General features: G+C 43.2%; 1 pseudogene; it reads right to left on the reverse strand.

Moving 5' to 3' along the window:
* Window positions 1-3629: 3629 nt before the first annotated feature.
* LOC119512111 lies at window positions 3630-45236 on the reverse strand (annotated as a pseudogene).
* Window positions 45237-72089: the final 26853 nt, after the last annotated feature.

Raw genomic sequence — 72089 nt, forward strand, 5'->3', positions numbered from 1 at the left:
TTAAAATGTTTTAGTGCCACTGGTTTCTGCTTTGCAAAGCCCACCAAATCAGTTAAGTAAGATTTGCAACTAAGATGGCAAAACTGAAACAGTGGGGTATTTACGTGCATATAAATCACCTGAGTTACTTGCTCTGTAGATTCTCTGGCCCCAAAGCCCTCAGATTCTTCATTCTGAGATGGGACCCAGGAATATGCATCTCAAAAAGTTATCGCAAGTTGATGTTGCATGCACCACATTTTGAGAAACACTGCACGTAGTAGTATGGCTGACAATCTACTGCTCAATTTCTAAAGTGAAAATGAGATCTGGCAGCTTCCTGTTAGGGGAACCACTGTTGATTCTGTTCTTTCATTCATTCATTTTTGGTCTTTTATTTTTAAATGCCAAAAAGGGACTTGAAGACCAGGTTGAAAGAAACCAAATGAAATTCTGGTTTTGGAAATTGGGTATTTTATTAAACTTTCACCCTGCAGTTTCTCCTGTCAAAGAGCAGGAGGAGTGAGAAAACAATTCCATGCTCTTGCTCCAAGTGGGTTACTTCCTCTGACAGGTGCACCCTGGGTGTTTGGTGGTGTTCAGAGCCCACATCTCTAGCCTCAGCCATACTGTGACCATACAAGCATCACCCACTCTATAGTCCTTGGTCAACAGGTTTATTGTTATCATCTAGAGTAATCATTTGTGTCACAATTGTTCTCGCTTACCAAGTTCCTTTTCTCCCAGGAGTTAATTCTCATGATGTGTATATCCAGTGGACCCAACAAAAAATTTTATGCAAGAGGTATGAATATGCTTTCTGCCTCTTTTGCCAACCACATAACTCTTTGCATTTGTGGGGAACTTCTGATCATTCCAAGTGTTTCCACATGTCTGTGTTTGATCTCTGACCTCTGAGGTCAGCAGAGCAGATATTTCCATTCCCATTTTGCAGATGAGGAAACAGAGTCTCAGACATTAAATGTGGCTTGTCCACAGTAAGTGGAAGCTCAGAGCTCTTTCCTTAGACTGAGGGCTCTTTCTCTGGTCTCTTCTGCTCAAGTCTATTTGCCAGTGAAAATGCTTAGTGCAAGCTGGCTGCACAGGGAAAACCCAGCTCAGGCTCAGACAGAGGGAGCATAGAAAGATAACATAGTGCTAATTAGTTTTTTTTATGGAAATATATTTTATCATCAAGCTTCTTTGAGGATATAACAAAAAATATAAAAACGTACTGGACAGTCATTTTAGACGACTTTGTTCATTATCAAAGGTTTCTAGCCGAACTATTTCTTACACAAATACAACTTGACTTCAAAACAAAAAAAGGTTATTAGGTTATTCAGTGTTTGGAGTAATTACTCAACTCAACTCCAGATTATCTGACGGTGACTTTACAAATATTTTTAGAGAATTTCTTAGGCATTCAACAGCAAAAACAAAAAAGAGTGTAACTAAATTCATGGCTTGTGAAGTATGATTATACAAATATAGCAAACCAACATCATTCCAGTTAATTTTCACCCTATTCTGTAAAAACACAGTAGAGGACCTAGTGGCCCAGAATTATTCCCTTTGTGCTTGTTGATAATAAAAAAGTAGCTTTGGAGAAATTTGGGGAAGACATTCTCTATCACATGGAAAATACATTTCAAAATCGTTTTTCAAAATTAATTTGTTTTAATTTTTAGAATTACTTTATTAGAATGAATTATTGAGCGATGTTGTGAAATGTCTCCTGGAGATATTTATAATAGGCAGCACAGCAAAGTGGTTAAGAGGGTTAAGATGAACCATGTAGCCATACTGCCTGGGTTCAGATCCTCATACTAACTGTTTGACCTTCGGCAAGGAGTTACTTGATCTCCCTGTGCCTCGATTTCCTTATCTGTAAGATGGGATTCATAGCGTATTCACCTCATGGTTGTTATTAGGGTAAATGAGTTAAAACTTGTAAAGAGCTTAGAACACAGGAGCACAGCGTGTTTCCTATTATTCTCTCAGGGATCTTTTTAGTCCTATTTAAGGGAGTAGCTTCAGGGATCTCTCCCTTATTCTATTCATATACGGAACAATCTTTTGCTTTGCTACCTCAAATTCAGTGGGCAATGATAGTTTATTGAATATGTTCATACTCATCTGATCTTCTCAATAACACTGTTAGGAAGGTAGAGGCAAGAATTATTTTCATTTTATAGTCAGAGGAACTTGAGGCTCAGAGAAGATTGTTGTCTGCCCAGGCCACATAGTTAATAAATAATAGAGCCAAGAATTAGACCCAGATTTTCAGACTCCAAATCTTTTGGTCTTTACACTATACTGCTTGGAGTTAAAAAAGGTTTATAATAATTACTAGGGAATGATGACATAAAAAAAAAAAACCCACTAGATTTTTTACAAGTGGATGGTGCCAGGTCTTAAACTGTTTTTTGGGAGAATACTATTAGTAACCATTCTAAAGCTATGAAAAAGCTTAACCTTTTAAATTGAGTATTATATCTGAGAAGGGAAAAGATTTCATTAGCTGACTGCTGGAGCTGAAATGTAAGAAGAAATACTTATTTCATTTTTTTATTTGCTCTGCTGACAATGTAGCCACTTACAAACGATTCATGATTTATCCTCCCCCCCAAAGAAAATTCCTTAAAATAATTGATTTAAAAATATTCTAGATATTTGTAAAGCTCTCCAATAGACTAAGTAAAGAAAATAAGGATACTGTTGTCTATTCTTTGCTGTGGCACTACCTCATCCTGTGCTAGCCTTATTTTTTTTAGTGTATATTTAATTTTCTTCCTCAAATTAACCTTGTGTAAAGATAAATTGTGTAATTAAGCTTTAGATTTGCACCTATTGAATGTTGGAATACAATCATTGAGACATCAGAGAGGTTTCAGTGGGAATATGAGAATTTAACAGCAAAGGTGAGCTATGAGACAACATACATAACTTAGACCAGCAGTTCTAATCCTATTTTTATAACATCACTTGTCCCTGATTACCTGAAAGTTTGCTGCAACATTTTCACAAAAGGTGACAACCTCATTTTTATGTTGCAACTACAAAAAGGTTAGGAATCACTGTTTTGGAGTATTGATTCAGCTAAATAAAAAAGAAAGGTAAACTCCTTTTGTAAGAATCTAAGAAAACCTCAATGCCCCTATGGTCAGTCAACAAATGTTTAAAACCTTTGTATTATAGTAAATCATATGCTGCTAGCCTCTCAGTAATATCTTGTACGCAGACCTGTTTAGCAATCAACCCTACACTGTTGTATGATCTGGTCAAGCTATGCAATATCTGGACTCTAGCTTGCCTTTTGTTGTTGCTGATTAATAATGTAAGAATAGGAAAGGGAGGATAAATTAAGTGCCCTTACTGTACAGAAGTGAAGAATTAAGAAAAAATACAAATACTGGATATTGCTTATGCTACCAAAATTTATGAAAAGCTTCACCTTGAGTCCATTATGTGTTTTCATTACCTGGTTTCCCTTCCTGTACCTTCTCATCATGAACCACAGTGTGGGTGTCACTGACTCCTTATCATACTTCCTCGTGTCTTTGCATCCTTGCACATGACAACATACAAAGAACAACAGTTGTACGGTAAAGTAACAGTTCATAAAATGAAATCTTTCCTTATTAAAGTTAGCTCATTGATAATTGAGGATCTTCTTCCATATCATCTGGATTGGGAGCCATAATGAAATGCTTTGAGTATACAAGGTTATGCGTGTATGCATATATTTCCCAGCGGGCATCATCGCTTTCATGTGTAATGTAACGTTCTCCAGTGTGAGTTTCAAATGCTCTAAGATCAAGCCATGTCTAATAGTCCTGTAGCCAGGGATGACTAAGAGATTTGTCAACCCTATAATGTTTTGCATCATCACTTAAATAGGTTATTAATTAAATCAATTGCTTCACCAGAAATTTCCCTCCATGGATTTGGTGAGTACATAAATGCAGCATTTTGGATTTGGTCATTTATATCTTCATCTTCATTAAAAGGAAATGTGCCACTGAGGCTCACATAGACGATGACTCCTACTGACCCCATATCCAAGGAACGGTTGTAACCTTTGCTCCTGAGAACTTCAGGTGCTAAGTATGCCGGAGTTCCCATCACGGATCTCCTGAAAGACTTTTCACCAATGATGCGTGCAAAACCAAAGCCACACAGCTTCATCAGAGGAAGTGGCTGTGCCGATGCCAGCAGCACATTTTCTGGTTTTAAATCACAGGGTACAATATTGTTAAAACGTAGATTCCTCAAAGCAACAAGTATCCGTGTGACCATGAATTTAGTGATTCTTTCTGGAAGTTGACTTTTCTCGCTGGATAGAATCATTTCTAACATATCTCCATGCAGCTTTTCCATTACTACAAAAACTCTTTCTGGGGTTTCAAACATAACATTCCGGGAATAGAATCCCAGGATGGTGCAAATTCTGTAAAATAGCCACTTAATTACAGAGCTGACTTTCCTGTTTTGTGGGGAATCTCATCTCACCAATTACTTTAATAGCCACATCCCTTCCAAGTTTTTCTATGTTTTCCTCCATAAACAAAGCCAAACTGGCCTGAGCTTCTCTGGAGCAAAAGTCTGCTTTCAACGGCCATCTTCAAACAGTCCCTCATCTGCAGCTCCTTTCTCAGCTCCTGTGTGTTCTTCAAAGTGTCCCTCTTGGCTGTAGCTAGCTTGCTCCCTTTGTCTGAGCTCCTATAGGGCTCTAGCAAACCAATCAAGGCCCATGCTAAATGGGCAGGGCCATGCCTCCATGGAAACCATCCAATGAAAGATCCCTCTCACAGCTGAGTGATCACATCTCCATGGAAACATCCAATCAAAAGTCTCCAACCCAATCAACATCAACACGTTTCTGCCCACACAAGACTGCATCAAAGATAATGGCCTTTTGGAGGACATAATACATCCAAACCAGCATACATGCCAAAGAATCCACACTCTGAAAACTTTTGATAACCAGTGGAGCACACAGGATCCTTGACAGCAGATAACGATAGTTCCTGGGCTTCAATGGCAACATTCTCCCGTGTAAGGCCAATTTGCAGTAGAAATGAAATTGTGTGCACTGAGCCCCTGGAGTTGGTGAGTGACTGTGCACTGAAGCTTCCATTGGACAGTCGGGCAGACAGTCCCGTCTTAGGACTTGAACATGGAGAAGGAGTTGGAAGCACAGCAGGAAGAGTTGCAGGTAACACAGACTTCTGGGCTGATGGAGGGGAATTGTTTGCGGACATCTGCCTTTCTTTAATCTTTTAAAATAGCTGCCAATTCTTTTTAAATGGTTATGAAGAGGCTTTGAACTCACAGTGGTAAAAAAATGACTGCACTTTTGGATTTAGTTGAAAGCTCCTTTATTTCCTCTTTAAGCCACTCATGCCAATGACTGCAAATTCTAGAACTGTGAGTTGGATACACAAAAGGTCCTATTTCCCTTAATCAGTCCCATCAAAAAAGAGTCTTGTCTTTGGGACCACAACCATGGATTTGGAAAGGATTTAACATTATGGAGTTATCCTCCTCAGAAGAGAGACGACATTGCTTATTTACTAAGCATCTTCATTTTCTTTTAAGTCTGTTCTTGTCTCTCTTTTAATTTCAGAAAATGCATATTGAATAAAAGTTGTTTTTCTGTCAAGAGGAAATCCCCTTGTTTTAAAAATAATAGTGCTTGATATTAATCTATTCAATAGTTATCCTTCAGTACACTGATTGGAATGGATACTTTCTCAAATGTCCACACCTTAAATCAACTTCTCTAATGTTCTCATTTTCATTTTGGGGTTATATTTTTCTATGATGAAGCTTTTAAAAATAGTACAAACATTTATTTTGAGGAATGGGTGCATCCAGAAAAGTTGATGCTTTCTGAAGAGTAGTCACCAGAGGCGGCTTGGCCAGTTGAGAGAAACCCCGCTCCCACCAGTGAGGCTGCAGGCACCCCACAGGATCCCGCCCGCTAGCTAGTTTTTTTTTTTTTTTTAATTCATTTTTATTGATATATATTCACATACCATACAATCATCCAAAGTTTACAATCAACTGTTCACAGTACCATCATATAGTTTTGCATTCATCACCCCAATCTATTTTTTTAATCATCATTTTATTGAGATATATTCACATACCACGCAGTCATACAAAACAAATTGTACTTTCGATTGTTTACAGTACCATTACATAGTTGTACATTCATCACCCAAATCAATCCCTGACACCTTCACCAGCACACACACAAAAACAACAAGAATAACAACCAGAGTGAAAAAGAGCAATTGAAGTAAAAAAGAACACTGGGTACCTTTGTCTGTTTGTTTCCTTCCCCTACCTTTCTACACATCCATCCATAAACTAGACAAAGTGGAGTTTGGTCCTTATGGCTTTCCCAATCCCATTGTCACCCCTCATAAGCTACATTTTTATACAACTGTCTTCGAAATTCATGGGTTCTGGGTTGTAGTTTGATAGTTTCAGGTATCCACCACCAGCTACCCCAATTCTTTAGAACCTAAAAAGGGTTGTCTAAAGTGTGCGTAAGAGTGCCGACCAGAGTGATCTCTCGGCTGGTTTTGGAATCTCTCTGCCACTGAAGCTTATTTCATTTCCTTTCACATCCCCCTTTTGGTCAAGAAGATGTTCTCCGTCCCATGATGCCGGGTCTACATTCCTCCCCGGGAGTCATATTCCACGTTGCCAGGGAGATTCACTCCCCTGGGTGTCTGATCCCACGTAGGGGGGAGGGCAGTGATTTCACCTTTCAAGTTGGCTTAGCCAGAGAGAGAGGGCCACATCTGAGCAACAGAGAGGCATTCAGGAGGAGACTCTTAGGCACAAATATAGGGGGGCCTAGCCTCTCTTTTGCAGCAACCGTCTTCCCAAGGGTAAAACTTATGGTAGAGGGCTCAACCCATCAAACCACCAGTCCCCTATGTCTGTGGTCATGTTAGCAACCATGGAGGTGGGGTAGGCGAATACCCCTGCATTCTCCACAGGCTCCTCAAGGGGGCACTACATCTTTTTTTTTCCCCTTGTTTTTCTTTTTTTTTTTTTTTTTTAACTTTCCCTTCTTTTTTAAATCAACTGTATGAAAAAAAAAGTTAAAAAGAAAACAAACATACAATAAAAGAACATTTCAAAGAGACCATAACAAGGGGGAAAGAAAAAGACAACTAACCTAAGATAACTGCTTAACTTCCAACATGTTCCTACTTTACCCCAAGAAAGTTACATAATATAGCAACCTTTCTGTGAACTTGCTCCTACTATATCCATCAGAAATTAACAGACCATAGTCATTTCTGGGCATCCCCAGAACGTTAAATAGCTTATCTGTTCTTCTTGGATTATTGTTCCCCCTTCCTTAATTGCTCTTTACTGCTAGTTCCCCTACATTCTACATTATAAACCATTTGTTTTACATTTTTCAAAGTTCACATTAGTGGTAGCATATAATATTTCTCTTTTTGTGCCTGGCTTATTTCGCTCAGCATTATGTCTTCAAGGTTCATCCATGTTGTCATATGTTTCACCAGATTGTTCCTTCTTACTGCCGCGTAGTATTCCATCGTGTGTATATACCACATTTTATTTATCCACTCATCTGTTGAAGGACATTTGGGTTGTTTCCATCTCTTGGCAATCGTGAATAACGCTGCTATGAACATTGGCGTGCAGATATCTGTTCGTGTCACTGCTTTCCGATCTTCCGGGTATATACCGAGAAGTGCAATCGCTGGATCGAATGGTAGCTCTATATCTAGTTTTCTAAGGAACTGCCAGACTGACTTCCAGAGTGGCTGAACCATTATACAGTCCCACCAACAATGAATAAGAGTTCCAATTTCTCCACATCCCCTCCAGCATTTGTAGTTTCCTGTTTGTTTAATGGCAGCCATTCTAACCGGTGTTAGATGGTATCTCATTGTGGTCTTAATTTGCATCTAATAGCTAGTGAAGCTGAACATTTTTTCATGTGTTTCTTGGCCATTTGTATTTCCTCTTCAGAGAACTGTCTTTTCATATCTTTTGCCCATTTTATAATTGTGCTGTCTGTACTATTGTCATTGAGTTGTAGGATTTCTTTGTATATGCAAGATATCAGTCTTTTGTCAGATACATGGTTTCCAAAAATTTTTTCCCATTGAGTTGGCTGCCTCTTTACCTTTTTGAGAAATTCCTTTGAGGTGCAGAAACTTCTAAGCTTGAGGAGTTCCCATTTATCTATTTTCTCTTTTGTTGCTTGTGCTTTGGGTGTAAAGTCTAGGAAGTGGCCGCCTAATACAAGGTCTTGAAGATGTTTTCCTACATTATCTTCTAGGAGTTTTATGGTACTTTCTTTTATATTGAGATCTTTGGTCCATTTTGAGTTAATTTTTGTGTAGGGTGTGAGGTAGGGGTCCTCTTTCATTCTTTTGGATATGGATATCCAACTCTCCCAGCCCCATTTGTTGAAAAGACCATTATGGCTCAGTTCAGTGACTTTGGGGGCCTTATCAAAGATCAGTCGGCCATAGATCTGAGGGTCTATCTCTGAATTCTCAATTCGATTCCATTGATCTATATGTCTATCTTTGTGCCAGTACCATGCTGTTTTGGCAACTGTGGCTTTATAATAAGCTTCAAAGTCAGGGAGTGTAAGTCCTCCCACTTCGTTTTTCTTTTTTTAGAGTGTCTTTAGCAATTCGAGGCATCTTCCCTTTCCAAATAAATTTGATAACTAGCTTTTCCAAGTCTGCAAAGTAGGTTGTTGGAATTTTGATTGGGATTGCATTGAATCTGTAGATGAGTTTGGGTAGAATGGACATCTTAATGACATTTAGCCTTCCTATCCATGAACATGGAATATTTTTCCATCTTTTAAGGTCCCCTTCTATTTCTTTTAGTAGAGTTATGTAGTTTTCTTTGTATAGGTCTTTTACATCTTTGGTTAAGTTGATTCCTAGGTACTTGATTTTTTTAGTTGCTATTGAAAATGGTATCTTTTTCTTGAGTGTCTCTTCAGTTTGTTCATTTCTAGCATATAGAAACATTACTGACTTATGTGCATTAATCTTGTATCCCGCTACTTTGCTAAATTTGTTTATTAGCTCTAGTAGCTGTATCGTCGATTTCTCAGGGTTTTCTAGATATAAGATCATATCATCTGCAAACAATGACAGTTTTACTTCTTCTTTTCCAATTTGGATGCCTTTTATTTCTTTGTCTTGCCGGATTGCCCTGGCTAGCACTTCCAGCACAATGTTGAATAACAGTGGTGACAGCGGGCATCCTTGTCTCGTTCCTGATCTTAGAGGGAAGGCTTTCAGTCTCTCACCCTTGAGTACTATGCTGGCTGTGGGTTTTTCATATATGCTCTTTATCATGTTGAGGAAGTTTCCTTCAATTCCTACCTTTTGAAGTGTTTTTATCAAAAAGGGATGTTGGATTTTGTCAAATGCTTTTTCAGCATCTATTGAGATGATCAATTGATTTTTCCCTTTCGAGTTTTTAATGTGTTGTAATACATTGATTGTTTTTCTTATGTTGAACCAGCCTTGCATGCCTGGAATGAACCCCACTTGGTCATGGTGTATGATTTTTTTAATGTGTCTTTGGATTCGATTTGCAAGTATTTTGTTGAGGATTTTTGCATCTATATTCATTAGGGAGATTGGCCGGTAGTTTTCCTTTTTTGTAGCATCTTTGCCTGGTTTTGGTATTAGATTGATGTTAGCTTCATAAAATGAGTTAGGTAGTGTTCCATTTTTTTCAATGTTTTGAAAGAGTTTGAGTAAGATTGGTGTCAGTTCTTTCTGGAAAGTTTGGTAGAATTCCCCTGTGAAGCCATCTGGCCCTGGGCATTTATTTGTGGGAAGATTTTGGATGACTGATTGGATCTCTTTGCTTGTGATGGGTTGGTTGAGGTCTTCTATTTCTTCTCTGGTCAGTCTCGGTTGTTCATATGCTTCCAGGAAATTGTCCATTTCCTCTACATTATCCAGTTTGTTGCCATACAGTTGTTCATAATATCCTCTTATAATTTTTTTAATTTCTTCAGGATCTGCAGTTATGTCACCTTTTTTCATTCATTATTTTGTTTATATGGGTCTTCTCTCTTTTTGATTTTGTCAGTCTAGCGAGGGGCTTGTCAATCTTGTTGATCTTCTCAAAGAACCAACTTTTGGTGATATTTATCCTCTCTATTGTTTTTTTGTTCTCTATGTCATTTATTTCTGCTTTAATCCTTGTTATTTCTTTTCTTGTACTTGGTTTAGGATTGGTTTGCTTTTCATTTTCTAGCTTCTTCAGTTGATCCATTAGTTCTTTGATTTTGGCTCTTTCTTCCTTTTTAATATATGTGTTTAATGCTATAAATTTCCCCCTCAGCACTGCTTTTGCTGCATCCCATAGGTTTTGGTATGTTGTGTTCTCATTTTCATTCGTCTCTATATATTTAGCAATTTCTCTTGCTATTTCTTGTTTAACCCACTGATTGTTTAGGAGTGTGTTGTTTAACCTCCAGGTATTTGTGAATTTTCTAAGTCTCTGATGGTTATTGACTTCTAATTGTATTCCATTGTGGTCAGAGAATGTGCTTTGAATAATTTCAATCTTTTTAAATTTATTGAGGCTTGTTTTATGTCCCAGCATATGATCTATTCTGGAGAAAGTTTCATGAGCACTAGAAAAGTATGTGTATCCTGGTGATTTGGGATGTAATGTCCTGTATATGTCTGTTAAATCTAATTCATTTATCAGATTGTTTAGGTTTTCAATTTCCTTATTGGTCTTCTGTCTGGTTGATCTATCTAAAGGAGAGAGTGATGTGTTGAAATCTCCCACAATTATTGTGGAAACATCAATTGCTTCCTTTAGTTTTGCCAGTGTTTCTCTCATGTATTTTGTGGCACCTTGATTGGGTGCATAGACATTTACGATCATTATTTCTTCTTGCTGAATTGCCCCTTTTATTAGTATGTAGTGGCCTTCTTTGTCTCTCAAAACATCCCTGCATTTGAAGTCTATTTTATCTGAGAATAATATTGCTACACCTGCTTTCTTTTGGCTGTAGCTTGCATGAAATATTTTTTTCCATCCTTTCACTTTCAGTTTCTTTGTGTCCCTGTGTCTAAGATGAGTCTCTTGTATGCAACATATTGATGGTTCATTTTTTTTGATCCATTCTGCGAATCTATATCTTTTAATTGGGGAGTTTAATCCATTTACATTCAACGTTAAAACCGTGAAGGCATTTCTTGAATCCGCCATCTTATCCTTTGGTTTATGTTTGCCATATTTTTCCCTCTCTCTATTAATATCCTTTATTGTACCCATACCGAATCTCTTTAGTACTGAACCTTTCTCCAAGTCTCTCTGTCCTGTCTTTGTTTCTCTGTCTGTAGGGCTCTCTTTAGTATCTCCAGTAGGGCAGGTCTCTTGTTAGCAAATTCTCTCAGCATTTGTTTGTCTGTGAAAAATTTAAGCTCTCCCTCAAATTTGAAGGAGAGCTTTGCTGGATAAAGTATTCTTGGCTGGAAATTTTTCTCACTCAGAATTTTAAATATATCGTGCCACTGCCTTCTCGCCTCCATGGTGGCTGCTGAGTAGTCACTACTTAGTCTTATGCTGTTTCCTTTGTATGTGGTGAATTGCTTTTCTCTTGCTGCTTTCAGAACTTGCTCCTTCTCTTCTGTGTTTGACAGTGTGATCAGTATATGTCTCGGAGTGGGTTTATTTGGATTTATTCTATTTGGAGTTCGCTGAGCATTTATGATTTGTGTATTTATGTTGTTTTGAAGATTTGGGAAGTTTTCCCCAACAATTTCTTTGAATGCTCTTCCTAGACCTTTACCCTTTTCTTCCCCTTCTGGGACACCAATGAGTCTTATATTTGGACGTTTCATATTATCTATCATATCCCTGAGGTCCATTTCGATTTTTTCAATTTTTTTCCCCATTCTTTCTTTGATGCTTTCATTTTCCATTCTGTCATCTTCCAGGTTACTGATTCGTTGTTCAACTTCCTCTAGTCTTGTACTATGAGTGTCCAGAATCTTTTTAATTTGGTCAACAGTTTCTTTAATTTCCATAAGATCATCCATTTTTTTTATTTAGTGTTGCAATGTCTTCTTTATGCTCTTCTAGAGTCTTCTTGATTTCCTTCATATCCCGTACTATGGTCTCATTGTCCATCTTTAGTTCTTTGAGTAGCTGCTCTAGGTGCTGTGTCTCTTCTGGTCTTTTGATTTGGGTGCTTGGGCTTGGGTTATCCATATCGTCTGATTTTTTCATATGCTTTATAATTTTCTGTTGTTTTTGGCCTCGTGGCATTTGCTGAACTTGATAGGGTTCTTTTAGGGTTTGTAGACCTATTGAAGTCCTTATCTCTAATTTATCAGATCTACAGCTTTGTGGAGTACACTTTCTCTAACTAACCAGCAGGTGGCATCCACGAGCCACCTGTTCTCCACAAGCCAGTTCTCCCCTGCTTAGCCTTTTTGGTGAGTGGGGGAGTGAGTCTTATGGGGCCCAATTGGTGTACCAAGCTTGCGTGTGTAGTTGGTGTTGCCTGCCCTGTATGTGGGGCGTGTTTCTGGGCAGTCGGGGAGGGGGGGTGGCCCTAACAATCAAATCTCCCTGATGATCCTAGAGTTTTAAAGCTGCTGCAATAGTCTAATCCTTCAGTTCAGTCCTGCCACAGTTTGTCTCTGCCACTGACCCACAAGTCTTTGGTATTGGCGTATGGCTCCTGAGACTTGCAAGTGGGCCCCTCTTCCAGGCTGTGCACCCCGGGTCCTCTGTTGAGGGATGACAGTGCTATGTCACAGGTGAGTGCCGTCCCCCCAGGGCAGTTCTGGGCTCCTGGGCTGTGTAGGGAGGCTCCCAGTCTGCTGAAATGATGGCTGAATGGGGCTTTGTTAATTCACACTGCTCCACCTTCCCAGCTCTGGGACAATCAGCTGAGGTTGCAGGGAAGGCTAATGTCCACGCCCAGTTTTGTGGTGTGTGCCTCTTATTTGAAGCACTTCCGTCACACTGGGTTGTCTGGGGCAGCTCTGGGCTATGGGGCTGGCGATGGGCAGGAGTGTTTCCTGTCCACCAGGATGTTGGCTGTGAGCGGACACCCCCCTTTTCTTGGGAAGTTGTGGTGTTTAGTGAATTTTCTCAGTCACTGGATTATTGCCTTTTGTCTCAGAGCTCTCTTAGTTCTGCTCTTGACTTGACGTGCCCAAATTGCAATTCTTTGAAGCTTTCTGTATTGGGCTTCTTAGAGTAATTGTTTTAGAAACAGAAAAAAGGATTAAAAAAAAAAAAAAAAAAAGGCCCTCCTCAGAGATCTAATGGGTTATTGAAATGCTAATAGACAAAGCAACCAGGGCCATTAAGGAAAGGTCCACAGGGCAGAGAGATCAGCTTTTCTTCGGGATTTGCATATGCGCCTCAAGGCCTGAGCTCCGCCCTTCCCCTTTCTGTGTTCACCAGAACTCCAAAAATCCTCTGCTTTTATTTTGGAGTTTTTCGTGTTATTTTTTTTTTTTTCTATGCCTGTCTCCTCTCTGCTGGGCTGGCAGCTCTCAGGTTCTCTGGTGTCTGGTCTCAGTCTGTCTATGGTTGGAGTTTGGATCAGTAGAATGAGTTTCCGAGAAGGGCTACCACTGCAGTTCTCCCTTCTCCTTCCCGGAGCTGGCAGCCCCTCCTCCCACAGGACTGAGCCTGGCAGGGAGGGGCGCAGGTCCCCTGGCCGCAAAAACTTACAGATTTCGCTGATCTCAGCAGTTCGACATTTTCATGAGTGTTGTGTGAAGTATGCCCAAAGACAGATTGCTCTGTGGTGTCCAGTCCACGCAGTTCCAGGCTTTTTACCTACTTTCCTGGAGGAGTAACTAAAACTTACAGCTCACCAGTCTGCCATCTTGCCCCGCCTCCAAATCTATTTTTTGAACATTTTTCTTGTACTAGAAAAAGTGAAAAAAAGAATAAAAAATAAAGGTAAAAAAGAACACCCAGATCATCCCCCCATGTTTTTTTTTTAAATTTTATTTTGAAATAAATTCAAAGTTTTAGGAACAGTTGCAAAAACAATACAAACCCCATACACAGAACTCCAGCATTCCCTGACCCCCCTCCCCTGATACCCCAATCCACCAACTTTAACATGTTGTCACACTGCTATTTCTTTCCCTCCCTCCCCTCTCCCGCCCTCTCTCCCTCCCTATCATCCATCATCTATTACTCTGTCTTCTGAACATATGAGAGCAGGCTGAACACATCCTTGAACATACACTATAATTCACATATACAATTCCCATGAACAAGAACATTCTTTTATGCAATCCCATTAAGCGCCCGCTAATTAGTTTGTTTTTTTTTTTTTTTTCCATTTTTATTGAGATTGTTCAGATACCATACAATTATCCAAAGATCCAAAGTGTACAATCACTTGCCCCCGGGTACCCTCATACAGCTGTGCATCCATCACACTTAATTTTTGTTCAATTTTTAGAAACTTTTCATTACTCCAGACAAGAAATAAAGTGAAAGATGAAGAAAGAAAAAAAGAAAAGGAAACTCTAAACCTCCCCTATCCCTAACCAACCCCCCTCAATTGTTGACTCCTAGTATTGATATAGTACGTTTGTTACTGTTTATGAAAAAATGTTGAAATACTACTAACTGTAGTATATAGTTTGTAATAGGTATATAGTTCTTCCCTATATGCCCCTCTATTATTAACTTCTAATTGTATTGTCATACATTTGTTCTGGTTCATGAAGTGATTTCTAGTATTTGTACAGTTGATCATGGACATTGCCCACCATAGGATTCAGTTTTATACATTTCCATCTTTTGACCTCCAACTTTCCTTCTGGTGACATATATGACTCTGAGCTTCCTCTTTCCACCTCATTCACACACCATTCGGCGCTGTTAGTTATTCTCACATCTTGCTACCAACACCCCTGTTCATTTCCAAATATTTAAGTTCATCCTAATTGAACATTCTGCTCATACTAAGCAAGAGCAGCTACATTTCTTCCACAAGGCAGGGGGGAGAGTCAAAGAAGGTAGAGAGGCAAAAGAAAGAGGAAACAAAAAAATGACAGCTAGGAAGCAGCAAAAGGAAAAATAACCTTAAATCAAAGTAGAGTAAAGAATCAGACAATACCACCAATGTCAAGTGTCTAACATGCCTCCCCTATCCCCCCCTCTTATCTGCATTCACCTTGGTATATCACCTTTGTTACATTAAAGGAAGCACAATACAATGATTCTATTAGTTACAGTCTCTAGTTTATGCTGATTGCATCCCTCCCCCAATGCCTCCCCATTTTTAACACCTTGCAAGGTTGACATTTGCTTGCTCTCCCTCGTAAAAGAACATATTTGTACATTTTATCACAATTGTTGAATACTCTAGATTTCACCAAGTTCCACAGTCCCAGTCATTATCTTTCCTCCTTTCTTGTGGTGTCTCACATGCTCCCCATCTTCCTCTCAACCTTATTCATAGTTACCTTTGTTCAGTGTACTTACATTGTTGTGCTACCATCTCCCAAAATTGTGTTCCAAACCACACACTCCTGTCTTCTATCACCCTGTAGTGCTCTCTTTAGTATTTCCTGTAGGGCAGGTGTCTTGTTCACAAAGTCTCTCATTGTCTGTTTGTCAGAAAATATTTTGAGCTCTCCCTCATATTTGAAGGACAGCTTTGCTGGATACAGGATTCTTGGTTGGTGGTTTTTCTCTTTCAGTATCTTAAATATATCACACCACTTCCTTCTTGCCTCCATGGTTTCTGCTGAGAGATCCGCACATAGTCTTATGAAGCTTCCTTTGTATGTAATGGATCGCTTTTCTCTTGCTGCTTTCAGGATTCTCTCTTTGTCTTTGACATTTGATAATCTGATTATTAAGTGTCTTGGCGTAGGCCTATTCAGATCTCTTCTGTTTGGAGTACGCTGCACTTCTTGGATCTGTAATTTTATGTCTTTCATAAGAGATGGGAAATTTTCATTAATTATTTCCTCTATTATTGCTTCTGCCCCCTTTCCCTTCTCTTCTCCTTCTGGGACACCAATGATACATACATTATTGTACTTTGTTTCATCCTTGAGTTCCCGGAGACGTTGCTCATATTTTTTCATTCTTTTCTCCATCTGCTCCTTTGCGTGTAGGCTTTCAGGTGTTTTGTTCTCCAGTTCCTGAGTGTTTTCTTCTGCCTCTTGAAATCTGCTGTTGTATGTTTCCATTGTGTCTTTCATCTCTTGTGTTGTGCCTTTCATTTCCATAGATTCTACTAGTAGGTTTTTTGAACTTTTGATTTCTGCCGTATACATGTCCAGTGCTTCCTTTACAGCCTCTATCTCTTTTGCAATATCTTCTCTAAACTTTTTGAATTGATTTAGCATTAGTTGTTTAAATTCCTGTATCTCAGTTGAAGTGTACGTTTGTTCCTTTGACTGGGCCATAACTTTGTTTTTCTTAGTGTAGGTTGTAATTTTCTGTTGTCTAGGCATGGTTTCCTTGGTTATCCAAATCAGGTTTTCCCAGACCAGAACAGGCTCAGGTCCCAGAAGGAAGAAATATTCAGTATCTGGTTTCCCTGCGGGTGTGTCTTAGAAAATTGCTCTACCCTTTGATGCCTCAGGTCACTGTGCTTTTCTGCCCAGCAGGTGACGTCTGTTAGCCTATAATTCTTGACTGGTGTGAGGAGGTGTGGCCATGTTCCCCCAGGCTCTGGGGTCTGGTTCTGAATGGAAAGGGCCCCACCCCTTCCTCCTAGAGAAGACAGACCCCTCAGGTGGAGGTCATTAGCATTTCAATGGTCTCGCTCTCTGCTTGTGGTGTCTCCACCCTTCCCGGAGTCACAGCCCTGGAAACTGAAAATGACTGGGGCTTTCTCCACTGAGCCGAAAAAGAAACAGATAGTCCCCTTCAGACTCGGTCCAAGGAGACCCTCCGGCTCTCCCAGGTCAGTCGTCACCCAAAGCCTCTGTCTGTTTTTTGGGGCTGCGTACCTGTAGTGAGCAGTTCACACTCGCTACTTAAAACCCCAGTTGGAGCTCAGCTGAGCTGTATTCACTTGCTGGGAGAGAGCTTCTCTCTGGCACCACGCGGCTCCGCAGCTCGGGCTATGGGGGAGGGGGTCTCCCAACCTGGTTCCACAGGTTTTACTTACAGATTTTATGCTGTGTTCACAGGCATTCCTCCCAATTCAGGTTGGTGTATGATGAATGGATGGTCTCGTTTGTCCCCCTGCAGTTATTCTGGATTATTTACTAGTTGTTTCTGGTTTTTTGTAGTTGTTCCAGGGGAACTACTTAGCTTCCACTCCTCTCTATGCCGCCATCTTGCCTGAGTCGCTAATTAGTTTTTAATGTCCAAAAACAAAGAAGTCCATTTTAAGTTTTGCCCTTATTCATTATTTATGTCCTTACTAGGAGAAGAAAACTTAAAAATATTAAACAGTAAAAATGTTACCCTTTATTAATAAGTGACTAGCAAAAGGCTAGTAGCCTGTAGAGATGCCAAGTTTTTTTTTTTTTTTTTTCAATGAAATTAAAAGTTTGTATCTTAGAGGTGGATTTAAAATGCTTTCATTATCCTCATCTGGCATTGGTTTCAAGATACCTTCAGATTATTTCCATTCCTGTGCTTTTGTGGCAAATGCAGTTTGCTTACATCTTTACTATAAGATTCTATTAGAATGGGTTAGAAGGGAGCTAGGGAGGTCACTTAGATTTTCAAGTACCTTCAGGTGAGATTTATACTCTTAGGGTTCTGCAAATAAAGTCAGAGGCTTTTGGGGGGAGGGGGAGAGGCGGGGTTGTGCTTGTGACCTCTGTTAGAATGGTTTGGTGGGAAATTTGCTAAACTCTACCTAGACTGAGCAAACAATTTACACTTTTGAGTGGAAGCTTGGAATAACTGACAAGGAAAACTTAAGTTTGCAGGTTCAAAACACTTGAGCAATTGGAAATTTACTTTACAAACTGTTGCCCCAATTTTTAACAATTGTTCTTACAAAAAGTAAAAGCATATCTCAGGAATAAGCTAAGTGATAAAATTTGGCAGCCTTTGAATTTATACCACGAGCAGCAAAGATAAGGAAGGTCCACATTTCCTCAAATGAATCACGGAGAACCAAACCATTCTCAACATTTCAACTCAAAGGTAATACATTTTTTTGTACTTTTGGTTTATCCTAAACACTAGAAAATGGTTGAAGCACTTAGACTGCCCTTTCTGAGATCACCAATTGGATCATTAAAGTAAATTACACAGGGAATAATTCATTAAAGTTTGTGATAGGAAGAGGAAAAGGGAAGAGAAAGAAAATCTAGGCAGAGCTGGGGTCATAAAAATAGTCTTAGAGGTTGCCAATCCTGTCCGTATGTATTTTCAATATCTAAACACCCATGATAGTCTTTTATTTGATCTGTCATGGTAGTACTCAAAGGCCATCCAAAAGCACAAGCAAATGGATAAATGGATACAAGAGAAGTCTGTATCCAGAGCAGAACCAGAATTGGAGGCAAGGCAATGAGAGGATGGGAGGAGAAGGGGGGCGGGGCATGGAACCTCCCAAAAGAGCAGAGATGGAAAGGGGGCTCACTCTTGTTTTTCCTTAGACTGATGATGTGGGCCCTTAGCTGAAAGACAAAATCTGCTAAGTAACCCACATTCTAAGTTGAGAGAATCACAGTCACTTCCCAGCTGAGCTTGGGAAGACAGGCCATTTCAGCAACTGGCAACAACACCCCCACCAACTACTTGGTCCTTGGGTCTGCACAAGGAAAAATAACCTCCTGGGAGAGTGCAGCATTTGCACAGAGAGACTAGAAACTCTCCTCACATACCCGTGGTGCTTGTGAAGTGGTGAGGTGTGGTGGGAGCCAAGAAAACAGCTTGTAATACAAGAAGGGAAACTGTCTTCCTCATCTCCAGTTGGATGTCTCCTGCCTGTTATCCTGCCCCCAGTGCAACCAGAGTCTGGAGAGAACTGTGGAGAGAGACGGCAAAGTAGCATGGCCAGGTGGAAAGAGGGAGATGTTTCCAAGAAATACTGAAGACAGACTCTACCACTCCCCCACTGACCAGGGAGAGTAGATGTGATTTGGGATTGTGGGCATGCTGGGGACTGACACAGGGCTGGGGAGAAGGGCCTGTGTGCCACAAAAATGTGGCCTTTTGTCTTTAGCTGGAATGAGCCAGAATATGCATTCAAATCTCAGAAGATATTGGCATTGCCTCGGGGGGCTATTTTGGATTGTGCCCTTCATCTGCCCATACTCAGGCTACAGGCAAAGAAACACCCTGATGACCCGAGATGCCCCAATTGGCCACCTCCAATGGGAGCCGTACAATTGAGGGGAGCAGGGCAACCAACCAAGAAGAGGGCAGCCGGCAGCCATGTAAGGAAACATCTGTTTTCCTGTCCTTCCTACTTGCACTGTGGCAGAGGAGCAGAAAAGGGGAGAGTGGGGGAGAGGGAGTGGTGGAGAGCAAGCCCACCCTGCATTGAGATGGAAAGAGAGCTTCGGGACTGGAGGTAGAAATGTCGACTGGGCTCCCTTTTGAAAACTAAAGAGCTGTGGAGTCACACGGCGATACAGTCAAAGGAACCCACTGTGTGGTGGAGAAAGGAGATTTGATGGAGCATAACTGACAGCAGTTTGAATAAATGAGTTCATTCCCTGTTGATAACTAGATGAGCTGACGTTAGAGGAATCCACATCTGAGGTATTTGGAACTCACCACAAGAGCTTGCTCTTCCCGTCCTGCTTCAGATTTCTGTTCTAGATGTCTGGGTTTCCACTGGGTGGAAGTATTGGGTCTTCTCAACAGGAAGCAGGAATGGTTTGGGCACTTTTCTGAATTTAGTATAATCCAGCACCAATTAGTTGCCTTAATGCTTTCTGGAAACTCAAATGCCAGTATTTCACCCCAGGGAAAGATGGGAAAGCTTATTTCCCTATACGCCTTCTCTGCAACTGTTACCTGAATCAAATGAGTCCCTGGAGGCATGGCCAAATTAAATTTATTTACTTTTACAATGTAATGATATTAATGCCATAGAAATCTATGGGGTTGCGGGCACAACAAACATTCTTGTTCATGCTTTATTTCATTCTTCAGGTGGTATTTTAGACTGGATTAAACATCACCACTCTTCTCTTCAAAATGATCTGATCTGAGAACCTAAGATAGCAGCTAGGAGAGACAGGGCAAAAAAACACCTCCATGAAAAATACTAGATAAAAGCCAGAAAGTGACCCAGAACACCAGTTCCAGCGATGAACCAGCTGGACAAGCTCTGCTAAATCCACAGGGACTGTGCACTTGGTGAAACTGGGAGTCTGTGTTCTGAAACTAGAGAGTAAGCTGCTCAATATCTGGCAGCCACACTGCGGTGTGGGGAAACCGAGGGTTGGCGTTTGGAGGCAGACTAGTTCTTTTTTAAAAAAACCCAAAAGCGGCTGCAGATATGGCAGCGAGAACCACACAGTGAAGCGCAGCAGAACAGGCTGTGCAAACGCCTCAGTATCTGGTGTGGAATGTAGCCTTTCGTGTACCTGCTGCTAATTGTCTTGGAGCAGGGAAGGCAGAGGTGAGCCAAAAGGGGAAAAAAAACCATGCCCCTTGCAGCCATCTTCCTGATGGACTGGAACCGCTCCTGACAAGTGCCAGAGACCCAGCCCAGAGTTGCACCAAGGGACCCAGTGTGACAGGAAGTATTTCCAGCAACACACGTACACGCCACAATATCGGGTGTGGACAATAGCCTTTCATGTACCTGCAGCTAATTGTCCCGGAGCTGGGAAGGCAGAACTGTGAGAAAAGGGGGAAATTAATACACCCCATTCAGCCATCCTTTCAGCAGGCTGGGAATGCCCCTACATGGCCCAGCAGCCCAGAACTTCCCTTGAGGGACGGTGCTCACTTGTGACGTAGCACAACCTTCCCTCAGCAGAGGCCCTAAAAGGGCATGGCTTGGAAGAGGGACCCACTTGGAAATCCCAGGGACCATACGCCAATACCAAAGATGTGTGGGTCAGCGGCAGAGACAATCTGTGGCGAGACTGAAATGAAGGTTTAGACTCTTGCCACAGCCGTAAATCTCCAGGAACATCTGGGAGGTTTGATTGATAAAGCTGCCCTCTCTCCCTAACCACTCAGATACACCCCACATTCAGGGTGGACAGCACCAACAACACACCCAAACTTGGTGCACCAATTGGACCCCACAAGAATCAGACCCCCACACACCACAAAGACAAAATTGGGGAGAACTGACTGGAGGGGAATAGGTGACTTGCAGATGCCACCTGCTGGTTAGTTAGAGAAAGTGTATGCCACCAAGCTGTAGATCTGATGAATTAGAGATTCATCTTTGAATAATCCTACATAGAACCCTGTTAAGTAAATCAAATGCCAAGAGGCCAAAAAACAACAGAAAAATTTAAAGCATATGATAAAACCAGATGATATGGATAACCCAAACCCAAACACCCAAATCAAAAGATCAGAGGAGACACAGTACTTGGAGCAATTAATCAAATAACTAAAGACAAACAATGAGAGCATGGCACAGGATATAAAGGACATGAAGAAGAGCATGGCACCGGATATAAAGGACATGAAGAAGACCCTAGAAGAGCATAAAGAAGAAATTGCAAGAGTAAATAAAAAAATAGATGATCTTATGGAAATAAAAGAAACTGGTGACCAAATTAAAAAGATTCTGGATACTCACAGTACAAGACTAGTGGAAGGTGAAAAATGAATCAGCGACCTTGAAGACCACAGAATGGAAAATGAAAGAACAAAAGAAAGAATGGAGAAAAAAGTCAAAAAAATCAAAATGGACCTCAGGGATATGATAGATAAAAGAAAACATCTGAATATAAGACTCAATGATTTCCCAGAAGGGGAAGATAAGGGTAAAGGTCTAGAAAGTGTATTCAAAGAAATTGTTAGGGAAAACTTCCCAAACCTTCTACACAACATAAATACACAAAGCATAAATGCCCAGTGAACTCCAAATAGAATAAATCCAAATAAACCCACTCCAAGACATATTCTGATCAGACTGTCAAATACTGAAGAGAAGGAGCAAGTTCTGAAAGCAGCAAGAGAAAAGCAATTCACCACATACGAAGGAAACAACATAAGACTAAGTAGTGACTACTCAGCGGCCACCATGGAGGTGAGAAGGCAGTGGCATGACATATTTAAAATTCTGAGAGAGAAAAATTTCCAACCAAGAATACTTTATCCAGAAAAGCTCTCCTTCAAATTTGAGGGAGAGCTTAAATTTTTCACAGACAAACAAATGCTGAGAGATTTTGCTAATAAAAGACGTGCCCTACTTGAGCCCTACTGACAGAGAAACAAAGAAAGGAGAGAGAGAGATGGAGAAAGGATCAGTACTAAAGAAATTCAATATTGGTTCATTAAAGGACAGTAAGAGAGAGAGGGAAAAAATATATCTGAGAAACATAAACCAAAGGATAGGATGGCCGATTCAAGAAATGCCTTCACAGTAATAACATTAAATGTAAATGGATTGAACTCCCCAATTAAAAGATATAGATTGGAAGAATGGATCAAAAAATATGAACCATCAATATGTTGCATACAAGAGACTCATCTTAGACACAGGGACACAAAGAAATTGAAAGTGAAAGGATGGAAAAAATATTTCATGCAAGCTACAGCCAAAAGAAAGCAGGATTAGCAATATTAATCTCAGATAAAATAGACTTTAAATGCAAGGATGTTATGAGAGACAAAGAAGGCCGCTACATACTAATAAAAGGGGCAATTCAACAAGAGGAAATAGCAATCATAAATGTTTATGCACACAATCATGGTGCCACAAAATACATGAGACAAATACTGGCAAAACTAAAGGAAGCAAAGGATGTTTCCACAATAATTGTGGGAGACTTCAACACATCACTCTCTCCTATAGATAGATCAACCAGACAGAAGACCAATAAGGAAATTGAAAGCCTAAACAATCTGATAAATGAATTTGATTTAACAGACATATATAGAACATCACATCCCAAATCACCAGGATACACATTCTTCTCTAGTGATCACGGAACTTTCTCCAGAATAGACCATATGCTGGGACATAAAATAAGCCTCAATAAATTTAAAAAAGTTGAAATTATTCAAAGCACATTCTCTGACCACAATGGAATGCATTTAGAAATTAATAATCATCAGAGACAGAAAATTCATAAACACCCGGAGTTTAAACACCACACTCCTAAAATAAATGGTTTATAATGTAGAATGTAGGGGAACTGGCGATAGAGAGCAATTAATGAAGGGGGAACGATAACCCAGTAAGAACAGATAAGCTATCATGGGTAACTTTAACATTCTGGGAATGCCCAGGAATGACTATGGTTTGTTAATTTCTGATGGGTATGGTAGGAACAAGTTCACAGAAATGTTGCTATATTAGGTTATTTTCTTGGGGTAGAGTAGGAACATGTTGGAAGTAAAGTAGTTATTTTAGGTTAGTTGTCTTTCTTACTCCCTTGTTATGGTTTGCTTGAAATGTCTTTTTATTGTGTATCTTTTTTTTTAAAAAAATTTTTTTTGATATAGTTAATTTAAAAAAAAGACTTAATTAAGAGTTAATGATAATCAATGCAATATACGATACCGGAGTGGATCTAAGAATGGAGGAGAAAAGCTCAAAGGGGCATAAGGAAAAATTGGAACATAGAATTTAAGCTTTATATCCATATTAATTTTTCTGAATTAACTGCAGTTAAGTTAATGACAAGTGAATATCCTTGTTCATAGGAAATGTACATGGAAGTGTTATGAGTTCAAGGAGTATGATATATGCAACCTGCTCTCAAATGTTCAGAAGATGATAAATGGGTAGATAGATAATTGATAGAAAGATAATAGATACAGTTGAAAGAAAGAGAGAAGGGGGAGGAAGGGAGAGAGGAAGGAAGGAAGGAAGGAAGGAGAAAAAAAGGTACTGCAAAGGTAGCAAAATGTAAAATTGGTAGATATGGATATCTGGGGGTGGGGTGTTGGAGTTCTCTGTATGGGGTTTGTATTGTATTTGTAACTGTCCTATATGTTTGAAATTATTTCAAAATAAAAATTAAAAAAAAAGATCTGATCTTTAATATTTGCTCTCCCTGAGCTTGGATGTGGTTAAGACCAGAAAAGTGAGATTTTAGAAAGACTGTAAAGTAGAGCAAAGATCAGTATAATTCTGTGAGTAATTTTTTGAACTCTAAAGCACTCCACTCCTATCTTTTGGGAATGTCTTTAATTACTTCACACATGGTAGTTTGAAACTCAACATTGCTTGTTTCATGTCTCAGCATCAGAGTTTTAATTATAACATGTTCTTTTAGTCTCGTGAATTGTAGAAGTGAAAAAAAAAATGATGGCAAGTTTAGTGAGAAAAAAACCCTAAACGGAGCTGAAATTAAGTCATTTTCAATGTCTTATACCCAAAATCATTTTTGTAAATGCAACTGTTTTTTGCTGTCTCTAAATCCTCACCCCTCTCCCTCCACCTCCAGAGATTACCAGGAAATGATGCCTCCAGGACTTGCCAGGCAAATGCACACCTGAGACTTTTAGGGCCACAACCCCAATCCCTGTGTCTGCTTCTGATCGCAAGCTGGACAGGACCATGTCTCTGTTAGCTGCAGAGACTCCTGCTGTCCTGACACATAAAGCTAAAAACTCTGTTATTTTGGTTCCCTCTTGGTCTTTATAGGGTGGTGGCAACTCTTTGAAATCACTAAGCATATAGATTTTTTTTTCAACATTAAATTTGAAACTCCAGCAAGATGAATTTCAAACAAATAATTACTCCTATTAATGCAAAGATTGTATACCAAAGACTTCACACACCTGGTATTTTGGGACTATTAAAAATCTACCCTACTAACCATCTTTTTCAACCACAACAGGGTTGTTATTCAGTCCCACGTTTTATCTCCTGTGGGCAGTCACTTATTTTTGAAGCCTTCCTTACATCTATACTCACATACTACTAGACACTTCCGTGGAAATACCTCCTTGGTTTCTTTATGAAGACTTTATATAAACCTCTTCCATAGTATACATTTTGGGGCTTTGAATGAGTGAAAAGAAAATGGTATGATTATGTCTCTTAAAAGATTTTGCTGCAAGTCTCTGAACTAGAGTCTTGTTTTGATAAACTATGCTGCGTCCAAGTGTCCCCTGGGCACCTACCAGGTCTGGGAACATAGTGATGAGCAAGACATGCAAGATATCTGCTCTCAGGACAATGACAGGGGAGACACAAACAAACTAGTGACTCTATGACACGCAGGCAGAACTAGGGGCTATGGTGAAATAAAACAGGGAGTGTGACAGAAAAGTGAGTCAGAGTGGATGACCGGGAAAATCTCATGGAGAGGAGGCCTTGAATCTGAGATCTCAATGACATGGGAAGAATGATACAGGCAGGAGGACCAGCCAGGGCAGAGATGGGGGTGGGAAGAATTTGTAATGTGAGATGACAAGAAGGCTAGTGTAGCTTCACCACGCTGGAGGGACAGTGGTACAGGATGGGGCTGGAGCGGTCAGAAGGGGCCAGATAATGGAAACCCTTTAAGGAGTCTGAGTTCCACTCCACCTGCTGTGGGAAGCAGGAGAGTACAAGGATCTGATGGTCATTTATAAAGGATCATTCTAAATGCCCCATGAGAATGGGGTAGGGGACAAAAGTAGAAGCTGAGAGTCCAGCTAGGAGGAGAGAGGTGATGGTGGCTTGGGCTGGGAAGGTAGGAGTGGAGATGGAAAGAAGTGTGCTGGGTTTTAGGCACGGCTGTGCTTTGTGCTGAAAGAGTTTACAGGTAATAAAATTCTGTTCATATGAAGTAGGAGAGAGGAGGTTGGGGGCCTGGAAACCTAAAGAGAAAGATGACGACATGAAGAGGAAATCCTGGTGTCTTAAGAGCTCCCAGGCCATTTTGCTCGCTCTAGGGAGCTACTGTTTTCGCGAAGGGCTTTGAGAAAGAGGTGTAAGTGGAGTTTCTTCAGTCCTTGGGTGATTAGTGGGATTCAGAATGAAGCACATGAAGATCATTTTGCCACCATGAAGACTCTAATGTGTCAGGGTGAGGTCTGCAGGGTTGGGGCAGGACCCTGGGGGGTGACTGATGTCCAGGAGGAGATGGCCATGCTGACAGGAGGCCTAGTAGGGGGGTGTTTTCTAGAAGCAGAAGTCATGAGTTTGTGAGGACACACAAGAAACCTCTTAGGGGCGCCCAGAAATGCTGGAGTATCCTAATTTCTAGGAAACTAAAATCCTGTATTAACAATTGGGGATGAAGAATCATCATTTATGAGTAGTGATATTAATGTGATGTTACCTATACTCACAATCTGGGGAGTCTTGAGGGAAATTCAGGTAATTGATAGGCTAATAAATTAAGGAACAGAAGGGCCAAGCAGTCGGATAAACATGCTGAACACAAAACAGCCTGCACTGAAGTGTCAGTCACCTTTTGAGTAGCAATTTAGTTTCAACAAAACAGCCTCAACCCCCATTAAACTAATACTGTTAACTTGAATTATACTGCTTTTGTTTGTATTTAACTTATAGTTTTCTTTTATAATAATAAAAAGACATTAAGTTTAAAGACTTTATACCTCAAATTATTGTTGAACCTGTTTAAAGAGCATTATACTAGAAATAAGCCAACACAGGAATTCTGTAAGAGTTTTTTTAATTTTACAATCTTTGTATTTTACATAAGTCTGAGAAACGCTGATTAGAGCACTACATATCAGGATAGTGGCTGTGTAGGTACCCTAGAAAACATGTTCTTAGATCTAATCTATTCCTATGGGGGTGAACCCATTTTAAGTAGGACCTTTTTGATGAGGCTCTTCAGTTAACATGTGGTCCATCTGAATCTTGATGGCTCTTAATCCTATTACTGGAGTCCTTTATAAGGGGTATGAAATTCAGAGAGAGAGCAAAGCCACAGGAAGCAAGAAGCTGACATCAACAGAACCCGGAAGGGGAGAGACCAGGGGATGCAGCCATGTGCCTTGCCATGTGACAAGCTAAGAACAAGAATTGCCAGCAGACAGCCCCAGAATGCCACAGACTTCTTCTGGAAGAAAACATCGCCTTGATGACACCTTGATTTGGAATTTTTCCCCAGACTCAAATTGTGAGTGAATAATTCCCATTGTTTAACCCAACCCATTTCCCGGTATTTTCTTAGTTAGCCCAGGAAACTAAAACACTGACCATTCTATTTTTTGATAAATCTAAGTTACTTGTTATGTTTCTAAATTCAATTTGGTATAAGGCTTACTGGCAAATGCCTAGCCTTTTGGGGTACCTCAGGTAAGCCTTTCACTTATGTAGAAATGCCACTAATCTGTAACTGAATTTGGTGGTAGAAACCTATATCCTGGCCAGCAACACAATAGCAAAAACTAAAATTGCCAGTTTAGGGTAACTTGGTCACTTCCAGATTTAAAACTGTTTCTGCTGGGTCAGATCTGGGTGTCTTTCCCTTCTCCGTTCACCTCCTCTCCTTTCCCTTGGTGGTGAGCTCAGTTCTTGGGGCGGCCCATCCTGGCATCCTCCGTAATGTGGTCGCGCTCTGTTCCCAATCTTTCTGGACACAGGGAGCTCATCTCTCCTCCCCCGAACTCCGCCTCCCCCCACTCTGGGTTTGGATTTCATGCTCTGGCATCAGCTGCTGTGTCTGTAGTCATTTCCAAGGCCTTCGCTTTCAAGGTCCAGCAGTTTGTTTAGTTTTTTGTTTCTTGGCCCAACTGCAAGCTGCTCTGGTCCCTGGCTCTCTCGGCACTTCTGCTTCTCCCACCCCCCACCCCCCACCCTAGGGGTTTCAGGAACTCTTGCCTGCTTTCCTATCTGAATGGGTGCAGAACTTTCTGAGGCAAACTGGCCTATCCGTACAAACAATTAATCGTAAATATCTAAACAAGACTTTCTAACCATGAGATCTTTCAAAATCCCTAATTTCCTTTTACAGAGTTGCATCAAAGTCATGATTAAGGGAAAAGCAAATAAGAAATCTGCCTTGCTTCCAATAGTACAAGTAGCTGCCCTGGGAAAGTGGGGAGAATTTGATCCTCTCTTCTTAGATAAAGGGACAAAGTCAGAGATAAGATAGTGTTGCCTTGGGAAGAAAACATGTTTGCTGTCAGCGGTTTCCCTCCCGGGGGCCTGGCTGGCCTTTGGGGATTCGATGCCCTGGACTGGGCCAGGGTTGGGTGATGTGTTTTCTGGCCCCGTGAGCTTTGGGTATAAAACACATAGCTCTGGAAATTAAGAACTGCCAAATACCACTACCTCCACATCGAATCACTGCCCTGTAGTGTGTGGGCTGTGTATTTAAACCCAAGTTAATGGTTTAAAACAAAATAGAGAAGAAAAGCTGATAGATAAGAATTTCACTACAATTTCTGAATGTTCTTCAATGCAGATTAGCGGAAGAGTTTTGAATGGTGACAATCTAGATTTCTAACATCAGTTTGAAGTTTAAAATTTAAGTTAAAAGAAGTTTTGTATGGAGACAAACCAATCCAGAATTTTTGAGGGGGAAGGATTTGGGGAGGGGCTTGTTTTCATCTTGGGCTGTCTTGATGGAATAAATGTAGGGTCTGGTGGAGAGGCCTGAATTGCTGTTTTGGCCTCTGAAATAGATTTACCTTGTAACTTCAAGCAAATCACATTATTGGGTCTGTGTCTTAAATGAATCAAGGACTTACCCTTGAAGTTGTATTAAGTGATAAAGCAGAAACACACTGTCCAAGTGGAGCGACTCACAAGGGCAGGGCTAAGGAAGGAGCCAATCTGACTCTGTGCTGCTGAAGCTGCTGTTGACAGCCACGGGAAGGGCAGAGGCCCCTAAGACTGTCCGGCCTCGCTCTCTCCTTTGGCAGATGAGGAGCCCAGAGAGGTGAAAATAAGTTACTGGAGCCACATGGTCAGTGAATTGAGTCCAGAATTCAGGTCTTGTGGTTACTGCAGTGCTTTCACTTTCTCCAGTGTCTACTTGTGAATACAAAGTGTATTTGATGGTTAAATGTGAGGCGAGTGTGCTCACAGGACTCTTGGTAGCACTCCAGGCTCTACGTCCTCGAGAACAGAGGGAAGATGAAAGGGAATTTCTCCAGTGAGGCAGGAAATGGCAGCTTTTGGCTTGAATTCTGTTCCAGGCTCGTGTTCCCAGGAACGGGCCACATCAGGAGCCCTGGGGTTGCAGAAGGGGAGCTAAGGGGTGTCCGTGCTCCTTGTGACGACTGCGGAGGGCAGAGGGGAGGCTCTGAAGAGGCAAAGTGGGGTGGAGTGGAGGAGCTGCGGCCCCTGAGGCACAGAGGGCTTCAAAACAGGGCACCGCAGCACGTCACACGTCCTTTTTCTGGGTGTTCTGAAGGGTTTCTTTGAGGGAGGCAACCATTACATGTGAAGCCTGTAATTACACAGCAGCTGATTATAAAACACAGTACTCTCTAAGCCAGGAAGCCTCGATCCCCAGACTCCAAGTGATGGTAGATGGATGTAGGTATCCAAGCCAGGGAGCTCAGACTCAAGTGATGGTAGATGGAGGTGGGTAAAGCGGTGTCCCTGAAAGTGAGTGAGAGAAAGCAGTGGTGGGGGAGAGGGGCCAGCCAGCAGGAGAGGAGAAGAGAAAGGGGTCCTGACTGAGAGGACCCTTGGCTGACTTGAGGGGCAGGTAGAGATTCAGGACAGGCTGTGTGATCCCCGGGCTAGAGGCCGAAGATTCCGCCTTCTAGGCCAGAGCCATGCTGGGGTTTGGGAGAAGCAGCCAGAATGGAGTCAAACCGAAGCCTTACCTAGTGAGCTCCCAGGGTGCTGGCTGCTCTGAAAGGGCCTCTGGCTGGGAGTTCCAAATGACTCACCTCTGAGATCCAGCCCCTGGAGCCCTAAAAGGCCTGGACTTTATGATAAGCAATAATAACAAATAATATTTACTAAGCGTGTCCATGGATATGAAAATGTGCTAAATGCTCTTTTTCGTGTTCTGTTTCATTTGATTATCACAACAGCCTCTCAGTTAGGTATTATTATCCCCGTTTTGCAGATGAGTAAATTGAGGTTTAGAGATGTTAAAATAAGCAGTCTAAGATCACCCAGCTAATAAGAAAACAGAGATTCCAATCCAATTCCGAATCCAAATTCATATTTTTAACCATTATGCTATGCTGCCTTCCACCAGGCATATTGCAGTCTCGGGGGAGGAAGCAGAAGCTTACTCATTCCCAAGAGGTCGGTGGCCATGTGTAATAGCAGGGTCTACGTTCTGGATTCTCCAAGGCTGGGCTGGGCAGAGGTGGGCTGAGGTGTGTGGGGACGCCTCACACTTGGAGCCGGGTTTTAGAATCGGGACTTGGCTCATTCTTCGAGTTACATCAACTCCATGATTTTTTTGAGTGAACCTGCCCATTCCAAGTTCAAAATCAGATGTCAGAAACTCTGACAGATTGAGGAGGAGACAAGCAAAAAGGAGGAGGACCGACCAGGGGGAGGAAGTAGCAGGCAAGAGTGCTTCCAAATGGCCTCAGGGCAACATTTCTCTCCCCGCAACCCTGGCCACATGGAAGTCAGTGGACAGAATTGGACCACCCAGGAGTCTAGCTCCACCACAGATTTCATTTGTTCCCACAGAAAGAGGCCAAGTAACGTAGAGAAGGTGTGTGCATATGGTGAGTGCAGGTGGGGATGCAGAATCCAGGGTTGCGGTCTCCATAGGCAGTTGGACTGAGCAGGCAGGGGCTGGAGCAGGTGGGACGGGTCTATGGATCCATGAGATTGTTGCTGTCAGGAGGAAGCATAGATGCGTTTCAGGAATGTTAGCCAGGATTAGCCCTTAGGACTATAAGGTAGGGGGTTCTGGTGTTGTGTTCTGGCTCCTGGCCCAACTCTGCAGTCCTCAGAGCCACCACCATACCCGACAGCCCACTGGTCCCTGCACAGAACCTGTCCGCTCCCTTGCTCCCTTGGGCTGGCATGCTCTGCTCTGCGTGGGTGGAAAACCTGGCCAAGAGAGGGCCGTGGGGAGCCACGAGCACCCAGGCTGACTGCTGTAGAGGCCTGGATCCCCTGGGGTGGCCGAATGACACGGATTCTTCGGCTACCCTGGATTCTGATTCAGTAGCCTGGGTGGAGGCTGATAGTCTGTAGTTTTGACATTGCCCATGTGATACCAATGCAATAGGTTCACAGCCAAAATTTGGGAACTGCTCCCTAACATATTCAGTATCTTCTAATCAGTTCCCTAAACCAGGATGGAAAATATGATTGCAAGAAGAATAAATGCTTTTTTAGGAAAATAGACACACAATTATGAGTACATAAAAAATATGCCCATTTCAAAGAATTATAATACAGCAAATAGCTATGAAAAATGCCTCAAGTTGAAAACCAAAGCGTCACCAGCAGCTTGGAAGCCTGTTATGTGCCCATCTCATCTCCTAACTCACCCCCTCCCCAGAGGGAAGCTTAATCCCGAAGTTTGTGAGAATCATCTCCTTTCTTCCTTTTAAAGTTTAACACATCTGTTTTAATCCCTAAATAATACATTATTTAACTCATGTTGACTTTGAATTTTTAATTAAAGGAATTAACAGTTACATTTGTAAGACTCATTTGTGCAAAGCATGAATGTAGTTTGTTACACACATTTATTTATCTCTTTTGTTGATGGACATTTAGGAAGCTTGCAGGTTTTCATTTGCTTTTTTGTTGTTTTTTCTATTAGGAACAATGCTGATATGAATATTCTTGTACCTGGAGAAGTTTGCAAGATTTTTTTCTAGGTTAGATACCCAGGAGTAGAACTGCTGAAGTCTTAGTGTTTACCCAATAAGCACTAACCATTAAAAAGAAAAAGAATAAGAATAAGAAAATAATAATAATAATAATAATATAAGGAGGAGGAGGGAGGACTGATCAATTTGATCACATCAAAATTAAGAACTTTTAATGGTAGTGAAAAGGCAAATGAAGCACTGGGATAAGATATTTGCAATATATATAACTGACAAAATAATATCTAGACTATGCAAAGGACATGAATCAATAAGAAAAAGACAGGCAACCTAGTAGAAAAAATGGGTAAAATCCACATGCACTTCACAAATAAGGAAATACAGAAGACCACTAAAAATATTAAAACATGATCAACCTCATTAATTATCAAGACAATCCAAATTAAAGCCATGAGGAGTTGCCATGATATAGCTTCTGGATTGGTCAAAATTTAAGAATCTGTCCAAACCAAGTGTCGCTGAGGTTGTAGGACAACAGGAAAGCTCATTCATTGCGAAGTAAATTGGTATAATTACTTTAGGAAAACTCTGATATTATCTAAGTAATTCTCTCGAAGCTCTGGTGTGGGGGGATGGGTTGGAGAATGCAGAGTAATCCAAGAAGATGTGTCTAATCGTTGATGTGAGACTATAAGGGGGCGCTTGTGGAAGTTAAGCTGTTGCCTGGGTGTAGCTGTGGCCTCTGTGGGTTCACATCCAGGCATCTGGGGGCAGGGGGATGTCTGGGGCCACTAGGCATGAGCAGGACCAGCCGTCTGGAAGAAGAGCTGGACATAGAGCAGAGGAGACTGAGGCCAACCTGGAAACTACAGTCACCTTATCTCATCTCAAACACCTTCAGAGAATAACAACTGCTGCTTCACTTTTGCTTCCCAAGTCTCATCCAAGTTCCACTTTTGGCCGACTCTAATCTGGGCATATGGGAGAGGGGGATTCTGGGGAACGTAGCTTCTATCTGTATTAGCTTCTATTGCCGCTGTTACAAATTAGCAAAAATTTAGAGGCTTAAAACAATGCAAATGTATTATCTTATAGTTCTGGAGCGCTGACATTTGAAAAGGGCTCACTGAGCTAAAATCAAGGTATTGGCTCTAGGGGGGAATCTGTTTCCTTGCCCTTTCCAGCTTCTAGAGATTGCCTGGAATCCTTGGCTCACGGCTCGTTCCTCCATCTTCAAAAAGCATCACTCTGATCTCTGCATCCATCCTCACATTCTCTGACTCTGACCCTCCAACCTCCTTCCTATAAGGATCCTCAGGAGTGCACTGGGACCACCCAGATACTCAGGATATTCTTCCCATTGCAAGATCCTTACCTTGACCACATCAGCTAAGCCCCTTTTGCCATGTAAGGAACAGTCACAGGTTCTAGGGATTAGGACATGGACATCTTTGGGAATTCATTATTCTGCCTTCACACCATCGTAATCAAGTTGACAACAGCACAATCTAGCCACCTTCCTCCACGTAACTAGAGGCTTTTTCACTGGATGTTTCTCAGCTTGATCACCTAGGTTCTCACACAGTATATGGTTCTCTACTTTCAGGAGTGAGTTTTGTTGTAATCTATGGGTTCTCTGGCTCATAAGTTCTCTCTGGACTTGACTTTCTCTCTCAGGCTCTGCTGCTATCTCATGTTTTGGGCATATCCACCCGTATTCTGGAGTGGTGGGAATTCCTTTTCACCTAATTTTGTTAAGATGTCCTCATTGTTTCCTTTCATGATCCTAGTTGCTATGTCTGGTTTTTACTATTTCAGGAGATTAAATAACTCAGTTGCAACCACATTTTTGCTGTCTGAATGATCTGCACTCCTACCATGATTTTGAACCAATGGGTAGAGCAGCATTTTTAAACTGAAGTTAGAAAAAAGATACTATGATAAAGAGTAATAAAGATTTTCAAGAGACCCTATAGAGGATTTCCTAGCCAATCTCTTCCCAAATCATCCCCTAAAACATAACTCAGTGGTAAACTTCAAAACTGAGTAACTATTTATACTACTAGAAATAAAATCTTTTATGAGGGTGATATGGCCAAGACATCCTCCATTATGGTCAGAAATGAAATTGCAAATGTTTGGGTCAAAATATTTTCTCAGCTAAACTATCAGTTACAAATACCTATTTTAAAGATTCTCAAAGAAAGTAGCTTGATTTTTTAATGAAATTCCAAAAGAGACCTCAGACTGTGAACCACTGAAGGAATCCCTGGGACCACCTACCTCAAAACTTCTGCTTACAACGTAGACACACACACACACACACACACACACACACACACACACACACACACACATAAAACCTTTGAACTGTTTGCCTAGCATGTGACTATCTTTGCAGTTATAATTTTCAAATATTTATTTCTCTACTGTTTTATGGAGCATTCAATCTCTAGCAGAAAATATTCTTCAAACAAAACTTATTCATTGCATTTGGGCAATCCACAGACCACTTGGAAAGCCTTCAAAACTATGAAGGATTATATTGTCAACAAATGTGATGAGCAAGATTGGTATTAATTCTTCTTGGAATGATTGGTAGAATTCACCTGGGTAGACATCGAGTCCTGGGCTTTTCGTTGTTCAATCTCTTTACTTATAATTGGTCTGTTGAGGTCTTCTATTTCCTTTACAGTCAGTATAGGTTGTTCATGTGTTTATAGGAATTTGTCTATTTCATGTAAGTTGTCTAATTTGTTGGCAAACAGTTGTTCAAAGTATCATCTAATGATCCTTTACCACTTTTCTTAAAAGAAAATCTTATGGCAAAGCTGAAAATCTAAATCAGATAAAAGTAGAACTCCAATTGATGAGGGGAGTGAGGTGGGACACAGAACACTGCGGAAGGGCAAGCTACAGGAGCAGGCTTTGGGAACCAGCGGTTAAAAGGAAAGCGCACAGTGGCTGGCAGATCCTTGCTGGGTGGGTCCTGCACTACTCACCTCATTCCTCACTGGGAAGGCCTCAGACTCACACTTGTACTGCCCAGGGGTCAGGCCCTGAGATAACAGGACTAAGGTGGACACCAAAATGTCAATTACTTGGTTCCCAATGAGAAAAAATGGACTGGACTATTTACACACTTCCCCTGAAGTCAAGCTACATGGCAAACTAAATCATACTCAGAAACCACTTTATTAATTTAGAGTGAGAAATCATGGTCACAGATCTGGAAATATTCAATTTCTGTGTCATTAACATTCTCTTTCCCTGTGGACACACATATATGACAGGATATAATCAGAAGTTTTGGTTGAAATGCATGGAATCAATACAAGGGGAACTTAAAGGAATCAAATCTTTAATTGCATCAGGCTAAAACTTCCTGATATTTCTATCTTCTAAATTAATGAACTTCAAACTTTGTTGATTGTGCACTCCAATCAGAGAAAGAAAATTGGAACCCACCTCCCCAATATATGTACATTTATTAATAAATTATGTACATGTTCTACTGATACTTTGAATATTAAATATTAATAAAATTTAAAAAAATAAATGAAAATAGAATTTGTAGTATTTTCTTCCCTCAATAGAGTATTTAAATTACCTTTCCATGAAAGAAATGAATTCCATATGCATAAATTTCCTATGTGTGGATCTTCTTTTGATGGGAAGTAAAATTCAAAACATTCTACCAAATGCAGAAAGTCTTTGGTGATAACTTTTCTCAGGTGGACGTCATCTTCTACCTCACCAATAACTGGTGTCATCGCAATCTGTGTAAAGTCTATGATTCCAAGTTCCTAACTCCTATGTTTGCCTTTTGATCTCATCTGTCATTGAAAAACATGGCTGCCTTCCTTCCTAGTGTGGAAGTATTGTGATCATTAAAAACATTTAAGGCAACAAGCAAATAAGGAAGTCTGGCTGTCCATTTCACATCTATAAAAAGTTGGGGCTAAGCTGGTTTCTTATCTTGCAAAAAGACTGTAAGTTCATTTATAGTTCAAACAGTGTCGACACGCTTTCCCCTTAACCACTATCATACTTTATCAGGTAGTAATGACTGTTTCTGATCAGCATCCATATTAACACATAATAAAGAGCATGATATCTCTTGAACATATTGGCCTTGATGTCATTTACAGTTTTTGCTATAACACTAAACACACTGCTTAGTTCAGCTGACTTTTTTTTTTTTTTAACAAAACTTTCTTTATGAACAAAGCAGTGGACTGATTTTTGGTGCAAACTCTTTGATCTGGGTAACTGCTCCAGAAAGCCTTCCTCTCATTGGAGTTATGCCACCAGGGCGTATTCCTACCTGAAACTTAAACTCCCCATCACATTTGTTGACAATATAATCCTTTACAGTTCTTTTACAGTTCAGGGCTAGTTGGTTTTCTGATATGAAGTTGATAAACATGATTTTTCCTTGATATCATCATGTTCAAATATCATATATATGAAAAGAATTACCATGTTAGCAATATCTGTGTATTCATCAAATGGAAAAGTACTTTGCTAACTACATTTGTTCTTAGAGCTGCTCTTTGACAGCAGTAAGCAGCTCTTGAATGCATTGCTCTGTGGTGTAATTAGACAGTGTTACTTGAGTTAACTTCTTTGCTGCAAATTCATCCAGCATTTCCAAGCAAACATTTCTGATGCAAGTTTTCACAACTGTCTTAGCAATCTCATATTACAGCTTTAGTCTTAACAACATGGTGCTAATTTATAAGAAGCACGTAAAGCACTCATATTTAAATGAGAAGTACTGAACATTTGCTTTTATTAGCTGTATGATGCTCTCAATCTTTTGATTTTGAAACGATTTTTAATGTATTGTATGTGAATGTCACTTATGTTTGGGTGGTTTCATTGCCTCATTAGCCAGTTCTCTGCAAATCACACAGTGCTTTGAGTACTCTATCTTCAATACTGCTACAAACTCCATAGGAATTATATTTTAGAGCAAAACTAGTGAAACTATATTAGCTTCTCTGGTTTTCATTTCTTCAAAATCACTTCTATCTTCATCCACTGGTTTATGACTACTACCACATTCAACAAATGTTTTCTTGACAAGAAAATGACATATTGTTGGATTCTAAGAAATTTGTGTTGTCTATATTTTCCAAATTTTCTACAATGTACATGCAGTTCTTTTCTTTTTTTCTTTTTTATAGGGGTTGTGTAACTCTTACCACAAACTGGCTTTAGAATATTCCATCACCCTATAAAGATCCCTCATACAAAGGCCTCATTATAGTCAATCTCCACTCCCACCTCCAGCCCTAGGCAACCACTAATCTACTTTCTGGCTTTATAGATTTGCCTTTTCTGGACATTTCATACAAATGGAACCAGGCAATATGTGATCTTTTGCCTTTGGCTTCTTTGTAAGACCCTGATTTTACTTATCATTTGTAGTCCAGCGACTATGCATCCTCATTATTTCTCTAATCTTTTAATGCACTCCATGTAGAAAATAGGAAAATATAGATAAGCAAAAAGCAAAAGAGCTTCACTTTTCTAATAAATCTCCCCTCTCTCATAGATTTCACTAAAGTTGGGCATCCTCTGGAGTATGTATTTCTTATATCAGAAAACAAAATTTACTTCTTAGAAAAAGAAGTCCAGGGGAGCTTATTTCACCATCTATCAATTGTGGTTAAAGATAAATAACACAAATTTAACTTCCCTAATCTAGTAATAAAATTAAGCTATAAATTTAAAAATCAGCTTGATTTAAAAGTAAAATGGTCATAAAATAACAAATTAAAATACCCGATGCTTATATTTTCTCAAAACTTTATACCTTCTTGACTTATCGCTTCCACCTGTTGACGTGGGTCCTGCTGCCACATCTAGTGCTCAGCTCGTACCTCCTCTGATGCAGCACATGGGCGTGACAACACCCGAACGGGCCTCCACTCTGTTCAAATAGAAGATGCCACAGACCACGGGCTCGGATGTTTCAGCAAAGTCAAATTGACATAAATGTGTCTAAACTGTTGCTCTCAATTTCTGTACTTAGCTCATCACTGGGGAAGCGAAGGGGCAGCGTTCCGCAGGCCCTATTTTGCACAGCAGTGCTCGACAGGGTTTCAGAGTCCCTCACTCTGGGAAAAGCAGATCACTACTAGATGTTCTCGTATCTGGCTGGATATTTCTGAAAGGCACCAACTCTCCCTCCCCACGGGAGTCGGGGATGCGTGGCGGGTACGAAGGAGAAACTTGCTGTCTGGCTTATTCCATCAGCTTCTTTCTCCCTTCTCTTTCTTACACTTCCCTGGAGCTAGAAGGGAAAGACTTCCTCTTACTTCTTTTTTAATTTCCGATATAGAGTTTTACAGTCCTATTTGGATTTTTGTGTGTTAAAGGAGATAGAGGAATTTATAAAAGCTCTCTCTCTGTCTCTGAACAATACTTGGGTTTCAAGCTTAGAGTCTTGCTACAAAATCTGACTTGGACTAACTAAAGCTGTTATTCAAAATGCCAACCTTTTTTCCACTTTGCATTCCGGCTGTCACAATCTTAATCCCAGAGTCAGATGGTGCCTCAGGCTAAGGAGAAAGGCATGTGTCCCCAAAACGTTAAGTAGACCAGCAATTAGCATTTTTTCGGAGGCTCCCTTTTGTCAGTTGACTCCTACAGAGGCCACGCGATCGACTCTGCAGAGCCTGCCTTCCGTTTTAACAGCACCAGCCACGCCGCGGGGCAGCTTGCTGCTCTCGGAGGGCTCTGTCATCATCAGTGTTTCCCTCTAATGCTCCCAGCCACAGTAGTTCTGGGCTTTGCTCTTTAATCTCTTCCTGCCCATTGCCACAAGGGACCGTCTTACCCACCGCAGAAGTCTCCAGTTCATGAACGGTCTATGTTCTGACAGTCTGTAAGTGTAGCATTTGAATCTCAGGACTCATTTTTCTATAGAAAGAATATTATAAGTGTTTTTTCGGTCTCCAGGTCAACCCACAAAAGCCCATTCACTCCCTAGTACAGGTAATGAATTTTCCCTTTGCTCCTTCTATATATCATAGGATTATGGAATGTCAGCGCGGAAATGGATTTTGGAACACCATACTGGTAACAGTTGTTTTCCACTGTGTTCTAGTGCAAATGCCCCACCTTCCACCTATATTAAACAGTGAGTACAGGGCTGTGGTCTAGCCTGGAAACCCAGTGACCCTTTATTTACAACACTGTAGATCAAACAGTCTTAAAACAGGAATGGTCTCACCACAGAGAACTTCCCCCTTGGCTAAATTTTATTTATGTGCTTTGAGGCGCACTGCCAGCATCAGGTCTCTGCCATTGACGTCCCTAAATCTGCATGCATAGACGTGGCCAAGACATATGCACCTTAAATCAGTGTGATTATGGAAGCGACTCTGGGGAAAAACCAAAGGACTTAGCTGTGGGAGAGGAAGCAGAAGGGTACACCTCTTGGCGTTTAATGAGTCAAGCACACTTCCATTTTGGGATCCCTTATATTTCCTGTTCTCTCTCTGAAATGCTTTTCCCCCAATATCTGCAGAGCTCACTCTCTCCTTTCATCAGTCTTTGCTCAACCATCCCCACCCAGAGAGGTCTTTGGTGACTGTTCTGTCAACCAGCATCTCCTGGCACACTTTTGTCTCCTCCTGCTTACTTTTTCTCCCTAGCACTTTTCATTGGCTTATTTGTTAGACTCTGGGCCCCTCCTGCTCATATAAACTTCATGAATCTAGGACATTGTCTCTTTTGTCTCCTGCCCTCCCATCACTGTCTATCTGTCACAGGAGTTTGGGAAGCACATTTCTGAGTGCAAGAATGAAGTGAGCACTGTGCTACTTTATTTAATATTCAAAGCTTCTTTGAGGTAGGTTTCTTTCCTTCTTTTTTAATTTTGTAGCAGATGAGTGGGAAAATACTCTTAGTTTTTTTTTAACACTTAGTTTTAAAAGCAACTTTAACAATACAATTTTGTGATTTTTATATGCATTATATCAGTTTGTAAATACATTAGAATCCTAGTGAAATCTTACATTCTCTGGAGAAGAAATTTGAATTAAAAAAAATTCTCAGACTATGGATATTTAAAAAAAAGGGAAAGGGTTGTAAGGAAATACTTCAAGGACAAGTTTTAGCTGACTGGATTCCATTCAAGTCAATAAATCTCCAGTGAATACTCACTGTGTGCTGGTGTGGACAGAGTTGAAGTTCCTTCAGTTCCTTTTGGAGACGTCGTCTCCTCATATTGTGAAAAAATAATATGTAAGCATCTTTGATTCATCCATTCACTCATTCAACAAGCACGACTTCTGCCCTTGAGGAGTTCTTTTCTTGAAATAGAGGCAGCTTTGTAAAAAATGATTGTTAGCACAGTGAGATAATAATCATAGAGACTGGACAAAGTGCTGTGAGAGTACATGGAACTGTGTGTTTATCACTCTTTATCCTTGGATATGATCAAGGTTGCATATCAGACTCTCTAAGGATCTTCCTGGACTTGCAGCCTTAAATATAGACGTATATATAGATTGGCAAACCCAGTGCATCTGTACAATGAAATGCAGGCATCAGAACCTCCAAGGATGGGGACCGTACAACCACAAGAAAAGCGGAGCCAACTGGGGACCCAGAATGAAAGTCTAGAGACAACGTCTGGCTGGCATCCGGAGCAGTGTTGCAATATTTTGTGATGTAGTAGAAATGAGAAAGAGTTTAGAAACGGATGAACACTTGGACTCAGACGTGGCTCTCACTTGGCTGGGTAACCTCGGCCGTGGTATCTACTATTGCACAGTCTCTCCATTTTACAGGGGTGGGGAAAGTAGCTGGCACAGTTTGACACTTAGCATGTGCTTGAAAAATGCCCTCAAGCGATAGCTATCTTGTTCTGCTAGCAGTGAGCTCAGTTTTACACAGATTATTTAATCCACAAAATAACTTTATAATTTAAAAATTATTATTCACATTGACAGACAAGAAGACCGAGGATGAGAGAAGTCACGTAGCTACTAAATGGTTTATCTATATTCAACCCATTTTTATCCTTTGTCAAAGTCAGTACTCTTACTCTATACATTATAGTATGCATAGTTAAATAATTCTATCTTAATTCCATCTGATTCCTTCTTTAAGTATCTTAAGGATCTCATGATATAAAATTAAAATGTGCATACATGGATCTCTATTTATCAGTGAAGTACTGGGCTATCAACAAATTGTCTTTCCCTCACTAAACCCCAATTTTCATTGTTGTGAAAATTCTTCATGATTTTCTTTCCTGCCAGTAGATGGCGCTGCTGATTGCTAAAAGAGACAATAACGGCACCACCTGGATCTTTCCCTGGACTTTTTTTTAAACCTGGTGAAAAGGAAGTAACCCTTCCAATGAAGGGTTGAAATGAAAGGTTTGTAAGGTTTGTAACTGCTATGTAATTGAGCTGGACACGTATACGATCCGTGTGCATTTTTTTGTTTGTTTGTTTTGACTCTATGGGAAATTTCCTGGATTATTTGTAAAATTCCTTTACTAGGATTTAAACAAAATACAGTAAATTTAATTATCCAGTAAAGCAATAAGCAATAAATTTACAGTTCGTCATTGGACAGATTTTATTTTCTGCACCATAATTTCAGAAAAGGTGAATGTTAAGACAACCATGAATTTATTTTATATATATATATATATATATATATATATATATATATATATATATGGCTTCCTGAGGGTAGAATAGAGGGACATGGTGGTAGACATGAAAGCCAAAAGAAAAAGATAATGCTATGACCTTTGAGTAAATTACTTAACGTCTCAGGACATAAGTTTCCTCATCTGTAAAACTGAAATATTTCTTGCCCAATTTGCGGGCCTTTTGCAAGGATCAAATGCAGAAACATAGAATAAACACCTCAAGGATTGTAATGTACTGTACAAATAAGCCTTTCTTCATCTTTGCCAGACATTCAACCCAACCTTCTATAGCTATGACCATAGCACAATGAAAACTGAAATGCAGATTGAAACTCTTGAGAGTTTGACTTCCTTGTTTGTCCAAGAACAATTTAGTAAATTTTGGTATATTAGATTCATGTAAGTAAAGAGACTAAGGTATTTTCAACCACACAAGGCATGTTTGGTTTAATATTGTTTCCCAGAAAGTTAAAGAAAAGGACCCTTGAATCCAAAGCATGTAAGTTAATCGAGCAGCCCCCCTTCCTACCCTGACTGCTTTCCCTGTCCTCTCCTCGGAGTGCACCTGTGTGTGGAGGGGGCATGGAGCAAGGTGCCGGCATCCAGCAGGCTTTGCTGAGTATACTTGGGCTGTGCAGATGGTTGTAACCCCAAAGAAGCCCCTTGGGAAGCTCTCCCTTGACTTTCCCAAGAGGAGTCCCTCTGCTTTTCTTTCCACAAAGGATTCCCAAATATTTGCTGTGGGGTTTTTCCGTGTGTGCTTCAGGAGCCTGTGACCACCTAGGGCTGGTCACTCTGCCCTGAGCTGGTGCCCTGAGTGGGAAACCACCCTCCACACCAGCAGCCCTAGGGATCCAGATGCAGCTTCTCAATTCCTGCCCACAGGGACCCGTTTCCAAGCTCTACTCTTTGCTCCAGGCTTTGGGAACCCAAGGCATCCTCACTACAGCTTGTCAGTGATAGGCCGGCTTCTAGAAGCACAGGGAACAGATTCCTGAACCCTACCCTTACCTCCTGCTTTTACTCTACCAACCTCTGGAAAGTCGGAGAAACACTTCCTCACCTTCAATCCCTGCCTGGCCTCGATCAGGGGCCTCCAGCATATGCTCCAGGGAACATCCCCTATAGCCTTGTCACCTTTATGATTATAGAGTTGCTTGTGTGATTATTTGTTTAATTTCTGCTTTCTCACCATACTGTCAGTTCAGACAGGATGCTACACAATTCTGTCTTCTTTAACTATGTTCTTGTAGCCAGCACAGGGCTTGGCACAAAGAAAGTGCTCAAGCAAAGAGCTGTTGAGTGAATACAAAAATGATTGGGTTTAGCCTTCTTTGGAAAGGGCTGGCAGGCATCAAAGGGTTAACCCAACCTACCTACCGACCAAGCACCCAGACCCACATGCCTTTATGCCATTTCTAATTTCTCAAGCTTTTCAAGCTGGGAGTGGAGACTTGTGGCATGGAGAGGAGGGTTTCCAGTTGGGAGAGACAGGGTTTGTGGGTCTGCAGGGGCCACGTATGCTTTAAACTCGCCAGAGCCCATCCTGCTGAACCAGCCTGAGCTCCTTCAGCCGTCTGTGGGGATGGGGCTGGCATGGAACCTGATCCTAAATAAAGGTCTGTTCTAGCAGGAAGCAAATAATGTCCCTCCCTTGACGGAGGTGTTTCCTTCTTCAAGAAGTTACAAAGAGCTCTTTTCAGAAAGCCCAGGGGCGGGGAGTGGTGTGTGGCCGCGCTGCCGTCTGCCCTGTGCAGAGCCAGGCAGGTTCTGGTTCCAGGCGCCTCCTCTCCTGGAAGAGGCACACGGCCAGGCCCTGAACTGGATGGCTTGACCTCTCTGAGTCTCAGATGGTCACCTGCTTCAGAAGCACCTCTGAAGGCCCCAGGGTCACTGTGAGGTGGGCCCTTCTTGGCCTCCAGGATGCAGCAGTCTGCTGTTTTCTTTCTACTTCACACTCCCCTTGTTGGAGCCTTTTCCTCCTTCCAGTCTCGGAGCCTGTGCTGAGGCTTCTCTTCTTCAACCACACTCGCTCCCCTGGCGAGTGCATCTAGTCTCATGGCTTTAAATCCCCCTGGTGTGCTGATCCCACATGCTTAGTTCCAGCTCTGGCTTCTCCTCTGAGCTCCAGGTGTCTACATCACCTGCTGACTCCACGTCTCGGCGTGGAAGGGTCCCCCACACCAAATGGATTTAAGGCAGGACCCCGGATCCCGTCCTCCCCACTCCTGATGTGCCTTTCCCTTCGTCTTCCCCACCACACAGTCAGGGCTCAGTTCCCAAACCTTGGAGTCATCTTTACTCCTCGCTTTCCTTCACTCCCACCTCTAATCCACAGCAAGGCCTGTTCGCTCTGTCTTCAAAATTCATCCCTCCTCTTACCTCTTCTCACCACCCCCAGGTCAGATGCCCTAAGCCTGCCTCTAGACCAAGCCCCTCCGTCTCCCTGGACCATAACGATAGTCTCCTGGCTTATCTCTGGCTCCCACCCCTGTCCCTCTATAGCCATTCTCCATACAGCAAGCCAGGGTGATTTTTTTAAATAGACTTGATTTTTTAGAACAGTTTTAGATTTACAGAAAAATTGCAATGATGGCACAGAGAGTTCCCACATACTCAGCATCCAGTTTCCCCATTATTAACATCTTCTATCAGTATGTACATCTGTCGTAATTAATAAACCAATGTTGAAGCATTAGTATGAACTAAAGTCTATAATTTATTCAGATTTCCTTCATTTTTACTTCATGTCCTTTTTTGGTTCCACAATCCCATCTAGGACACCACAGTATGGGAAGTTTTCATGGCTTTAGGCTCCTCTTGGCTGAGGCTGTTCCTCCAACATTCCTTGACTTTGATGGATTTTGAGGATTACTGGTCAGGAATTTTGTAGGATGCCCCACTATTGGAAACACTCTGCTGGTTTTCTTATAATTAGACTGAGGTCATAGTTTCTGGGGAAGAAGGTCACATCGGTAAAGTGCCATTCTCGTCACATCCTACCAAGGGTAGACTCTCAACAGCCTTATCACTGCTGATGTGGATCCTGATCCCCTAAGACGGTGTGTGTCAGGTTTCTCCACTGTAAGGTTACTCTTTTCCCCCTCTCCATACTGTGCTCTTTGGAAGGAAGTCACTACCCATAAGCCACACTTAAGGAATGAGAAGTCATGCTCTCCTTTCTTTAGGGCAGAGTGGCTACGTAAGTTACTTGGAATTCTTCTGCACAGGAGATTTGTCTCTTCTCCCCCGTTTATTGATTTATTTCTTCACTTATTTATATCAGTATGAACTCATGAATATTTACTTTCTATGTTGGGTTATCATCCAATACCCCCTTGTTAACTTTCTCGCTCAACTTTAAAGAGCCATTAGGGGCTCTTTCAGTTGGTTCCTTTGCTCCTTTGACATATCCCTGTCAGTTTGTGTGTGTGTGTGTGTGTGTGTGTGTGTGTGTGTGTGTGTGTTTTAGCATTTCCTTATTTTCTGGCACTACAAGATGCTCCAGGCTTTCAGAGTGATCTTTAAACTATCAGATCATGTCATCCTATTCTCAGAGGCCTCCAGGGGCTACCCTTACCCATAAAATGAATTCAAACTCCACACCACGCTCAGCAGGCTCCACCAGCTCTGGCTGCTGCTTATCTTTCTGAATTCCTCTTATAACTCTGCTCCAGCCACGCTGGCCTTCTTGGCATTTCTCAGACATGGAAGCTTGTTCCCACCTCACGTTTGCACTTGCCATGTCCACTCTCCGGAGTGCTTGTCCCCCAGGTCTGCATGAGGTCTTTCTCTTTCTTGAGAGGCTTCAATGTCACACCCTGGCTTTGTTTTTGTCCTAGCACTGGGGACAACCCTGTTGGTCAGAGTTCTTAGGTGAAAGCATGAGAAACTCTGCCTGGTTTAAATAGAAGAGGAGTTTATTTACAGGCTGCTTGGGCAGGCTCTGCGGCTCACAACCAAGAGCGATGCTACGAATCACACCAGTTGGTAGAATTCTGCTGTCCCAGCTGCCGCAGGTCATGTCCCCAACACCGCTGTCCAGGACCCTAGCTCTGTGGCACCACACTGCTACCAGTGCCCTGGAGTCTCCCTCTCACTCCAGCTGCCACCACCTGTGAGGATGTTTGGCAGGAGTCGTGTCCTCAAATCACTGGCTCCTAATGCAAAGCATGGGCTGTGTGTGTCTAGTGGCGCCTCTGTGGCCACATGCCTTGGCTCATTCTATAAGGAAAACTGATAAAAACAGTATCTGGATTTTCAGTTTCTTTGTAGAGGGATGTGGGCTCTGCATCCCCACAAGACTCCATGAGGTAAGGGGTCTCCAAACACAGGATGGAGAATGATAAAAAGAATGATAAATGGAGACTATACTAGGTGATTTGATATGCTTCCGTGCTTATTTATTTGTTACTTTCTTGCCCACTAGAATATAAGCTTCATGAGGTTAGGAACTTCGTCTTTTTCCTTCTGTAGTCAAGAGTCCAAAACAGGGAGCACACAGAGGTGGCCCTTGAGAAATAATTGCAGAAATATTTGAAATATTTGAGAAATATCTCCCTCCCCTGACCCCTCAGGCAAAAGCAAGCAGTTCAGTCTGAGGTGGCCTGCCAGGAAGAAAGCAGACAGGTGGGCCAGGCCAGGTGTGCTGCACCAGCGGTGGGAAGTCAGGAGCCACACAGGAGGGTCCCCGGAATTCCAGGGAGGGTTTACACCTACTCAGGGGTAAGGGGCCAGAGCATGAGCAAACTGGATGGCCGAGCCAATGAGAATGCTCCATCCTGCCAGCAGCAACCTGAACTTGAAGCCAGGGGGTGTAGAGTCCCAGGAATTAGGGCTCCTTTTAGCCACCCTGTGCCTCGGAGCCTGATGGGAAGTGGGGAGTGAGGGAGCAATGACTGGAGAGCCAGGAGCAGAAACAGAAAATGTTGAAAAATCCTTCTTCCGCCTCCTCTGGTTTCAGAAACGTCCTACTGTTTTCCAAGCCCAGGTGACTGCTTCTGACATGTGACCTCATGGAACTGAGAGTGTGTGTGTGTGTGTGTGTGTGTGGTTGGGTGGGAGGCAGCAGGAGGGAGGAGGGACAGGTCAAGAAGCCTGGGAGGCTGTGTGGATGGGAGGAGGTGAGATTTGCACTGCAAAGGGGGATTCAGTGCCGGCCATGACCCCTCCCTGGGCTCTACTTCAAATGCTCGGTGGCTTCTTCCCCACTTCTCTCTGACAGTCAGCCTGTAGACATTTGCACATGTGTGCAGTTGGGGGGGTGGGGTGGGGTGGGCACGGCTGGCTCAGTTGCACTGCTGCAGCTCTGGGTGAGCTGGTGGGGAGCAGGTGTGTAAGAGCCACACAGACCCCCTGCCCCGGCCACAGGGCTAATGCTCTCCGGTGGATCTCCTGGCCAGCTGGTCCCCTCCATCCATCCTCCATTCCCTTGCCCTCCACTCTCCTTTCTCCCTGGAGAGCAGGCGTCATGGTGAAGAAGCATCAGGAATAGCTCCTCCATTGCTGCAGGCTGGGGGACAGGGACAGTGATGGTGCCCTTTGGGGAGTCTTTAAAAACTGGCAAATGGACAAGGGAGGTCTGGGGTGGCGTGGGGGGGCGGGGCCTAGGAGGGACTCAGTTTCAGGAAGACCATGGGGGAGGGCGTCAGATGCAAAATCTTTCTCTTCCAATGGGAAAGAAAAATTAAGAGTGCAAAGAGTGTGTGTGCTGGGTTGCCTGCAGGGGAGGATGGGTGAAGGCAGAAGAGACAGGGAGTCAGGAGTGGGGAAAGAAAACAAGGGAGGGGCACGTTGAGGGGAGAATTTTAAACTGAACATAATGTCGGGGAAATGCTTAATATATATTCTATTTCTAGATTCTAGAGAAGATTCTAAGATGAGAAACTGAATTGGTTTAGCTGTGTTAAAAGAGTACTAATTACAGTCATTTTTGGGAATCACTTCCTAGCATTTCAAGCCAATCACGGTGCAGGCTGTGGGTATTATCCATGTGGTGAACAGCTGTCAGAGTGTCATTTGTTGTCAGTTTTATTTCACTGCAACACCTGCTCATGAAGATTCACTCTAATCTCAGGCAGCATAGTTACCTGCCCAGGATAGAAACAAAACAACCCAGAAACAATGCTGTCTAAGAATCAAGAGGGGACAAAAAAACCCAAACACCTATAAGCATACCATAGAATTACTTTTGATTATTTGGGGTGAAGATTGGTAGAAGGAGATCAACAAAGCACTAAAGATTTTTTTTTGCAACTTCCTGTACCCCATTCCCTGTCCTCATCACCGTCATCTCTCACACACACATACACACATGCATGTGCATGCATGCATGCATTGTTGCAAGCTTCTTACTTTAGGTGATGGTCAGCTTAGAACTGGCTCCTTGCTTTGAGCGTTAGATTCACAGCAGTTTCAGCCACTGGCGCTTCTGTCATGGTGCTTTGCAGGCGAACAGAAGTTGTTTTCCCCCATTTTACTGAAAAGGATTAAAAGGCCAGATTCCCTGTTGTTAAATGATGCCTGGATCACTCAGGAAATCTGTGTCATATCAAACAATGTGGGGTTTGGATTAGAACAAAAGAAGGTTAGGTGAAATCCAAGGAAAAAACATCTTGACTTTTTTTTTTTAAGTTTAAGAATGTGTATAGTTCTCTGCACTGGATCTGTATTTTTAAAATGTAACTTTCCAAAACAAATTCCGTGGTAACATGTAAATGTGTAACCCTTGGAGCAGTCTGGAAAGAAACTGGTCAACATGGAAGTGACTCCAGCCTCAATTCCTGCCCCACGTCTATGCAAGAAGATCAGAACCTGGGCAGCTCACCAGGGCTTCCCTGCCAAGGGTTGGAGTGTAGACAGGAAAATGCGTACCTAGAAAAAAAAATAAAAGATTTGAATCTCTGAGTTCCTATATAAATTCATCAACTCCTATTCATCAACATTTGGTGCTGTCACTGGAGGATCAATCTTTATAGTTCTGTTGCTCAGATGAAGACATTACAGAACACGAAAAGCATGGCAAATCCTCCAACATGGCAGCAGGCCCCAGGTAAAAACTAGACTTTGGAGTCAGAATGGGAACAAGCTACACTGTTTGTTCTAGTTTGCTAATGCTGCCAGAATGCAAAACATCAGAAATGGATTGGCTTTAATAAAAGGGGGTTTATTTGGTTACACAGTCACAGTCTTAAGGCCATAAAGTGTCCAAGGTAACACATCAGCAATCGGGTACCTTCACTGGAGGATGGCCAATGGTGTCCAGAAAACCTCTGTTAGCTGGGAAGGCACGTGGCTGGCGTCTGCTCCAAGTTCTGGTTTCAAAATGGCTTTGTCCCAGGACGTTCCTCTCTAGGCTGCAGTTCCTAAAAAATGTCACTCTTAGTTGCTCTTGGGGTGTTTGTCCCCTCTTAGCTTCTTGGAGCAAGAGTCTGCTTTCAACAGTTGTCTTCAAACTGTCTCTCATCTGCAGCTCCTCTTCTCAGCTTCTGTGCATTCTTCAAAGTGTCCCTCTTGGCTGTAGCAAGCTCACTCCTTCTGTCTGAGCTTATATAGAGCTCCAGTAAACTAAACAAGGCCCATGCTGAATGGGTAGGGCCACACCTCCATGGAAATTATCCAATGAAATATCTCGCCCACAGTTGAGTGATCACATCTCCACGGAAACATCCAATCAAAAGTCTCCAAGCCAATCAACACCAATAGCTCTGCCCACACAAGATTGCATCAAAAAATACTCTGCCCATACAAGATTGCATCAAAGACAATGGCATTTTTGAGGACATAATACATTCAAACTGGCATACTGTTTAAAAATGTTGTTTGCTTACAGTTAAAAAATATAGTAAGGAATCAGGACATAAATATAAGGACAAGATAGGAAAAAATATGAAGTATTCCCTCCTTAAAAAGACCACTTCCACGGAAAATTGTGATTTGGTCCTCAGTACTCTCCAGTAACCTGGTTATTGGTTAAGAACAGAATAATGAAACTTAGAAGCTATCTAGAGCAATCCTCATCTGATATTTGAATCCTCTCTCTTTACCCACACATCATCCTACCTCTGTGTCAGGACTTTGAGGGGCTTCAAACCTGTGGTCTGCTGGGGTGACCCAGCTGTCTTTAGAGCTTGCTAATTGTGAGACAGCGCACCCTGCTATCACCTACTTTGTAGTTCTGGCATTGCCCTCTGGAGACTTACAGGACAAGCAAGTAAGGACCATGTGTAGGTCTTTCACTCATTAGGAAATCTCCATCATGTGCCTTCAAGACTAGGCCTTACATCCCTAAGTCTATGGTCACTTCTTCTGAATCATGGTTTCAGACTCCCTCACCATTCCGGCTGCCATCTTCCGTCCTGGTTCCAGTTTGCAAATGTTCCTCTTAATCTGTGGTACTGGCAACAAAACACCTGCCATGACCTTGGTTTGACAAGATCTAGTAGTATCTGTCCTGCTTTTCACCACCCGGTGCCTTTTCCATATACCCCCTTATGAACCTGCTTGTCCCAAAGGAATAAGTCAGAACCTGTTTACCAGGCCTCCCTTGCAGCTAGGGTTTGGGCATGGGCTCTGACTCCACCAATCTCATTCAACTCTGTGAGGCTGTGATTTGACAGCTATTGACGTAAAGATGCAGGGCTGCCCTAAAGTGCTCTGGTTAGGGTGGATGCAGTTTCAGCATTTCAGAGATGGGGCAGTGAGGTCTTACGGTAGAGTCATGAGCCCAGAGTTTGAGGGCTCAGCTAGAGGATTATAGCAAGCAGAGGAAGGGCTTCCAAAAGCTGTCCACATCCTCATCCCTGGACCCTGAGAATATGTTATCCTCCGTGACAAAAAGGGACTTTGCAGCTGTAATCAAGGTAAGCTTCTTGAGATGGGGAGAGTATACTGATTATCTAGCTGGGCCCAATGTAATCCCAAGAGTCCTTGTAAGCAGCAGGCATCAAAGTAAGCATCAGTGAAGGCCATGGCCATGAGGTGATAAAAGCAGAGAGAGAGAAAGAGAAGTTTGAAGATGCTACACTGCTGATTTTGAAGATGAAAGAAGGGCCCATGAGCCAAGGAGTGCAGGCAACCCCTAGAAGTTGGAAAAGGCAAGGCAATGCATTCTTCTCTAGAGCTTCCAGAAAGGAATGCCACCCTGCCAACACCTTGATTTTAGCTCACTGAAACCTAGTTTGCATTTCTGACCTCCAGAACTGTAAAAGAATACATTTGTGCTGGTCAAAGCCACCAAGTTTGTGGTAATTTGTTTCAGGGATGGCAGCGGCAGGGACCCCTACAGCCATTTGATGCAGTTCAGGCAATTTGCTTAGCTGCGGCACTTCCAGACCTGATTCTCCAGTCCTCCCAGACTTTGTGAGCCATCATGTCATTTAGCAAATTCATTTTCTTAAACTAGTTGAATAAATAGGTTCCATCGCTCATAACAGAGAACCTGGATAACCCCTGCCCCACCCACCTCTGTATATAATTTGTCCCTATATCCTCTTTATTTTACTTCTGAGTTATCGCTCACATCCATCTTTGCTGCTCTATCTCCCCATCTGATTTCAGGTTCTCGCCATTCGTCACTCAGACTATCTTAATGACCCCCTAGTTGGCTTCCCTGCCTCTGTCTCTTCCCACTCCAGTCTTTCCTCCACATTCCTGCCATAGTGTTACATTTTGGAATCTTAATCATGGGATTTCATCACCCTATTGAAAACATGTTGATGGTTTCCCATTGTCAGCAGGAAAAACTCCGAAGTATTTTCAAGGCATGGAAGGATCCTCACCACCTGGCTGAACCGGTTTACATGGTCACTGGTAGCAAAGGTGCTAGAAACACCTGATGGGCTCTGGGATCTGAACTGGGTGGGAGCCTGGTCTATAAAATAGTGACAATAATACTGTCCTCTTGGTTCTACCTCACAGTGTCATCATGAAAATTTTGTGAGGTAATTAATGAGAACACCTCCCAGTGCTTGGCAGATAGTAGGCTTTAATTTTATATACATGCGTGTGTTTCATTCATTGTCACTCTCCCACCTTGCACAATCAAATCCTCCCCCATATAAACCCTCTATTTCCATGCCTCTGCTCAGGCTGAGAATTTATGTATATATATAGTATGTGAATATAATGCAATAAAATCTGCAGATTAAAAAAATCAATTGGACAGGATGGTTAGAGTTGGGGGAAAATGGAGAGTGATTAATAGATATGAGGTTTCTTTACGGGATGATGACAATGTTCTGAAAGTGTGGTGATGGTTACACAGCTCTGTGAATCTATTAAACACTATTGAATTATACACATTAAATGGGTGAATTTCTATAGTACTGGAATTATATCTCAATAAAGCCAGTCATTATTTAAAACAAACAAACAAAATAAAACCTCAAAGCCTGGCAAACTCTCACAAGTTTGAGCTCAGATAGCATCACCTGTGGACACTTCACTGCCTCCCTCAACTGATGTGGCTGAGACCCTCCCTCAATGCCTCTCCAGTGGCAGTTGTCCCACTTGATGGTTTGTTTACAAAGTCACCTCCTCCAGTGGATGGTATTTTTCCACTTTGGGATTGCAAACTCCAGCATGGTGCCCAGCACACAGAAGCCGCATAACAAATGCCAGAGGAATAGATGAATGGCGTAATGCTGAGAGGGAGAAGGGTGGAAAGGCCACTTACTATGTCTAGCAAGTAAGATTCAATGGAAAGTACCATAGTTCACACCTGAAACTTTACATGATTGGATAGCAAACCAATGTAGGTGCTCTAGAATGTTCTAGATGGTCTAGGTAGGCTTTAAGGAAAACTGAAAGAAAGCTGAAGATTATGTAATGGGTGAGTAAGAGTAATTATTCTACAAAAGATTTTTAGGCCATTAAAAGGATTGTCTGACTAAAAAAAGTTTATTTAAAGAGAAAATTAATAAATAAAGCATTTCATGTGTGGGCAGGGCAAAGCCTCAGGGTTAGAGGTCACTGCCAAATGGAGTCCTATCTGAAATGAAGACCAAACACGTTAGAAATAAGTGCCCACGGGAACATCAAAATGGGCTCTGGGTGTCACTATTTACTTTTTTTGCATACAATGAAGCACATCTGAGTGATATTTGATTTTTCTTCACAAAAGTCAGCAAGAAGTTTCAAACCCTCTCATGTATCTATATTTTCAATGTCATACCTCCTAGAAAAGGTTTTTTATAAGTTTTGTGGACTTTCAATCCAAACATACGAAAGTGGAGATAACCTGACCCTTGCTCCTTTGGGACCTTATGAAGTGGCTATACAAATGCAGTTTACCTTAATTTGACCCTGCACTCAAAGGCCATGTCTGCCTCCATAGAAACATTTTCCATGGGTGGAAATTGCAACTACAGCTGCTGGTTGACTCTCACCCCGGCCCTGCCGACTTCGGCAGCAGAGCTGCTCTCAGAAGTCCAGGGATGACAAGAGACTTAATCGGGGGTCTTGGGGTCACTAAGACCCTGGAACCTTTTTAAGAAGAAGACACTCAAGGTGATGACCTTGGTTGCATCCCAAGTAAAGGCTTTCCTGCTTTAGATTATAAAATAGTCAGGATGAAAGCCAGCTGATGTGTGAACTGTCTGATGGGTTCCATAGGCTTTTCAACCCTTGTAATTATCTCTTCGCTAGAATAAATGTTAGCGTAACCATTGCCATTTGGTAAATATCCTGCAACAGCCCAAGACAGAAGACAGATAAACTTTTATCATTTTTTGAGTAGCTAATGTATGTTTATTAGCACAAGATACTATTCCAATGTGATGATTTGGTGTTTGGAAACATACTTATATGCATGTGCAGTTACATTAAAATAATTGCATGTGTGTCCAAGTTTTTCTATTTTTTTTTAGTATGTGAATAGTTTTTAAAACATGATTCTCCAAAAGAATGAATGTTGACTTTCCTTGGCAAGTCTTCAGGTCAGGCAGTGGTAATGGAGAGGCAGGAAGGAAGACCTACCAGGGAAACAAACCAAATTGAAAACGAAGCACTTCTTTAGGGATCGCAGTCCTTAGTGGGTATATTTTTGTTAAGACTGATTGCATGTTGTCCATGCACAGCACCACTTCTCAGATTCGTGAGAATGGTCTTTCTCAAAGGATAAGAAACATGCCATTTCTCAACAAGGAGGCAACCTGTCAGAATTGTGCATAAATAAAGCCATAACCAGAGGGCCCTCAGTCATTTATAGCCACTAATTTCTTCCCCCCTCTTTGAAATAGCCCCGGGTGGAGGCAAGTGACAAGCAGTTCACACACAGAGAGGGACATCCCAGGGATTCCTGCCAACTCTATGGGGTCTAAAAGTGTCCCTTGGCAACTGAGCAAGGAATGGGTTCCAGGCCGTGAAGCAATGGGGCAACTGTGCACATCAGAGGAATGAGCACCCCCTCCAGCTGGGGCCCCCGATAATCCCCCTTCTGCCCAAGCAGGTGGCTCTGCTTTGAGGGGGACCAACTAAGGCTGGACAAAAGCCAGCCAGGGGAGCAGCCCAGCCCAAGCACACAACCACACTCTGCTACTGAAAATGTGTGAAAGGCCCCATAGCATCTTATTTACTCTCCCTAGCATGAGAAAATATCAGTGTCTTCCTCTCTCTATTCCAAACAGGCAACGTGGACCTTGCTTTGGGAGTTTTGCAAAGACCAGGAAATAGGATCTCCCACCCTGGGCATGACCAACTTGGGTGGGAGTGAGGTGAACGAGACTGATTTATTGCACGTTCAACAAACATTTCCTGAGCACTCAATCTGCCTATAGCCCTGTGCTGGAGCTTGGGGAAAACTTCAGAGAAAAGTAACAACAATCAGAAAAATGGAATAGCTTTGAGAGGGGTGAAAACAATGATAATAACAATAGCAATAATACTAACAGTCCCAATGTATTGCACCCCAAAATGTGTAGGGCTTTGTGGAATGTGCTTTACCTGGTTGTCTCATTTGATCCTCAAAACAATCCTGTAAGGTGGGAGCTGCCATTCCAATCTGACAGATAAAGAAACAGAGGCTCACAAGAATTAGGGGACTTGGTGGAACTGGGAACACATCAAGGTTGTGAAGGGACTGGATTCGGGGGTGTGTGGGCGTCTCTGCAGGTCACTGAGCTGTCAAATGACCTGATCAGAGACTAAAGCAGTGTATGGGAAGGCGGTAAGATAAATCAAGAGGTGGGAAAACTGGACGAGTCAGCATTCTGTGAAAACTGTGATGATGGCTGGCATGCAATTATGCATATATAAATATCTATATTTAAGAACACTATTGTATGCAGTAAAAACCATAAAGAAAAACCATAAAGTGCAAAAATTCAGGCCAGTAGTTACCTCTGGGAAGGGCAGGCAGGAAGTGGGAAAGAAGATAATGTTAGGGAGGAGTTCTCAGGGGGCTTACACAGTGGTAGTGTCTCACCCTTGGCTCCCTCCTTCTGAGGTCCCGGCTCCACCGAGCAGAACTTGCCCTGTGGCCTTGGCTTCTGGACTCTGGCAACACCACCCCCCACTATCCCTCTATAGTCCTAGCAGTGGTTCCTCTATTCGCTTATCTCTCTCTAACCTGTAAACTGATCCCCTCTGCCCAATGGGGCCGAAGGAGGGCCTCTATGGCCTTACCTGGGAGAGTCAACACAAGCTTGCTTGCCACCTTTCTGAGATGGAGCAATGGGGACACAGGGCCCGGTTTGAGTCTGTGCTCATATACGTGGCCCCCTGACTCCAAGGGAGCTCCTCCACCACAGGGCTCAGTACCTGAAATTCCTCTAGCTGTGTTCTCCTTTTTTGGTTCTTTGTTGAATTCAAGTTACTCTGCATCTCCACAAAGCTTCTACAGAAACACAAATACTCACAGCATAGATAATGCCAAAAAGCCTCTCTATTAGATCAAGGTGGGCTGACAAGGTTGGGGGAGGCTTTAGGGGGTGGAGCCCTAATAGACAGTTTGGGTTTGAATAGCAGAGAGAAGGGAGAGAGGCTTCCCGGGAAGAGCTGAGTGGAGGGTGCTGTGGGGACCAAGGAACAAAGGGGTACAGGCTGCTGGGAACAGACAGTGGGCAGCTTCCCCGGCTGAGCTTTGAGCAGTGGAGGGAGAGAGGATGGGATGGGGGGGCTGGAGCCTGAAGTACCTCGACTGCCTGACTGGACCTGGGAGGCAGTAAGTGATTCCTGAGCAGAGCCAGAGAATATTAGAAGGGGCATTTTAGGAAAAACTGAGCCTGGTGGCAGTGTGGAGAATGGATTTGAGGCAGAGAGAAACTGGAGACCGGATGACCAGTGAGGAAGCTGTTGTAATAATCCAGGCACGATTGATTAGGACTTGGACTAGAATGGTGGCAGAAGAACAAGAAAATAAAGGACGTGAGAGATACTGAAAAGGAATATTCCGTAGGATTACGCTGATTGGATAAGAGGGTTGGAGGAGATGGATGAGATTTCAAGCAGGGTTAGTTTGTTGAAAATGCTTCCAAAATGTGCACTTTATTGCTTATTCCCAGATGTTGATGACTTCTCTGGTGTTATTACCTAACTCATTCTCAACCTGGAAACTCACATCCACTTTATCCATCGTACGGGCTTCACTCCTACTCAATGTGTCTTCAGAGGTAAGTTAGCCTGGCCTTTTAAAAAAAGTCTTTATAGCACCATAACATGCAATTAACTTTTAAAACCAAAGCTTACAGAATCCCCAAACTCCCAAATCCAGGCTAGATCAAGACTTACTAGAGAAGCTTGGAGTGGTTGTTAAGCACTAACTCAGGCTGCCCGACAGGGAGGCAGGTGGCACTGCCAACTCGGGCTCTGTGACTGCTCAAAGCCAGGGCCCTACCCAGGAATTGCTCCAGGGCAATGCAAGTTGTCCCTGCATTACAGAGGATGGTCATGTCCGTCGGGAAGGAAAGCATCCTGTCACTGAAGGAATGCTTATTTTGCGCTTAATTTGGGGTAGATGGAGTCCTTTCTGGAAAATTCCTTTGAGGTCCAATAGGTAAATTGAGGAATTTAGATTTTATGTCTGAATTAAATAGACCATACCATATATATTAAGGTGAGAATGAATTGGAAAATAGGCAGTATAAATGATAATGGAATAGAACCATAGCTGATCTCAGCTGTGTAAAGGAACAGAAATTCACTTGCTTTTGATAGAAGGTTTTTTCTGTGAAATAGTTGGGTAATGATGCTGTAGTCACAAGGCCACTGTTACTTTGACCCAGAGAATAATTTCCCCACCAGTAACGATGACCTCACCATCAAAATCAGAATTTCTATTTTAAGACTATAAAGCAGCTGAAGACCCATGAGCAGTAGCCCGTCTTCCACCTGGTGGGCTACCTACCAGCCATCACACTCTCCCCACTACCACTCTGGGCACCAGCTCTGTGAAAGGCCCTGGCAGACCCTCTCAGCTCACAGATCCTGTTCTGGACCACAACCACAACCGTTTTCTCCTCTCCCTGTCTTGCTTTTGAGTTCAGGTCACCACTTTCGTCTCTCCTTCCTGCCACAGAGCTCCATCGGTAGTGTTCCCTTCCAGTTTTGACACTGGTGCTCTACTCTGGCCTGGCTTTCTATTTTCATGAGAATATATTTATTCTATTTAAAAATAATAATAAGTTTCCCTACACTTGACTTAATGTATACTTCTGCCAAGGGCCTGGTGTTAGGGTGATTTGTTCATTCATTTGACAACCGTTCACTGAGCCCGTGGTAAGGATCAGGCACTGTGCTAAATGCAGAGAGGACCAAAGTGAAAGTCATGGGCTCTGCCCTCAAGGAGCTCCTGGGCTGGAAAGGCAGATAATCATACAATTATAACACACAGGCACACGCAAGCCACAAGAATTCCCATTGATGTGAAGAGGAATACGCTGCCTGCAGCCCAACCCCAAAGTAACATTCCTAAAATAAAGTCAGTCTAAAGGAATAGGTAGAAGTAAAATCCATCGTTGTGTTTGGGAGCTGAAGAATGATGTCTTTTCTTGTTTAAAGCTTCCCTGAAAGATAAAACAGTATTTATGCCATAAATGCAAACATAAATTCCAGATAATGTCCACCATGACTAGCAAACTCACTACCCACCTACCTCATCTGGTGGACATGTCTGACTGCTGGGGTGAAACCAAAGGGTTGCCTTGGAACCCCAAGTAGGAGTGGTGGACAAAGTCCCTCAGCCCTCAGGGGATCCTGACCTTCCTGAACTCAACTGCAAGAGGGGAGAAGGGCTCAAAATGGGCAAATGATGAGTTAGAAAGGTTCTTTTTTCCACGCCCCTCTACCTCCTTCCGTCCCTCCTTTGCTCACTCTCTGAGTCTTTGCAGCTTGCTCACCTTGGTGCACCTTTATCCCTTGGTTAAGCTAAGTCCAGCTGTGTTGGGTCTCAGGGCAGGTGGAAAGGAAACAGTTTCTGCTTTCCAGGGCTGCCTCAGAGGTAGAGCCCAGCCATGGTTTCTGCTGTGAGAGGGCGGGAAAGTGGAAAGAGCCGGCGGAGGACAGGGTTGGCAGAGAAATGTCCCATGCTGTGCCTCGTCTCTGGATTGCATCTCATTTCCAGTAGGAACAGGGAATGCTTCAGCCTGCCCCTCTCTGTCACTGGGTCTGGGATGGATGGCCACGAAACTCGATTTCTTTCTGGAAACCACTCTGAGTCAGAGGAGGTATCACAACCCAGGACAGTCATCAAATCCCAGACTGCTGGTTGTCAGCACTTCCCAGAGGACGCCCCTCCGAGGGAGGCTGGTGGCCGCCATTAGCCCCAGGCCCGCCCAGCCCGGCGCAGCCTCAGTGAACGGGGAGCTAGGTGGGCCTGGGGCCAGGGGCTGTCACCCAGCTCAGGAGGGCTGGGGGTGCCAGAGGGGTTAACCGAGGTGCCGTTGTGTAACCAGGGCCAGGGGAGCTGCCTTTCAGGGAGTTCACAGCAGGACACTCACTTCTGTCTGGGTTTGCTCAGTGGCCACTTCCAAATTAGGAAGCCCAGCTAGCCTGGAAGCCGGGGAATGCAGGGGGAGGAAGAGGCATTTTCCAAAGAGGGGTCTGAGTTAATCTGGCCCCGCAGCCTGGGAAGGGAGGGATGCGAGGTTCTCCCTCTGCCCGGCATTCTCATCACCCCCTCCTCGAAGGCAGAGCAGACTGTTATTCCCTAAATCTCATTTTGCTGAACTGCTGACGATGAATGAATGTATTTATCGGTATGAAAAGCATCAGTAAAAAAACATCTGCAGTTTGATGAATCCTGACTCTGTCCCTAGCCTGCAGTGGAAGATGATGCACTTTGAATTCATGGATGACAATCAGCAAATTATGATATATTTGGTTTTCATTTGGCATCAGGGACCCAGATTCAGGGAATATTGGCTAAGAATAATCATTTATGGTAGAATTTAAAATAGCACCTTGAGTCATGAATCAATTATTGGCTAGTTTGGTCTTAAAACATCCACCCCCTGGAAGCTCAAAGGTAGCAGGTGCTGGTCTCTTGGTTTAAGTTCTGCGGTGCCTAGTAGGTTAGGAGCGGTGAGGGGCCGCTGGGGGCAGGCCAGCCTGCGTTCTGTCCAGAAGCCAGATGGGAAAATGTGCATTTTGTTTGATCACAGGCCACCAGGTAAAATTCCCCAGCACTCTTGGCTCGTGGCTCCCACCATCTCCCGTCTCTCTCTGGGTCCTGGACCAACTCCTGCCAAGGCCTGCAAGGACAGTGAGGCTGTTTGTGTGCAGCAGAGCCTGGTTCTCTGTGTCCTTGGGTCCCTGGGAAATACCTGTTTGCTTCCCTGAGGTAAGATGTGCAATGTCTTTGCAGAATCTCGGGACCCTTCCCTGGGCCGCCTGGGCCCACCCCACTGTCTGACCCTGGCCAGGCTGTTTTCCAGCCCACCCTTTCTCCCACCCATCAGGCCCTCCAGGCTCCCACTTCTGTGATGCAGTTGCTCAGACAGACAGAGGGAAGTGCCATGCTGAGCAGTCGACAGTCCAGCTCTCACCAGCCCAGGTTAAAAGGGAGTTGACCAAGTGATTGCTTTATTTCTGGGGCTGAGAGTAGAGAAGAACAGCTAGGGAATCTGAGTGTCGGAGGGGCTGCCGACGGCTCCCAGCGCGTTGGTGGTCAAGAGGACTTGAATCTTGCTTCCCAGTCCCGGAGTGTCACCCTTGCCCACCCCGCCACCCCCAGCCCCCTTCTAATGGCTGGAGGGAGCCTTGCAGGCAGTGAAGAGCCAGCTGGCTGGGCTGCTCTAGGGCATTTGTCCAAATTGCTTTCTGGGTTTTTTGTTCATTAATTAATCCATAACTTCTTTTGTCTAACAAGTATTTGTTGAACATGCATTAAATGCTGGGGCCAAGGGCAACAACATCTGGCATGATACCTTGTGGCGCTTCCTGCCAGGGTGGGGACAGGGACGAGCACAGGGAGGTGAGGGTGCTGAGGAGGGGCAGGCAGTGACACTAAAGCCTGAAGAGCAGCAGGAGCCAGGGCGTGAGAAGATGCTGGGCAGGGGATTCTGAGCAGAGGGGCAGCCACGCAAAGAGCTGGCAGTGGAGGAAGGATAACGGAGTCCTGGGCTGGGAAGAGGCTCCCTGAGCCGGGAGCACGGGGCACGAAGTGGCAGAGCAGGGAGAAAGAAAGCCCAGGGGTTGATTGTGGGGACTTTAAGGGGTCCAGGCTGAGTCCAAGGGCTTTGGGAAGCCATTGTAGGTTACACCACGATTGGATCAGTGCTTGAAATGTTCTCTCTGGCTGCAGAATGGAGGCCGGGTGGGAAGAGGGCAGGAGGCAGGCAGAGCGGATGGTGGGGCAGGGCAGAGTGAGGGCGGGAGGAACTGGGACCCCAGGCAGCCCATGGTGGTCTCCCCAGCTCCCTGCCTCTGGCCTCTAACTGGCCAGAGGCCCTCTGGACATCACTCCCATTGCCAGGATCATGGTCAAATATTCCCCAACCTCCCCTCCGGGCCCAGACAGGGTGGGGGCATTAGAGCAGAGCAGAGGAAGAGAGAGAGGGAGAGAAAACAGGGCTCTGTCCCTGTCTCCGCTGCAGGTCACCAGGCTTTGGCAGACGGCCGTCTGGGCCAGTGGGTGGGGAGGCTCTTGCCACTTGTTTTTAATTTCCAGGCTGCCTTAATAAATGTCACTCTTATCTCAGGAAATGAGTTTGAAATTGAGCAGACGCAGCATGCCCAGGATGACAGAGCAGCTTTCGTCCTGTCTGAAAGGGCTGCTCTCTGACCCTGGTCACCTGCTGGACTTGGAAACTCGCTGGCCACCGCGCCTCGGCTAAATGTAGGGCTTGTCAAACCCCCTCTGCCTCCAGGGACAGTAGAGGCTCATCTGTAGATCATCCCCAGCGCATCCTGCAGAATGGTGGTCTGACGATCAGGGACATTGGGGACCCGGCTGGGGCCTGACGGGGAGGGGAGGTTGCCGCGGGAAGGTGGTCCTTGCCAGCCTTGCAGGTGAGGGGGACACAGGCTCTGCTCACATCCCTGACCCTCTGCCCAGTGCAGTTCCTGACCCACCTTTCTCAATGCCTTGCTGCAAACAGAGTGAAGAAAACACAGAGGCTGGTTTTCCTGTTTCAGGCTCTGAAGGAGGAAGCACTTTTGCTCCTTCTGGCTCCATCCTCTGCCCTCCCTGGCCCCCAGCCCACTGTCTTCCCCTCAGTGGCCCCCACCCTCAGATAAGCCGCTCGACGTCCCACCCTGACAGCTGGCCGGGGCCCAGCAACGGCGAGCCCTGGACGTGGCTTGGCAGAGAGGCGGGAGGCAGTTTCCTGGCTCTCAACCGGCTCTGAGTAGACATTTCTTTCCTTTCCTTTGACAAACACTCTGATGACCCACAAGACTTAACAAAAAGAGCACTCGCTTGCACAATGAGGGTTGGAGGTGAGAAGCCAGCCTTGGGATCCAAGGGAAGGGTTGGCTCCTGCCGAGGAAAGCTGCTGAGATCCTGGAGGGCAGCACCCGGCTGCTCCCGGCCCCGGTCATGCCATAGGCTTTGAGGAGGTACAGGCCAGGCGAGAGGCCTGGCATGACAGCAAGCCTGCAGGCCGTGGGGCTGAATCCCAGGTCTTGCCCCCTGACTCAAGCAGGATCAGAGACTCTGTGATCCCTTCTTGAACGGTGCAGTATGGGATCTAATGGTCAGAAGAGGGCTAAGAAGGGGAGGGTGCTGCAGGTTGGGATGCCTGGTCCACGTGGAGTCTGGAGTTCTGGGTCAGTGTGGCATCTGGAGCCCTGTGTATGGTCCTTTTACCTCTGTGTCCGGATGCAATTCATTTGCCCCTTTTGTATCATCATTTAAAGGGCTGTAAGGCAGGTGGCACTCACTGCACATCTGCTTGGTCAATGAGGAGACATTTATTGGGCACTAATCCGTGCCCTGCCCTGGCCACGTGCTGGGGAGAGACAAGGGTGAAGGGCACCTGCCTCGAGGCTGGGGAGGCCCAGGCTCCCAGGTGCTGGCCGAACTTTGTTTTCCAGCTCAGAGCCCACAGCAACCAATCTCCTGACCAAGGGGAGCCCCACCAAGCAGTTCTGTGGTCTTTTCCACTGAGGGCAAGGGCTCACCGTAGAATCGGAAGACAGCAGTGTGAGTCTTTTATGGCCAGATGGCAGAGAGCTCCTTTGGAAATCTTCTCCACACAGAAGGTATAAGGAAGCCACCCTCATCCCAGTTGCCACTTCCCACTCGCCACCACGTCAAGGGACATGGGATTTTAGGAGGCCCAGGCTAAGTCCTGGGCTGCTTCTTCCAATATTGGGCAGATCACCTCTGCTTTGTGCCTCAGTTTCCTGAACTGGAGAGCAAATAGAGCAACAAAAACCCAGAACAAGAGAACTAAAAAGAAATACCACAACATCATAGTATTAAGTGCTAATAGCATCATAATATGGGGGAACATAATTAAATTGTAATATACAGTTCCAAGCCATATAAGAAAATTCCTGAGAAGATTAGCTTCTGATTTGTCTCAACCAGCAGCTGCTCCATAAATCCACGTGGACCTCCCTTACATGCCTCGATGATGACCGGCTTTCCTCTAATAGAGTCGCACTTGGGTTCCCAGGCAAGCAGACTCTGAGATGGAGTGTAGCATGCAGGGCATTTATTTGGGAGGTTTTTTTGGAATCAACGCCTGTTGAAGGGAAGGGAAGGAAGCAGGAGAGGCCAAAGGGAGAAGGAGGGCTGTGAAGCAGGCCCACGACAGCCTCAGTTGGCTGCACAGACCTGGACTGGACTCACCTTTCAGAGGGATCCCCAGTTAGGCCAAGATGACCAGGCTTTTACGCACCTGCCATGATCTATTGTTTTGTTTTGTTTTTCTTATTTATTATCTCTCCTTGGGGAAACCGAGGCACCAAGCAGTGGTGACCTGCCCAAGCTTGGAAGAGGTGGAGAGAGGACTCACACTGAGACCTCTTAATATCCTGTGTCACGTGATACAGGAGTGAGCAGGAGGTGGTGGTTGGGAGGATTGAGTGAAGGGGGATTTGGGTGGCACAGAACAGTCTTCCACAAGGTGCCCAAATCTTGTTTTATCCATCCGTGTACTCAATAAATAGGTGGTATGCTTACTTTGTGACACGCACTGGTGATTAAAAATGAATAAGTCACCGGCCCTGTGCTCCAGGAGCTCACATTTTCCCTCCTCTGTTACAATTATACATTTAGTTTTTCCAAGTTTATTTAGAGAATCTACCAAGCCAGTGAGTGGGTGCTTCTCATACTTTAGTGTGCTCCTGGGTATCTTGTTAAAATGCAGATTCTGAGTCAGTTGCCTGGGAGGCCCTGGGAGTTCAGATCGGGTGATGTGATGTCGCTGGTCCTGGACCACTTTGAGCAGCAAAGCTCTGCTCTTTCCACTTTGGCCTCTTTTGGTCAGTCCCACCATGTACTCTCCTCCTGGCTAAACTTCAGATCGGTTGAAGTGTATCAGAGGGGTTTTCTATCTCCTGGCCATGAAGCATAGTGGATAAGAGTGCCAGTCGCACAGACTTAAGCTTGGCTCCAGCTTTGCCTCATACATGGAATTTGGATAATTTACGTAGGCTCTCCAAGCTTCAGTTTTGCATCTGTGAGATAAGAATGATAATCTTAGTACCAACCGTACAGATTTTTGTGGTGATTAAATGTGCAAATGCATATATAGTGTTCAGCATGGTCCCTCACACCTAGTAAGTACTCCGTAAAGTTTTTAACTTAATAAAATACCTATCTGTTTTCGGCTGGCCCCTAGATATGGCTCCTGAGCTGATGAGCCTGTCCACAGCTGAAGACTGGCCCAGATTCCCTGGAGAAGGTGTGAAGCCATCTCCGAGGTTCCATAGTAGAGAAAAGGGGGAAACAAAAAATTAAAGTATATTTCATTTTCCCTCTGCTGAAGGAAGCAAACAGCAGCAGGAAGAACCAAACTAAGAAGGTAGTTTAAAGAGCATCCAAATTCATGGGCCAGAACCTTAAAAGGCAAGATTTAACAAATTTAAGGGGCACAAATTTAAGGACATTGGACAAACGAGAGAAAAAGCAGAGAGGGATTCTGACCTCGGGGAATTGAGTTGGGGGGCGGGATGCAGATAAAGAGCAACTCAACCAGGAAGTTAATTAGGACTATGAAGGAAATAACAGGAAGTGTGCTCTCAAGAATAACAGGGCACCACCTACTTAGGGTAGGGCGGCCAAGACAGACCTCAGGAAGGTGAGACCTGTAGGAAGACAGGGAACTATGTTAATGAAAAGGTGAACTAGATAACTCACCACCTCCTTGGCCAAGCCAATTCCCCACCTACTTCTCAGAGCCAGGAAACTAACATTTGTAGGCTTAATCCTGTGAAGTGGGGTGACCCCACCTTTAGAAGAGGAAAGCAGTTCAGGAGGTTAAGAAACTTGGCCAGAGAGTGTAACAGGCTGAGTTGAGGAGAGCCATGCCGGGAACATACAAGCACTGACTGCTTTTATTTCTCCGAATAACTAATAACAAATTTTGTTTGCCCAGCGCCCACCTCACACACACTAGTTGGGGGAAAAAATTATAAAACAGTTTTAAAGGTGTCTCAATCCTTCCAAATACCGTTAGTTTGGCTCAGCAATCTGCAGCCTGATCTGATCATTAAATGTTTGCTCTCATCGCCCTCCATCCTCTCTAATCCCAGCCCCCGCCGGTGACCGGGGCAGAGGTGGGGGAAGGCATCACCGTGTGTGTTGGCCCGTCTGGTGGGCAGTTTTTCTTGGCGGCAGTTCCCTCCTCTGTTGGTTGACCCGTGGAAGACAGGTTGCCCGCTGGTTCGAGAGGCAGATTCTGCTCTGCTGTGTATTCATGGGTTGGTTCTTTGGCCGGTGGCAGTGGACATGGAAGTCGCCCTGAAGCAAGGCCTCTTTCCACCCTCCCTGCGCAGCGTGAAGTCAGCCTCAGGCCATCGCCTTCAAGATGAGTGGACCTTGGAGTGGCCATATCATGATGGCTTATGCCCCAGCAACCTTCTGTGTTATTTCCTCGACTGACCCATGCTGGGAAACTTTGTTACCACAGTGAGTGGTAGGAAGTTGCTCACCCTCTTTCAATGTTGCCGCTGTCTGCTCCACTTTCCCCCTCGCCCGGCATCATCAGGCACATCTGACAGTTCAGAGGCTCAGGAGTAAGCCAGGATGGTCTCTGACTCAGACAACAGCCTGGAGGGAGCCAGGTCAGGAATCCTTGATTTCATGGGAAGGCGAAAGAAGCGCCTCCAAAGTGAAAGCTCCAGCCTTTCCTCTAGCTTCCTTAATAAAGATGGGTGGGAAGTTATCATAAAAGTTCTGTTGGCTCTCTGCTCTGAGAAAATCCTGTGGCAGGTTGTAAAACCTTCTGTTATGGTTTGGTTCTTAGCTGAGATCTGTTTGTCCAACCTTGTACTGAGTTGGGCTGGGGTGGGAGGTGGGGGAATCCTCAATCTATACTTCATATTCTTATGCTCCAGGAAGTAGATGGCAAAGCCAGGATTCAAACCCAGGTCAATCTGGCTCCAAAGTCCACGGTTTTTATGAATTTTTTTTTCTCCTCATGGCGCTACCTCTACCGCAAACCATATTTTAGTTGGAACATGCTCCGAAAAAAAAACATTCCCAAGCCAGGAGAGAGAAAAAAAAATGCATGCATAGGGGATCAGAGGAGGAGGTGGATATTTTTTTTAAGTCCTTCACAAAATCTATGCAGAGGAAGCAAAATGAGGTGGGTTTGAAGGAGAAGAAATTAAAATATCTGCATTGCCGAAAGTAGCATTGTGTGCTTCAGCCAAGAGGCCTTGCACTGACAACCTCCTCCAGGGAGTACGAGTTCTGGCACAATCTTGCTTAGCTTGGCCTTGCTTGCATGGTAGATGGCTGCAGTGCACATTTTCTTCTTGAACAAGTATGCCTATTAAGGTGTGGACTTGCAGCTAAAGAACAGACATCTGTACAAGGCTGTGGAAGTAATGAAGCTGTTAAGACTTGAGGCTGTGCTGGGATCTGAGGCACAGAACTCAAACCACCAGCCTGTCCTAAAGGAAAGCCAAGGACAAGGATGATTTACAGGTTCTCTAAGGATGGTTCTAAAAGCAGACATAGTGAGGAGCAATGTCAGTGTTGGGGGAAGAAGGACTAGGCTGAGGGCTACCACCAACACATGTGAGGGCACTGTCTTCTTCCCCCTCAGGGATCAGTTGGAATATTCTTCTCACTCTTGTCATTATAGATTGCTCCATCCGGGACACTGAATTCTCTATCATCCACATCTGCCTGATGGACTCAGATTCTTTACAAACTCTTCATAGCAACTGTTTAAGCGCTGAGTGGTTTCTTTGGCTAAACCAGTCAACCAATGAAATTCTGCGGTGTTATCTGAATAAAGGTGTCTTGAGAAAGGGTGTGATCTGAAGTTGGACTCACTTGGTTGGCCTGTTTTAAAGTCATCCTGGGTGCAGATTACCAGGAAGTGCATAAAAATACTCCATCCTAGTAGAATGAGATTAGGTCTTTCATCTATGACCATTTGGCTCAATTAGTTAAAAGAGTCCTTTCCAAATGTTTTACTTGTTTTATTTCAATTCATTTCCCCTTTATTCCCAATCACTGCTCAGTGATGACAATATGCTAGCTAGGCACTTTTCTATCATCAATGGAAAACAAGATTTTATATGACACACTCCCTGCCCTCAGGAAACCAAGAAAATAAGGTTGTATATATGTTTTATGGGTTGAATTTTGCTCCCTCAAAAGACATGTTGAAATTCTCACCTCCAGTACCTGTGAATGTGACCTTATTTGGAAATAGGGTTTTGGAGATGTATTCAAATTAAGATGAGGTCATACTGCATTAGGATGGGTGCTCATCCAATATGACTGGTGTCCTTATAAGAAGAGGAGGAGAGATACAGAGAAGGCATGTGAGGTCAGAGGCAGAGAGTGGAGTAATGCACCTGCAAGCCAAGGAACACCAATATTGCTGGCAAATCCCCAGAAGCTAAGAAAAGACAAGGAAGGATCCTTCCTTATGCAGTTCAGAGTGAGCGTGGCCCTGTTTACACCTCGATGTTGGACTTCTAGCCTCCAGAAGCATGGACAATACATTTCTGTTGTTTTACCTCATTACGGAAGCCCTAGGAAACTTGTGTCACACAAGTAAGACTGTAAGTGATTTAAGAAAACATTCAGGGTTGTGAGAATTTAGAAGTTTACAGGTGGCACGAGTTAAGCTTTCCAGGATAACAATGACAATAATAATACTGAGGAAGATGATTGGCACTTGTGTTTGTTATGTTCAAAGCACTGTGCTAAATGTCTTACATGCCAAGTAGGATTTAAACGTGCAACCTGAGGGCAATGGAATTCCAGGAGAAGGACCAACAAGAGCAAAGACACAGACAGGGGAAGGTTCAGGGTATAGAATGTCAGGTGTCTAGAGGGATTAATAAGAGGGGTAATAAGGCTGGAAAGACACTAGGAGCATGTTGAGGACTACCTTCATTCTGTAGGCAAGGAGGAGCTATGGGTATATGTGATGGTTGGGTTCATGTGTCAACTTGGCTAGGTGGCCTAGCTGTCTGGTCAAGCGGGCACTGGCCCGACGATTCCTGTGAGGCTATTTGAGGCTGGTTGGTTTGTCGAATCATCAGTCAATTGACTGCAGCTGACTGATGACTCATCAAGGGGCGTGCTTCCACAGTGAGAGAATGCAATTGGCTGGATTTGGTCCGGGTGATCAGTTGGAGGCTTATAAGCTGGACGGTTAGAGAACCTTCACTTCTTCTTCAGCTGCTCAGTGAAGCTTTTCCTGGGGAGCTCATCGAAGTTGCCAGTTCGTTTCCTGAGGAGTTCTTCAAAGTTGCCGGTTCGTTTCCTGAGGAGTTCGTCAAAGTTGTCGGTTCGTTTCCCGAGGAGTTCGTCGGACGTCTTCCTTGGAGTTGACAGCTTGTTGACGGCTCTGCAGAATTTGGACTCGTGCGCTCCCGCAGTTGCGTGAGTCACTTTTACAGTTTGATAATCAGAGACATCTCTCATTGATTCTGTTTCCAAGGCGAACCCTAACTAATACAGTATATTTTGAGTGATCTCCATAATTGCTGTCCCCATCCTGGGTAGAATTTGCAACTTCTTCCTTTGTGACCACTGCACTCTCTACAGTTTTATAGAAGTACCTGTAGCACTTTGGTGTCCTTACCTGTTTCCAAATGGGACCTTTTGCTTGATTGTAAGTCTCCTTGAGAGAGTACTTGGGGGCAGATTAGGCTCTCAGATGCTGCTGAAGGAGCCACGATCACCTTGAGCAAATCTGGCTGCAGAGAAAAGAATGGACAGAGGAGGAGGCAGCCCAAGGGACAGCACTGAGACAGAACGCAGAGAAGGAAGCATGGGCAGGGATGGTGGAGTTGAGAGCGGAAGCCGTGAGAGACTATTTGGAAGTTAATGCTGGTAAAATACAGCAATGTGATTTGACCTCTGTTGGGCCTGAGGCAGGGTGAAGGGGCCAAAGCATTAGCAAAGGTCCCAAAAATATGTATTGCCAAGGTAGGCAAAAGGAATCCCAGTCAAGTAGAAGGCTAAACTGTAAAGAGGAAGACATGAATTTTGCTCACCTGCTTCCTCTGCCTGTGATTTCAGCCAACTACCACCTTAACTATTCAAATCATTACCATTCTTCAGGACCACCTTAAAAGCCTCTGCTGTCTAGATGCCTATACAGCTTATCTGTGTCTGGGTATGATCTTTCCCTCCTTTCGACTCTTAAAGCACTTCAACCTCTCATATGACACATTCAGTTTTATATTATACTTATTGCTTCTCTTGCTGCTCCTCCCCTTCCCAACAGCATAAGTGCTCCCTTAGCCCCGTGTTTATACACTTCTATTTGTTTGAGTGGAACAGAATGCCCTACTAAAGCTGATTCCAGAGCATCACCTTCTTATCCAAATGGGAGAGAATTAAGTAAACACTGATTCTAAGGTTTTTGCCTAAACAACCAGAAGGATGGAGCTGCCATTAAGTGAGATGGGAAGATTGTGGGTAGAGTATGATTGATAGGAAAAATCAGGAGGCCAGTTTTGGATGAAATAGGTTTGACATTTTTATTAGACAACCAATTGGAGATATTGAGTAGACAGTTTGATATATGAATTTGGAATGGGGAGAGAAACATGCTAGAGATAGACATGTGGGAGTCATAAGTGTATCAGTGGCACTAAGAGTCTTGAGACTGGAGATCACTAAGGAACTGAGTATAGACGGAAAAGGGAAAACATCCAAGGACTGAACTCTGGTGTACACCAGTGTTAAGAGTATGAGGAGAAAAACACAGACCTGCAAAAGAGACAGAACTGGCTGAGGAGGAAGAAGGAAAACAAAGAGTATGTAGAGTCCTGAAATCCAAGTGATAAAAGGGTTTCCAGGAGAAGGGAATGATCTACTGTACAAAATTCTGTTACCAGATTAAAGTAAAACAATGATTAAAGAATTGAATTAGCAATGTGGCAATTATCAGTGACTATAATCCGATAGTGATTATTTCAGAGATTATTAAAAAGAGCAGCTATGGTGGAATGGTGAGGACAAAGGCTTGGATGGAATGAATGTAAGAAAAAATGGTGGAGAAGAATTGGAGGCTGAAACTTTGAGACATTTCTGTAAAGCAGAAGAGAGAAGTGGAATAGTAGCTGGCTGGGAAGGTATCTTGAGAAATTTTTTAAGATAGGAGAAACAGTATCTTATTTACATGTTAATAGGAGTAATCCAGGAAAAAGAGGAAAATTAGTGCAAAAGAGAGAGGGGAGAATTACTGGAGTGATGTCTTTGAACAGGTGAAAGGGATAGAGAGTTAGTGCCCAAGTGGAGGGATTGGTTTTAAGGGCACAGACAATTCATCCATAGTAATAGAAAGAAAGTTGGGACAGTTGCTGAAAGGTGGGTAGATGTGGGATGTGGGATGGAAGTTTGTGGAAGTTCTCTTATGTCTGCTTCAACTCAAGAGAAAACTGAAACTAGGAAAGCAAGCTTATGTGTTGATGCTGCTGCCACTGATAAGAGGGGGTAGAAGTTGGTCAGGTACTGCCTTAGCATGAGCCTGAATAAGGAACAGAGTTACCTGCACAAAGCCTGGCCTTCAAAGGGCTCCAGTGAAAGGTTGAACTAGAAAACATCCTGCCTAGTGGCCTAGGGAGATCATAGGGAAGCTCATCTAACCCTGCCTGGGTTCTGAGTGAATAAAAGCACTTTGGGAAATGGACACTCTAGGCTGAACTCCTGGCAGATTTGAGGTTCAAATACATACCATTCCCATGGTCCAGGGACCTAAAGCCAGAGCTAGTGATGACCATGGTGCACCTGCAGAAGCCAATGAGAAGCTGCTCTGGCAGGATGTCCCCACAATCAAGACTACAGGGGACCCTCACAGAAAACAGACCCCACTAAGGATGAACTCACAGTAAAAAGTTACAAAACATAGGAGGTAAAAACATAAAAATCAACATCAGTGAGAGTCGAAGCCCAAATCTTTCAGATAAGAGAACAGTTGGCAAGAGACTCTAAAATTAGTATATTTAAATAATTGAGGGCATAAAAGAAGGAATAAGAAGCATTAGAAAAGAGCAACACTATGAAGTAAAAGAAACATCATTAATATTAAAAGCTTAATGAACAAATATAACAGCAGAATAGATACAGATGAAGGAGGAATCAATGAATTAGAAGATCTATCTGAGGAAATTATTTAGGATTAACAGAAAAATAGAGACAAAAATTATGAAATAGACATTAAAATCATGGAAGGGAAAAATAACATGTCTAAGCAGACATCTGTTTCACCTAAACAGAAGGTAAAATATAGGCACTCTCTGGAGAAAATTGAGAGAATTTACTATTTATAGAGTATTGCTGAAAGAACTACTAAGGGATATATTTCAGGAACAGGGAAATTTACCCCAGAAAGAAAGAGGGAATAAGAAGCAATGATGCCCATTTTATTATTTTCTGTATTTTTTTCTGCTTTTCTGATATGTTTCAAAAAATAAAAAACCTCTATCTATCTATCTATCTATCTATCTATCTATCTATCTATCTATCTACGGCTCTCTAAAGAAGTACAGCTTCTGTCTGCTGCCTATATCACAGATCTTTGCCAAAGAATTAAGTGCTAGGCTCAGGCTAATTCTAAAGGTGGTTTTCTTACTTTACAACAGAACTGGTCTTCATCAAAAGGGCTTGAGATATGTTCTTTACAAAAAATGAGGAAAAGCAGAGCCTGGGAAAAGGTTCCTAGAGGATTATTCTTGGGTCAATGTTTGTGAGTCCCAACGCTTTAGAAAGATATGCTTCCAGAGGCCACCCTTGGCTGAAAACCAAAACCATTACAAAAAAATATTGAAATTCTCCACAGTCAGGTGATTCATTCATTTAGAAGGCAGCAAAAGCCTCAGGAGACCTTATCTAATATAGACAAATGAACTGAAAAGAATGCTAAGCCTTTGGTTCACATATTTCATTTCTCTGACTAGATACTTCTTGGGGATAGAGGGAAAGTCTTTATGGAATAGTAAAAGTTTGTAAACATATGAAATTAATGAGACATTCCTAAGGGAAATGTAAGAAAAAAAATTGCATGGAAAATGCAAAAAGGGGCTGTAAAAATGATGGCTGCTGGAAACTGATATTCTAAAACCTGTAAGGCATATAAAGGTTCTATAAAAGTACTAAAAAAGAGAACAGTACTATACTGGGAAATGAAATGTGGCAATAAAAATTTCTATTTGGGAAAGGAGCATTTCAAGGAGAAAGTCTGTAATTCTATCATTTGGCAAAGGTTGGAGCCCTCTTCTGGGTTGCCAGGAAAGATGCTTAAATCACAATTTTTATAGCTTCCTTCAATGGAACTGCAGGAAAATGGCCAAACATGCATGATTGAATATGGATCCAAATATGATGGGCTGAATCATGCGCTACCTTGGGGTTTGAATTCTCAGTTGGCTCCTTCCTTAGGTTCTCGGGTGTCACTCATCCAGGGAAGATTTATGGAGCCTGACTGGGCCAGGCAGTGTGCAAGGTGGCCAATGGTCTTACTTCATTTCTCTCGGCCATAATTCTCCTTGGTAATTTTACCCAGCA

The sequence above is a fragment of the Choloepus didactylus genome, chromosome 17, assembly GCF_015220235.1.
Source record: "Choloepus didactylus isolate mChoDid1 chromosome 17, mChoDid1.pri, whole genome shotgun sequence".
NCBI classification, from domain to species: domain Eukaryota; kingdom Metazoa; phylum Chordata; class Mammalia; order Pilosa; family Megalonychidae; genus Choloepus; species Choloepus didactylus.